The 70,653-nt window shown below is 37.0% G+C and overlaps 7 protein-coding genes and 1 pseudogene across 8 annotated transcripts in view; 3 read left to right on the forward strand and 5 right to left on the reverse strand.

Moving 5' to 3' along the window:
• LOC142611892 (ABC transporter E family member 2-like) overlaps positions 1-8,998 on the forward strand; it is a 9,062-nt pseudogene extending 64 nt beyond the window's left edge.
• Positions 8,999-11,922: 2,924 nt separating this feature from the next.
• LOC142613432 (ABC transporter E family member 2) lies at positions 11,923-20,493 on the forward strand. Of its 2 annotated transcripts, XM_075785799.1 has the most exons (13): positions 11,923-12,177; positions 13,835-13,975; positions 14,843-14,928; positions 15,026-15,123; positions 15,206-15,323; positions 15,406-15,495; positions 17,747-18,051; positions 18,161-18,356; positions 18,437-18,622; positions 18,739-19,008; positions 19,510-19,755; positions 19,842-19,974; positions 20,066-20,493. In XM_075785799.1, the coding sequence occupies exons 2-12, from the start codon at positions 13,873-13,875 to the stop codon at positions 19,959-19,961; spliced, it is 1,818 nt and encodes a 605-aa protein (XP_075641914.1). In that variant the 5' UTR covers positions 11,923-12,177; positions 13,835-13,872; the 3' UTR covers positions 19,962-19,974; positions 20,066-20,493. The 2 variants fall into 2 exon arrangements, with proteins under 2 accessions (XP_075641914.1, XP_075641913.1); XM_075785798.1 differs by lacking the exons at positions 11,923-12,177; positions 13,835-13,975 and having other exon boundaries at positions 14,656-14,928.
• A 1,844-nt stretch (positions 20,494-22,337) lies between these two features.
• Positions 22,338-27,989, reverse strand: LOC142612812 (lysine-specific demethylase JMJ32). Its single transcript, XM_075784973.1, has 3 exons — positions 27,033-27,989; positions 22,875-22,945; positions 22,338-22,793 (listed from the first exon to the last, which is right to left on the reverse strand). The coding sequence occupies exons 1-3, from the start codon at positions 27,899-27,901 to the stop codon at positions 22,579-22,581; spliced, it is 1,155 nt and encodes a 384-aa protein (XP_075641088.1). The 5' UTR covers positions 27,902-27,989; the 3' UTR covers positions 22,338-22,578.
• A 581-nt stretch (positions 27,990-28,570) lies between these two features.
• LOC142612829 (uncharacterized) lies at positions 28,571-32,259 on the reverse strand. The gene is made up of 5 exons (XM_075784993.1): positions 32,118-32,259; positions 31,208-31,325; positions 29,581-29,971; positions 29,310-29,458; positions 28,571-28,919 (listed from the first exon to the last, which is right to left on the reverse strand). Exons 2-5 carry the CDS (start codon positions 31,316-31,318, stop codon positions 28,626-28,628), a joined length of 945 nt encoding a protein of 314 aa, XP_075641108.1. The 5' UTR covers positions 31,319-31,325; positions 32,118-32,259; the 3' UTR covers positions 28,571-28,625.
• Positions 32,260-32,727: 468 nt separating this feature from the next.
• LOC142612873 (protein SAMBA) lies at positions 32,728-41,430 on the forward strand. Its single transcript, XM_075785048.1, has 4 exons — positions 32,728-32,985; positions 34,478-34,588; positions 40,913-41,007; positions 41,260-41,430. The coding sequence occupies exons 1-3, from the start codon at positions 32,787-32,789 to the stop codon at positions 40,972-40,974; spliced, it is 372 nt and encodes a 123-aa protein (XP_075641163.1). The 5' UTR covers positions 32,728-32,786; the 3' UTR covers positions 40,975-41,007; positions 41,260-41,430.
• A 1,572-nt stretch (positions 41,431-43,002) lies between these two features.
• On the reverse strand, positions 43,003-45,710 carry LOC142613563 (mitogen-activated protein kinase kinase 10). Its single transcript, XM_075785949.1, has one exon. The coding sequence runs from the start codon at positions 44,211-44,213 to the stop codon at positions 43,230-43,232; it is 984 nt and encodes a 327-aa protein (XP_075642064.1). The 5' UTR covers positions 44,214-45,710; the 3' UTR covers positions 43,003-43,229.
• Positions 45,711-45,847: 137 nt separating this feature from the next.
• On the reverse strand, positions 45,848-51,735 carry LOC142613562 (heat shock factor protein HSF8). Its single transcript, XM_075785948.1, has 2 exons — positions 51,268-51,735; positions 45,848-47,383 (listed from the first exon to the last, which is right to left on the reverse strand). Exons 1-2 carry the CDS (start codon positions 51,568-51,570, stop codon positions 46,097-46,099), a joined length of 1,590 nt encoding a protein of 529 aa, XP_075642063.1. The 5' UTR covers positions 51,571-51,735; the 3' UTR covers positions 45,848-46,096.
• A 13,059-nt stretch (positions 51,736-64,794) lies between these two features.
• The window catches only part of LOC142613707 (folate synthesis bifunctional protein, mitochondrial-like), a 6,393-nt gene continuing 534 nt past the window's right edge, over positions 64,795-70,653 (reverse strand). The window contains exons 2-3 of the mRNA XM_075786169.1: positions 66,621-66,698; positions 64,795-66,445 (exon numbers count right to left, since the gene is read on the reverse strand). Of these exons, the coding sequence (XP_075642284.1) occupies positions 64,971-66,445; positions 66,621-66,687 (1,542 nt within the window). The 5' untranslated portion in view covers positions 66,688-66,698 and the 3' untranslated portion in view covers positions 64,795-64,970. The remainder of the gene's footprint in view (positions 66,446-66,620; positions 66,699-70,653) is intronic.

Genomic DNA, 70,653 nt, shown 5'->3' on the forward strand with positions numbered 1-70,653 from the left:
AAAACTATGGAGCTATGGCAAGAGAAGAATCAGTTGGAAGTGTTAGAAATAATGGAGCTATTGCAAGAGAAGAGTCTAGAATAAGTGAAAGTGGTGGCTCACGAGTTGGTAACTAAAACACTACATTTTTTTACATGTCTATCAAATTACCATTCTAATATTTGCAATCATCTATAGTTGACATGTGTCTATCAATTTTTTTGACTACACAGGAAATAAGAAAGGGTAGGGGCTACACGGAATCTAAAACTTGCAAAACTTTTTACAAAGGAAATATTCCCAATCATATTGAAAAAGGGAAGACCAGTAGGGGAATATTCTAGAGTACACTTTTGTGTTCTTTGTCATGTTCAGCTGTTTAAGGTATTAGTTTTCTCTTTGTTTTTTCTTTTCTCTTTCTGTAATTTTTGATATGCCTTATACCGTTTTGCATGAGGTAGTTTTTCGAATATACATTTTTATTACTTATATAAAAATAAAAAAAGTTATTTTGGGATCTCCTGCTTTTTAAGAGGATGAGTTATCCTGTTGGCTAAATCTGCAGGCTGGTTTACTGAAACCTGATTCTGTAGAAGGTTCTGATGTGGAGATTCCTGAGTTTAATGTTTCTTACAAGCCCCAGAAGACCAGTCCAAAATTTCCATCCACTGTGCGGCACTTGCTACATTAAAAAATACGTGATTCGTACATGCATGCTCAGTTTGTGTTGGATGTTATGAAGGGTTCGTTTGGATAAAACTTATTGCTGAAAACTAAAAACACTGTAGCAAAATAATTTTTAAATGTGTGAATAGTATTGTGGGACCCATTTTTAATAAAAAACTTGGCTGCAAAGTAAAGTTGTGGGTCCCGTGAACAATACACAGGACCCACAGATGTGACAAAAAGGACGAAAAAGTCAATAAATCATGGTTACTATTCATGAACAGTACCATTGTCCCTCCTGACACGTGCAACAGCAGCAGAAGAAAAAAAAAAAGAAAGGAAACGTAAAAACGCAGCTTTGCAAAATGCAACATGCATCCAAACGGGCAAGAAGCCTCTTCTTATTGAACAATTAATGGATCAAGAAGTTGTGAATCTTTATGGTGGAGAGTTGCAAAGAGTTGCATTATGCCTATGCCTTGGGAAGGTAATAAGGTTTTTATTTTTTTAATTTTAATTTTTTAATTAAAAAAATGTGTACTTTCTATTAATTGTGCTAGAATGTAAAATAATTGAGTAGTTTTATGTTGTCGATTGGTTAATTTATCCCCACGGTGTATTAATCATGCATTGTTCATTTTTGAAGAATGAATGTAGATTTATCATTTGTTGGTATTACTTAATTATTATTATTATTGTTAATTATAATAATTGTTATTATTAGTAGCTCTTGAGACTTTTGTATTTTCTTCATGTCGAGAGTGTTCGTCATCATGAACGTGATGTTTGTTTTCAATAAAAATTTTATTACCTATAAAAAAATGTTATTATTAGTTAGAGCACTTGCATCAGTAAGTGAAAAATAGCGCAAAATAGAAAAAGTGTTGAGATATGCACATTTTGATATAAAAAACACGCATATCAATGGATGTAAAATTGTGCATAAATGCAAAAATCTTACAGTAACTGTGTATATATGCACGATTACTTTAGCTTGTGCATTTAATATTTCAGTATTTTTTTGGTAGTGTTAGGTATGTGAGAGAGAGGGGTAGTGAGTGAGGAAATAATAAAAAAATTGTAAAAGAATGAATGTTTTATTGAATAAATATGTAGAATAGATAAACTGATGTGTATGTTTTGTAAAAATGGGTGTGTAAAATTGAAAAAGTAGGTTTTTAGTATAAAATAGAAGGAACCTTTTACACTTACTGATACGGTTGCTCTTACATGAGCAACACAAGATTGAATTCCTTTTATGATCCCTTATGTTTGTCCAACATGCTAGAATTATGTTATATAGGAATACAACCCTTTGTACCACTTTATACTCTACCAATCAGAACCTACCATGTATTCTTTTTTACTTTCCTTATAAAATAATTGAAATTTTAAAATAGAAAAAAAAAAAAAAAAAACTAGACACATGGCATATCACAATTAGCGGAAGTGGAACACAAAAAGTGGCACAAAATATTTGTATTAGTTGTTTAGCTATTTATTTTAATCTATATCTGGTTAAATAGGCTGGATGTTGCAAATGACTGTGTGTTCATGAGTTTCCACAATTTGCTTGATTTTCGGTGTACATATGTGTATATATATGTGTGTGTAAATTGTAAAAGCAATTTCATTAGTGAAAAGAACGTGTAATACTCCACGGTACACCGGATGTGTATAAGAGAAAACCCAATAGTACAACAATTATATTAAGTACTAAATAAATTTAACATATCTAGGAAATCAGAAAATTCAGGGGCAAACAAGGATTCTCATGGCCTTGCTCCATTCGCGAAGAGACCAGAAGAATGCAGTCTTCAATCTCATTCCATTTATGGCTGTTTGTATCTTTTCCTGTTTGTTTGTTTTATTTTATTTTTATCTATATTAATTTGTTCTTCCTGGCCTTAAGTTTGCTAGTAGTAAATATCTTTGTATTTAGGGTAGTTTATAAAGCTCAGTGTGTAGTCCAGAGAGTGCAATTCTGGGTTGATTATTGTTGTGGTGATATTTTCCTTTCTTTTAAATAGTGAGCTCTAGGTCAAATGGCACCTCCTCCCTTATAGAAGCAATTGGTGGGTGATGTCATGGGTTCAAGACCCATTACATGTAACTAATAAAAAAGTGATTTATCCCATTGGTTTGATTTATTTATTTATAAGTAATAAAATTTATTGATATAAAAAAATGGACACCCTAGTACACAAGAAGTGTATAGGGGCCAATAAATCAAGTTCAAAAATTACATAAATCAAGTAAATCAAGAAAATAAGAAAATAATTGGTTTCTCAAAGCTAACAACCAATGCAATAAGGTTCTAAAGAAAAATAACTTGAGGTTTGGCATGGATCTCTCATTATCTTCAAAGAACCTACTATTTCTTTCCTTCCAAAAGCACCAAATTTAACAATGGGGAACAATTTGTCATATATGTCCATTTTGATGATGACCAAACCAACCTTGCTAGCAAGCTAGGAGTAACCTAACTCATTCCAAATAAACCCAAAACCATAGACCGCAGATCCATATCAACTGGACAATGAGGGAAAAGATGGTCGACCAATTCACCATTACACTTGAAAATGATTGGTTTGCTTTTCTTTTTTATTTTTATAAGATTTAATTTTATTTTTTTTTAAAAATTATTTAAATTTTAAGAATCACATGGGTATTACATTCTTTCACTGAAATGATGAATGGTTTGCTCTTTGCTTTTTAATCTGCCTTGAACATAATACTGAGGAAGTAATGTGGAAATCTTTTGGGACTATGAGTTAACTTCTATAAGCTTTAAGTAGCTGCTTTCCGTTGCTATAAAAAATGTAGGTGCTTTCTGAAGGTAAAAGGCTATGGAGTTAAGAGTATGTTGAGGCAATAAAACCTAAAACTTATGCCCAAAAGTCTTAATTGCTTTCATTCCTAAGGTTGAGATGATTGATTATTATGTTCTTAGACAATTACTTGAATGCAATAGATTTGTCCATCCCTTTGTTTGACTGGTCTTGGGTTTGGGGGTTTACGCATTGTACTTCTATATTTGATTTTCTACTCTCTGTTAGAATTTCTATTTGATTTGCCTGTAAGTGGGTGAAAATGGGCAATTAGCCATAATTACTCAACAATATAGTTAGTAGTTACTATTTCGAAAGTTTATATAATACTAACATCTCGACTCTTAGAGAGTCGATTTTGAACCTATAAATCGAGTCTTAGAGACTCGATTTCTATGGTTTGATTAGATCTGATGTGGCGCTTTTTCACGTGGGGGCCACCTGGAAATCGAGCCTTAGAGAGTCGATTTATATATCGACCTTTAAATAATCGATTTGTATGTGGCGTGTTCAACACATGGAAGCTAGTTGATCTGCAGAAGCCATCTAGAAACCGAGTCTTTTAGACTCGATTTCTTATAGGGTTTTTTCAAAAATAACGCCTCTCGCACAGACCTCTCTCTCCACTCTGTCACTCACCCTTTCACGCCTCTCTCCACTCTCTGTACCTCTTCCTCTCACGCCTCTCTCTACTCTCTATCACTCTCCCTCTCACGCCTCTCTCCACTCTCTATACCTCTTCCTCTCATGCCTCTCTCTACTCTCTGTCACTCTCCCTCTCACGCCTCTCTCGCACCCTCTCCACATTCTCACGCTCGCGCCTCTCCACCCTCACACACCCTCTCACGCTAGCGCCTCTCTCACTCCCACACCTCTCTCACTCGCCCTCTCCACTCTCACTCACTCAATCTCCACTCTCAAGCACCCTCACCACTCTCACTCAGTTCTCTCAGGTATGATTTTCTTATTGTGTGATTTTTTTATGTGGGTTTGTGGTTTTGTGTGGTACTCTGTTTGGTTCCCAAGAAAATGTGAGAAATTTTTTTTATTTGTTAACTTAACATGAGGAATTTTCTATTTGTTAATTTTTCATGGTATTCTAATTGATTTGATTGTGCTGAGATTGCCATGTTTGAGAAAATTTAACATGAGGAAACTAAGAGGCCATGAAACTTTGCCACTCATTGAATCCAAATCAATCTGAGGTATCCAAATCTGTAATAAGTTAATAACAGTAACAAATAGAAAGAGAAATAAATTTGCCTGTTGATTGGATTAGATCTTACTTTAAAACAGGTTTGAACATGCAAATTGTATCAGATATCAGTGTGAGATTTTAGCAGTCTCTACTCATATGGTTGGATTAGCAGTCTCTATTCATATGGTTGGATTAGCAGTCCCAAGTAGAAACAAATGGTATCTAAAGACGTGAAGGATCAACCATATTTTTCCAAGTATTTGCAGAGAATGACTCGACAGGAGGTGTGTAGGCAGTGGTCGTATTTGTAACATGCTGGACGCCAATATCATCATCCGCGTCACCTTCATCATGGCACTCCATATTTCCCTCTTCAAAATTAAGAGCAAGTTCATGGTCATCCACATCCTTCTCAAAGTCACCTTGCTCAATCCTCTCTTCGTACTCATCCATATCATTGAGATTTTCATCATTATTCGCAAAATGATCTTCGTCCTCCACCCCTAAATATGTCTCTTGAGGTTGGAGTGTTTCACCAGTATTGGCAGCATAATCTATTGATGGGAGTGTGTAACCTGCCATTGTAGTGCATCCATCATCTAAGGCTGTAAATTGCAAAAATGTAGTTGTTTGTTGCAACTCCTTGACATTAACTTCTGCGAGCGGCTCGGAACTTACGTATAACTTAGCAGCATTTACTTGGGGTATTTTATGGATCCTATTAAACATGACCTTTACATGTTTATTTTATTTGATCGCCATGTACTTGTAATTTATCCGTTCATGAAGAACCTCTTGTGAGTAACGATAAATAATATTTATGTCATAACAAGTAGGGCACAAACTCAGTTCTTTCATGATTTTCATCTTCAAATCATTCAATGTCTTCAACTTACGATGTATCATTATGTAATAGCATTCGATACTCGGCCCTTGAAATGGGAATCCATCAATCTATTCAAGATTGAAAAGGGGTCCACCGTAGTATACATTTATGTCAATATTCTTCAGAGATTGTGAACCTATTAGAGTCAAGGGTAATATGTTAGTGACATATTTTAACACAATTACAAAATATTTTTATGTACTCAAAGTACAAAAATTACAACTTCTTACATCAAACACACCCCACATTTGCATATACTCACTCCACATCACATACAAACACACTCAATCATTATCATTTCATACTCAAACAAATAAAAAAACTAAAGACAAAACTCACCCCCACTACAAAATTTCAAATCATTCTAACAAAAAAATAATGAAAAATATTAAACCAAACAACAACAAAAATAGTCATAATAAAAGCCTAACAATACAAATATATCTTAAATATTTTTTACTTTTTATAAATTAAAAAAAAAAAAAAAAGCCTAGCATATATACACTAACTTGTTACATCATATGCATATACAAACCCCACATTTGCATATATACTGAATCATTACCATTTGTTTTTAAACAAAAAAAATCATTAATCATACTCAAATAATAAAATAAAAAAACTAAACACACAAATCTTCAAATCATTCTATCAAAAATATAAAGAAAAATAACAAACCAAACAAAAAAACTCATGATACATACCCATAAAAAAAACCTAACATTACATATATGTAACTAACAATTACCCATAAAAAAATCCTAACATTACATATATATAACTAACAACTAGTCAGCAAAAAAAAAAAAAAAACTAACAACTAGAGAGAGTGTATGCTGTAAAAACCTTACCTGACATGAGGATGTGTAAATGGGGGGTGAGTTTTATTTGAAGCTTTATATGAGAGTGAGAGAGAGATAGAGTGAGAGTGGAAGAGAGAGAGCTGCTGGATTATTTGGTGTGGGAAACCGCAGACCCCAGAAAAATAGGTAATGTGGACAAAAAGCAGCTGCCCTAACCACGTGGATTAAACTGGACCAACCATTGCAAATCGAGTCTCCGAGACTCAATTTCACTTTTTAAACACCGAGTCTCTAAGACTCGATATCTAGCTATAGTCCACGTGGATGCAACTGACAACATAAATAGAGTATTTAATTATTCACATGTAAATCGACTCTTAGAAACTCAATTTCTAGGTGGCCGCCATGTGAAAAAGTGCCACATCAGATCTGTTCAGAACATGAAAATCGAGTCTCAAAGGCTCGATTTATAGGTTCAAAATCGACTCTTTAAGAGTCAAGATGTTAGTATTATATAATCTTTCGAAACAATATCTACTAACTATGTTCTTGAGGAATTATGGCCAATGGCCCATTTTCGCCCCTGTAAGTGCTTTTGAGCTCTACGTGTTCGCCATTGTGAACATATGGTACTTTTCTTTTTCAAAAATATTTTTGATTATTTGTCAAAAATTTAGATTTGTCCATCCTTAGCAGAGGTTTGTCTGAAAAATTAGTTTTGAAACTTGTTAATCACATACTAAACTAGATTTTGATTGGATCCCATCCATCTCCGGTGGATGCATTCTTTGATTCGATTTTGAAGTTGTTGATAGACTTAAGTAAACTGCCTTCTCTTGTTTTTTTTTCCCCTACCAGTTTTTTTAGAATTTCTTCTGGACCAAGCTTGATTCCTTCCTGCTGTGATGGATGCTAGGTGCCTGGCGCCCCCATGTGTAATTCCTTAATTGTGCCATTATTTGTTGTATTTTGGGGAATAAAGATACTTGGATAATACTTTTGTTGGGAAAAGCCAAAATGATGACTGGCCAATGGCACCTTCTCTGCTTGTACTAGCAAGGTGGAGGGAGATGTTGTAGGCTCTAGACCCAATAGTTGGGCAAAGCCAAAATGTGATGGTTATTGTGTTTGTATTGATTTCTTTTAGTGTATCTGTAACTAGTTTGAACTTAAAATTTTTATTTTGTGAGGTAGGTTTAAATTTTTCAGCCTACATCTTTTTTAATTCCCTAGTTGAAGTCCGTATTTGTTTGTACATTGCTCTGTTCCTCTTTTGTGGTCTAGTCTCACGCTAAAAGAAAGAATTATCAACTATTGTACAATAAATATGTATACAGTTGTGTGTTTTTCGGTTGTTGGTCTATTGTTGATTATACATTATTATTTTTTGTTTGATTTCTTTTGCTTGTATGGTAAAAGCATATATAGATTTTATAGCTTTCTGTGCACAGATAATTTTGGGTAAATTCTATTGCATATGTTCTGTTGTCAACATTATAAAGGTTTTTATTATCATTCATCAAATAATCATTTGTTGGGATTGTTACAGAAGTTTCTGTAAGTACTACTAGACAAAGTGATATTCTTGGACATGGAGAATTCCAATGCTGCTAAATCTTTTTTTTTTTTTTGGCTCTCTTCTGATTATTTGAAGGTGCTCTAATGTATGGCTTTACTTAATGTAGCCGGCAGACATTTATCTGATAGATGAACCAAGTGCATATCTTGATTCTGAGCAGCGTGTAGTTGCTTCAAAAGTCGTTAAGAGGTTTATCCTTCATGCAAAGAAAACTGCTTTCGTGGTTGAACATGATTTTATAATGGCAACTTATCTGGCATATAGATTTATCGTGTATGAGGGGAGGCCATCGCTTGATTGTATTGCGAATTCTCCAGAGTCATTGTTGACTGGGATGAATCTCTTCTTATCTGTGAATGTCACAACTGTTTTCCTTGTTTACCTCTCTCTCTCTCTCTCTCTTCCTTCCACTGATGCATTGTTTTGCATTGCTCGCAGCATTTGGATATCACATTTAGAAGGGACCCAACTAATTTCTGCCCTAGAATCAACAAACTGGAATCAACCAAGGACAGGGAGCAGAAATTTGCTGGGTCCTATTATTACCTGGATGACTAACAATTTTAAATATGTAGGTTCTTTCATATATCAAACTTATACAAGTTATTATGCACACTGTTGGCACCTAAACATTCATTGGGAATTTTGTTGGTTTGCAGTTGCTTCGATTTCAAAGTTTTAGTGCATTGGTCTGAGCAGTGGGTTCTCAATGAGCTATTTAGATATGTGGGAATCAGTTTGAGCAGTGGGATCTCAATATGTTGACAAATGACAAGATGTCCTACGCCCGTTGAAGGCAAAATGTTGTACTTGGGGCTTAAAATGAGTTTTCAGGCCATGTTTTTTATTGATGCCAGTTTACTATATTTTCTCCTATAGTGTGTTCACCAATTTTGGTATGACATTAGGTCAGTGAATTTGTATGCCTTCTTTTATCGCATCAACGGTTGTATTTAATTAGTTGAGGAACAGCAAAAATGATGTCAATTGATTTATTGCTTTACATGTTTTGACTTTTGTAATTTCTGGGGTAATATTTAAAACAATTCCACCATAGTTTTTCTCTTGGAAAAATTTACTGGAATTGCTGAATATGTACTTATATAATGTAATTAGAAAGATTTTTGGTTGCTAAAAATTGGTTGGGGTGAGTAGCTGGATGTAGAGGGCATGATCTCAGGTAAAAACGTGAGCCTAGAGCTGGTGGCTTTTCAACACTACCCTTCCTCATCTATGATCTCTTGATTTTGATTAGGAAAGAAGACTCAACTAGAAGTTATAGTTGAAGGTTAAATGGTCTATTTATTTAAGTGCAAAACAAAAGGTGTCATAGTTAATGCTAAAGGCCTTAGAGCACTAGCATCAACACTTTTAAAAATATTTAGCATATAGCACATCAAAAAGTCATTTTATCTACTTTAACAAATCATTTTACAATTTTCTCTATATCACATCTCTTATTTTTTTTAATAATTAATTTCAGTTTTTAACAAATCATTTTACAATTTTCTCTATATCACATCTCTTATTTTTTTTAATAATTAATTTCAGTATCACTCTCTCTCTTCATCACTGTGTCTTCATATTCCACACCATAAACCTACAACCCACCACTACCATAAAACCCAAAATTGCCACCTAGCACCACCGGAAATCCACCATTACCCCCAAAATCTCAACCCACCGTCACCCAACCAACACCACAAGCCTTCACAAAACCCAAATCAAATCAAAACCCATTGCAAAAAAAAAAAAAAAAAAAAAAAAAAAAACACCAATCTGAGAGCGGCAGAGCAAGGTGGTTATGGTCGTGGAGAAACCACAAATATGAAGAAAACTAACTGCAATCCACATCCAAAACCACCCAATCACTGCAACCCACAACCACCTTCAATGCACATCCAAAACCACCTTCAATGCAACTCACAACCACGCAATTACCACAACCACAGCTGCAGTTGATGACCCATGAAAGAACTAGAAAATGGACCACCGCCTAAAGAACTGAAGCCACAACTACAATTGATGTCGATGACCCACAGTACCAAACCACCACCAAAGAGGGACGAGAGGTTTGAGTGGGGTTGAGGTAAGAGAAAGACGAGAGGTAGAGGACAAATAGAAGAGAGAGAAAGAGTTAGTAAAGAAGAGAGATAGATAAAAAATTAGTAAAATTTTTACAACATTAGTCCATACTATCTCATATTTGGAACTGCATTGTAGCTGCGTGCTAAAGCTTTTGAGATTTGAGATATCTGATCTCAGCTCAACCTTTGGTGGGAAAATGTGAGTGATGTTTTTTTTTGCATATCTAATGTGAATTATATGCTAAATAAGCATTAAAATTCCATATTTATTCTTATAACGTGCTTCAAAAATCCTTGATCTATTGTGTTGCTTTTACGCTGTCTAATTTTGATAGACTTGATATGGAAGCACGTGCAAGCTGCTTTGTTAGCGCTCCAAACTGCTCTTCCATCCGTTGAAAGCATGCCTCTAGTTGCGTATTGCGTGCAATCTCATCGCGTTCATACTCACTATCTATAGCAACGTGCCTTCCCCTACAAGATCCTCGTGCCATGGTAGGAATCTAACCGTGCTTTGATACTAACTGATGCAGCCTAGACGTGTAGAAACAGAATTTATAACACACAATTACTACAACTTTTTCACGAAAATTACGTTCTACAAGAATACTAGACTAATAGGCAAAATAATAATAAACTTTATTAAAAAACATACAACATAAAATAACCTCTTTATAAAAGAGCATTTATAGAAATTGAACTCCTCCTAATCTTTTTAATTAAGAAAAGAAATAATAAACTTATTTCTAGTTGAGAAATGAGAAACAATTTATTTAGAAAAAGAAAAACAATTAAAGTCCCAATTCCACAGAGAAAAGGATTTTGCCCACTCAATCAATACCCAGCATAGGCAAAATTTTTTAAATAACTACAAAACTCAAACAATATCATTAGTAAGCAAAGGTTTGAAACAAATTTGGTTTCTAACAAATCGAGTCCTTTATACTCGATTTTACTGTAGCAAATCGAGTTCTAAAGACTCGATTTCCATGAGATGTGTTGCTGATGTGGAGAAAAAAATCCACGTGGAAATCGAGTCTCTAAGACTCGATTTCCCTCAAAACAAACCCAACGCAGAAAACTGATTCTCCCTATCTTTCATCCTCGTCAGTTCGCACTCCCTCTCTCACATCTCTCCCTCTCTCGTTCAAAGCATGCCACCGGAGTTGGGTTAGATTCGGCGTGGTCACGGACTCACGGCGTGGTCACGGACTCACGGCGTGGGTGCAGCGTTGGAGATCGGCGAGATCAGTCCCTCTTTCCCGGCGGTTATGGCGTTTTTCTGGGTATTTTTTGTGGCGAGATCGGCGAGTTGTGTGCTAATCGACGGCGTGGGTTGTCTAATCGGTGGCGTGGGTTTCTGATGGCGGCTTGGGGTTGCTGATCAGCGTGTGGAGATCGGCGAGTGGGCGTGTGGAGTCGGTGGCGTGGTGGGTTTGTAACCCAGTTTTGGTGTCTTTGTGGTTCCTCGTGGTGGGTTCTCACATCTCTCCCTCTCTCGTTCAAAGCATGCCACCGGAGTTGGGTTGGATTCGGCGTGGTCACGGACTCACGGCGTGGGTGCAGCGTTGGAGATCGGCGTGTGTTGTGATCGTGGTGGGTTCTTCGATTTTTTTTTTTTTTTTTCTCTTGGTGGTTTTTACGGTGGCCGTGTGTTGTGATTGTGGTGGTATTTTCTGAGGGAAATCGAGTCTTAGAGACTCGATTTCCACGTGGATTTTTTTCTCCACATCAGCAACGCATCTCATGGAAATCGAGTCTTTAAAACTCGATTTGCTACAGTAAAATCGAGTTCAAAGGACTCGATTTGTTAGAAACCAAATTTGTTTCAAACCTTTGCTTACTAATGATATTGTTTGAGTTTTGTAGTTATTTAAAAAATTTTGCCCCCAGCGTACCCACAAACCCTGTTTCTCCTTCCTCAGACCCTATTTCTCCTAGTCCCCTTCTTCTTTCCCGTTTCACCCACAACCACCACAACCCAGCAGGCAGCAGCGGCAGCACCACCCACAGCAACCGCAAACTCTCTAGATCGAAGAAGAGCGTTTCTCTTTCTCACAGTGTATCTGAGTTCCTTCCTTCCTCGCCTATCTGAGTTCCTTCCTTCCTGTCTTCCTCTCCTCACAGAACGTGGCTGTTTCGGTTGAGGTATCTCTCCATTCTTTTGCTTGATGATTTTTGTTTCCCTTATTACATTTTGTTATATGGATTGGTAGTAATGGTTTGCTGCTCGGTTTTGAACACACAACTCAGTTTCTGAGATTATAAGGAAGACAAACACACATTCAAAATTGAATCTTTATTATTGGTCTGAGAGTTTGGGTCTTTGACAGAGATATAATTGATTAATTGAGAGAGAGAGAGAGAGAGAGAGAGAGAGAGAGAGAAAAGCCCAGGAAAATTGATACGGATATGGACTCTTTAAGTCTCATCTATATCTCTGAGCTGTTCTTGTAATTCACGGGTTTAATGGAGTGTGCTTTGGCAAATCAGAGAATTGTGGGTCAATTGTCATCCAAAACATTGTATCTTGCCACAAGCTGTTCGGTTTTACTTCCAAAATATAATGTAAAAGTCAGTCTTTTACAAAGCCATAGTACTTTCCTTCCTACTGTTTTTCTTTTCTGTGTCTTATTTTTATGCTTAAGGGAGGTTTTAATTTATGAAATAAGCATTAGGTGGGATTAATAACCAATTAGTTGTGGTGAAATTGTCCTTCTGGCTTAGGCAACCATTCCCACTGACCGATTGGAAATAACTTGGAATGTAAATGTTCAAAGCCCTGTTGTTTTGCAACTTATCTTTTGGAATCCAGGTAGGACAGGCTTAGCAGAGGCGCAGACATTGTAATTGTTTGTTCAATTAGAAATAACAATGAATTGCTTTGTTGTGGCGTGGATGATTTTCTTTATTCCTGTGGTTTTTAATTGGAGCTCTGTCCTTTGGTTCAATTCTGACAGATGCTACAGAAATACCGCCAATACTGTCACATGCTGTATTTTAAAACTACAACCATAGTGTCATGTTTTTTCACCAGTTGTTTTTTTTTTAGCACATTCATTTCTTATTATGCTTTGTGTTTTTGTTTGTTCAATTAGAAATAAAGATGAATTGCTTTGCTGGGAAATTCCAGATAGTTGTTTGCAAACCATTTTTAAGGTTTCTTTGAATGTTGTGTAAAGAAGAAAATACAGATTGATCTTACTTTATTTACTTATTGTGTTTTTTGGTTCGTGAGAAATTAAAAGTTATGCATAAGTAAGCAGAAATAATGTGTGAACCAAATACTCTTTGTTCTTGGTCTGCAAAAGTTCGTGTCTTCCTCACTCATTTTAAAGGCTTTAATCATTTAATATAATGCTGTGAAACGAATGTCTTTGTTCTTTAAATTTAATGTAGTTGTGAATTTAATGTCTTTGATATCATTTTCATTGTCCTCACATATGTACGGTTCTGTTTTTTAGTTTTAATTTCAAAGAAAGTAAAAACTAATTGTATTTTTTACCAATTTTTTAGTTGAACCTTTATTTTGAACTAAATTATTTATTTTCCTTCATTTTTAACTCAATTTTATTTAACTATCCCGTGCATTGCACAAGTTAGCGATTAGTTCAAATAGGAAAAGGAAAACAAGAAAAACTCTTTGTTCTTCATAACGTAATTTGCATCATTCTCTCTCATAAACCCCAACAACAAGGTAAAGAACTTCACTTTGCAATTTCAAAACCCTATCTCTCTCTCTCTCTCTCTCTCTCTCTCTCTCTCTATTCATTGCCTTTTGTGAACTTTTTTGTGTGTAATTTAGAGAATAGAAGATAAGAGAAGAAGAAAAGAGAAGCAGAAATGTCGGAACGATTGACTCGTATAGCGATTGTGAGCTCTGATAGGTGCAAGCCCAAGAAGTGCCGCCAGGAATGCAAAAAAAGCTGCCCTGTTGTCAAAACCGGTACCTACTTTTTCATTCTTATTTGAATTGATGATGAATTGTTCTTGATCAGTATCTATTAATTGATTTTTTCTTTTTATCTAATAATTTTTTTAAATCATTATGAAATCAAGAAGAGCATGAATTTTTTGGTTAAGATTGCCATAAGATGGAAGGTATTATAGGAAAATAGGAGGGAAGGTATTATAGGAAAATCAAGAAGCTGAAAAAAACTATACAAAAAAGCCGATGGCATGCAATCTAGTAAATAGATGGTGATGAAAAGTAACCTTATTTAGGATAGAGTGGTAAAACTGATGCATGTTACTAGCTGAAATAGTTCACAGTGGTTCATTGAGTAACCTATCTAATCTTTTGAATAAAATGAATGAGTTCATTGAGTAACCTTAAGTAGTTGGGATTAAAGCTCAGCTGAGTTTAGTAGATAAGAGGGTCAAGAATTGTGAGTGCTTATAATAGTTAAGTACTTATAATAGTACTTATAATAGTTGAGTAACCTTACATTCGACGGGAATTTGATGTATGTTGTATGTGTTGTTGTGAGAATAGCTAGCAGGAGCATTATCTTTGGTGTGCTTGCATTTTGCTCGTTATACTGCGACTGAAGACTGCATTTGCTTCTTTACTTTCTAGCTAAGCTTCTTTATGGGTTGTTTTGCCTTCAACATGGAGTTTGGTTTATGATGATGAACTCTAATTCAAATGACACTTTCTCCTCCCTTAATAATGAGATGGAAGTTAAAAGTCTTGGGTTTAAGACCTACGTGGTTTGTGTAAATCACCAATACAAAAATGGAATTTGGATTATATATTCACGTCTTTTGGTGATAGATACAGTTTCTTACCATTTCTGCGCTATATATGCAGGAAAACTCTGTATTGAGGTTGCTCCTGCATCGAAGATTGCTTTCATCTCTGAGGAATTGTGTATTGGATGTGGTATCTGTGTCAAGGTTAGTAAATTACTGTTTTTTATAATTTTTCTTCTTTCTCTTGGTTGGTTGTATTCAATGGGATGTATTGATCTAACTAAGTATTCTACTGATGCAGAAATGCCCGTTTGAAGCTATTCAGATCATCAACTTGCCAAAAGATCTGGACAAAGATACAACCCATCGCTATGGCCCTAACACTTTTAAATTGCACAGGTTAGTTTTCTATTTCTTTTCCAGAAAAAAAAACGTGTATATCTTTTTCTTTAGTTTGACAGAGCAGGAAACTACTTAACAGGTTACCAGTCCCAAGACCTGGGCAAGTTCTTGGCCTGGTTGGAACTAATGGCATTGGGAAGTCCACTGCCCTTAAAGTTTTGGCTGGAAAACTGAAACCAAACCTCGGTCGCTTCAATGTAATATTCTCAGGCATCATTTCCTTAATGGCTTCTTGATGCATTTCCATTGCTTATCTTTTTGACTTTTATTATTTTTTAGAATCCTCCAGATTGGCAGGAAATCTTGACATACTTCCGAGGATCTGAGCTGCAGAATTATTTTACACGTATTCTTGAAGATAATTTGAAGGTGTGCCTTTTTGATTTAGAATGTTCTTTTACACATGTGACATACCTTGTTGAACTTGAAAAATAAATTGAATTTCTATCTACTTGTCTCACTATTTCATTATTGATGTTGATCTTCATGAGTAAATAACTAATGAAGCTTTGAAATATTTTAGTTGTTTACAAGGGTAAGGTTTATCTTTGCTACTCCCTTTTTTTCTTATTATCTTTGTTGTTTTAGTAGTCTACTTGGCTTGGTCCCTACTTATGTGCTTGGTACCATTCAATCTTTCATGGGCTCCAAAAAAATTGTGTATATTGTCAAGTCCTTATAAGGCAATTGTTTAACATATTCATTAGAAAGGCTAAACATTAAATGAGTACAAATTCGTAGGGTTTGATTAGTGTGGTCGCCTACCAAAAAAAGGAGTGGTAACTACTGTTAATTGAAATTATTCTCAAATCTTGACTTAGGCTTATAGATGATAGGTTTGATGGGTATCATGCAAAGTTTACACAAATTCAATTAACTTTTTTTTAATATCCATATAAAGTTTCTCTTATATAACAATGCATTAAACTTTGCACCATTGTTGGTAAAAGTGCGAAGCGCCAGAGGCCCTACATTTCTTTCCCCTAAAGTGAGGCGCATGTTAGGATTATGTTAGAAACTTGAACCAACTTGTCAATCAGATGCAAAATTGACTCATGTAAAGGAAGTGCCGATTGCCACTCAGAGGAGGCAAATCGGTACATCCATGCATTTTTAGAGTGCTGATTGGCACTCCTAGATCAACGTGGATCCGAATTTGCATGGGGTTCCCTCTCATTCTCATGCAGGTGATTCAACCTTGAGTTGGCAACCAAGAGCTCAGATTAGGGTTACTTCAAGTTTTGGATGTCAACTGTTAGAGTTAGTTAGAGTTAGCTAGCCTAGCAGATGCATGAATTGATTAAGCATGTGCATGTTTGTTAGGAGCCGCATTTAACAAGTTAAATGTGAAATTGCCCATCTTTAACATGTGCCGCAAAGGCTAACCTATAGGAGTGGGCTATGTGTGGCCAATACAATTGGAGCTTATGTGTACAAATATAGACATGTAATCCCTCATTTGATATCAATTAGGAGAATAAACTTGTTGCTTAGACTATTGTAGTCTTGCTTGGAGGTAGAGATCCTCTTGAAGTAATCTCATCTTGGAGAAGGTGATGCTCTCAAAGTCACAACCATTCCCATTCAACCTCTTATCACCTCTGAGTTCAAACCCTTATGAATTAATATCCACAACCCAAATCAAGTTCAAGCTAGACTAATCCAACTCACACAATGAGCTCTAGCTCAACTGGCACCTCCTCCCCTTACAAGTTCTAGGTGGAGGGTGGGGTCGTGGCCGTGGGTTCAAGGCTGATCAGGTGCACGTGTAGCTTACCAATCAAAAAGAAAATGCAACTCTTATCTGCAAACTGGAGACAAGGCATCCTGTATCAATCCATACCTGAAACACAAAATCCACAATCCCACACCCAGAACCCATCAAACAAACTCCAAGGCTGCTGATACCCAAATGATCCACACCCACTGTTGAAACCCAAAACAACGCCTGATGGCACCATTTGTTCTATATTTGTTCTTGTTTGAGATAGTTGATTTCATTCTTGAATTTGTTTGGGCTTTATAATGGTTGAGGATTTTATGGATTTAATTGTGGCTTGATTATATCTCTCTCCTTGTTGATGTAGTCCTGGAAGCCTATTAAAAGGAGGCTTTAGAAATAGTTTGAGGCAATGCATTTTGAATGAAAAATTTCTGATTAGATCTTGCTCTACAGCTTGATGGTGATTCCTAGCATCCCTAGATGTTGAAGCCCAGGGTTTGGCCTGTTTCCCTATTTGCGCCATTGATTTTTTTCCTACCCTCAGTTCTGCAGGAATGCAGTGTGGTTTGTCTAACTTAATGCTTGCATTAACTTGGTTAATTTGTATCTGACCACTTGGTGTACCAAGCCCATGGACTTCATGAAACTGCAAAAGACCTTTTTTATTTATTTATATATTTTTTTCGTGGATGGAGATATTAATTATAAGAACGTTTGATGGGTATGATTCACGAGCATCGGAAGTTGTCTTTATTAGTTTAATGCTGAATTTAATATGCTGTACGTACTTGGATCCCATGATTTTGATCATTTTGTGGGTTGTCTTTTGGTTGGATATTAGATACCTTTGTTTAACCTTTGTCTCTCTACTAAGAATGTATATATATTTTTTATTAGGCCATTATAAAGCCCCAGTATGTTGATCACATTCCAAAAGCTGTTCAAGGTAATGTAGGGCAGGTGCTGGACCAAAAGGATGAGAGAGACATGAAGTCAGAACTCTGCGCTGATCTTCAGCTGAACCAGGTTATAGACCGTAATGTAGGGGATTTGTCAGGAGGAGAGCTTCAGAGATTTGCTATTGCTGTTGTTGCTGTACAGAATGCAGAAATATATATGTTTGATGAACCTTCAAGTTACCTTGATGTAAAACAGAGGCTTAAAGCTGCTCAAGTTGTCCGTTCTTTGCTCAGGCCTAATAGGTTTTTGTTTCTCCAGCCATTTTCTTACTCTTAATCTTCAAATGATTTTATTGTTTGTATTAAGGACTTTTAAGAATGGTAATCACACTGTTTAAACTTCTTATTTCAGCTATGTAATTGTTGTGGAGCATGATCTTAGTGTCCTGGATTACTTGTCGGACTTCATTTGCTGTTTATATGGGAAACCGGGAGCATATGGAGTTGTAACCCTTCCCTTCTCAGTCAGAGAAGGAATCAATATCTTCTTGGCTGGATTTGTTCCAACAGAAAATTTACGTTTTCGGGATGAATCCCTTACCTTTAAGGTTATCTGTTAGCTTTGCTAATTTGTTGCCTTTTGACTTTGTTTAGCTGTACTCTTTTATTTACTTGTTGCCTTCTCTAGGTTGCTGAGACTCCACAAGAAAGTGCGGAGGAAATTGAGACATATGCACGTTACAAATACCCAACCATGACCAAAACTCAAGGAAATTTCAGGCTTCGTGTTGTTGAGGGTGAATTTACTGATTCTCAGATTATTGTGATGCTGGGTGAGAATGGGACTGGCAAAACAACATTTATCCGTATGCTGGTATTTTTTTTTCTTTACAACACTTTTGTGTTCTTTGTCATGTTTAGCTGTTTTAAGTTATTTTGGGATCTCCTGCTTTTTAAGAGGATGAATTATCCTGTTGGCTAAATCTGCAGGCAGGTTTACTGAAACCTGATTCTGTAGAAGGTTCTGATGTGGAGATTCCTGAGTTTAATGTTTCTTACAAGCCCCAGAAGATCAGTCCGAAATTTCCATCCACTGTGCGGCACTTGCTACATTCAAAAATACGTGATTCATACATGCATGCTCAGTTTGTGTCGGATGTTATGAAGCCTCTTCTTATTGAACAATTAATGGATCAAGAAGTTGTGAATCTTTCTGGTGGAGAGTTGCAAAGAGTTGCATTATGCCTATGCCTTGGGAAGGTAATAAGTTTTTTTTTTTTTTTAAATGAAAATGTATACTTTCTATTAATTGTGCTAAAGTGTAAATAACTAAGTAGTTTTTGTCAACTATTGTACAATAAATATGTATACAGTTGTGTGTTTTTCGGTTCTTGGCCTATTGTTGATTAGACATTATTATTTTTTGTTTGATTTCTATGCTTGTACGATAAAAGCATATATAGATTTTTTAGCTTGCTGTGCACAGATAATTCTGGGTAAATTCTATTGCATGTGTTCTGTTGTCAATATTATAAAGGCTTTTATTATCATTCATCAAATAATCATTGGTGTGGTATGAATTCCCTGTGGTAGTCATTTGTTGGGATTGTTACAGAAGTTTCTGTAAGTGCAACTAGACAAAGTGAAATATTTTTGGACATGGAGAATTCCAATGTTGCTTTATGCTGACTCGTCTTTTTTTTTTGTTGCTCTCTTCTGATTATTTGAAGGTGCTCTAATGTATGGCTTTACTTAATGCAGCCTGCAGACATTTATCTGATAGATGAACCAAGTGCATATCTTGATTCTGAGCAGCGTATAGTTGCTTCAAAAGTCATTAAGAGGTTTATCCTTCATGCAAAGAAAACTGCTTTCGTGGTTGAACATGATTTTATAATGGCAACTTATCTGGCAGATAGAGTTATTGTGTATGAGGGGAGGCCATCGCTTGATTGTATTGCAAATTCTCCACAGTCATTGTTGTCTGGGATGAATCTCTTCTTATCTGTGAGTGTCACAACTGTTTTCCTTGTTTACCTCTCTCTCTGTCTCTCTCTTCCTTCCATTGATGCATTGTTTTGCATTGCTTGCAGCATTTGGATATCACATTTAGAAGGGACCCAACTAATTTCCGCCCTAGAATCAACAAACTGGAATCAACCAAGGACAGGGAGCAGAAATCTGCTGGGTCCTATTATTACCTGGATGACTGACAATTTTAAATAGGTTGGTTCTTTCATATATCAAACTTATACAAGTTATATTTATGCACACTGTTGGCACCTAAACATTCACTGGGAATTTCGTTGGTTTGCAGTTGCTTCTATTTCAAAGTTTCAGTGCATTGGTCTGAGCAGTGGGTTCTCAATGAGCTATTTAGATACATGGGCATCGATTTGAGCAGTGGGATCTCAATATGTTGACATTCTCAATGAGCTATTTAGATACATGGGCATCGGTTTGAGCAGTGGGATCTCAATATGTTGACAAACGACAAGATGTCCTTTGCCTGTTGAAGGCAAAATGTTGTACTTCCGGCTTAAAATGAGTTTTCAGGCCATGTTACTTACTGATGCCAGTTTACTATATTTTCTCCTATAGTGTGTTCACCAATTTTGGTATGCCTATTTTTCTTTTACCGCATCAATGGTTGTCAATTGATTTATTGCTTTACATGTTTTGACTTTTGTAATTTCTGGGGTAATGTTTAAAACAAATTCCACCATAGTTTTTCTCTTGGAAAAATTTACTGGAATTGCTGAATATTTACTTTCATAATGTAATTAGGAAGATTTTTTGTTCCTAAAAATTGGTTGGGGTGAGTAGCTGGATGTAGAGGGCATGATCTCAAGTAAAAACGTGAGCATTGAGCTGGTGGCTTTTCAGCACTACTCTTCGTCATCTATGATCTCTTGATTTTGATTAGGAAAGAAGACTCAACTAGAAGTTATAGTTGAAGGTTAAACGGTATATTCATTTAAGTGCAAAACAAAAGGTGTCATGGTTCATGCTAAAGGCATTAAAGCACTAGCATCAACACTTCAAAAAAAAAAAAAATAATTAGCATTTGACACATCAAAAAGTCATATTATTCACTTTAACAAATCAATTTACAATTCATTCTACGTCATATCTCTTATTTTTTTTAATAATTAATTTCAGTATCACTCTCTCTCTTCATCACTGTGTCTTCATATTTCACACCATAAAACCCACTACCCACCAATACAGTAAAACCCAAAATTGCGGCCTAGCACCACCGGAAATCCACCATTACCAACAAAACCCCAACCCACCGTCACCCAACCAACACCATAAGCCTTCACAAAACCCAAATCAAATCAAAACCCATTGCAAAACATAAAAAATAAAAAGAACAAAAACTCAAATAACCCAAATAAAAAGAACTCCACCAATCTGAGAGCGGCAGAGCAAGGTGGTTATGGTTATGAAGAAACCACAAATCTGAAAAAAACTAACTACAATCCACATCCAAAACCACCCAATCATTGCAAATCCAAAACCACCTTTAACGCAACCCATAACCACAGCTGCCGTCGATGACCCATGAAAGAACCAAAAAATGGACCACCGCCTATACAACTGAAGCCACGACCACAACTGTCGTCGATGACCCACAAACCAACCACAATACCAGACCACCACTGAAGAGGGACAAGAAAGAGAGCGAGAGGTCTGAGCGGGGTTGAGAAAAGAGAAAGGCGACAGGTAGAGGACAGATAGAAGAGAGAAAGAGTCAGTAGAGAAGAGAGATAGATATAAAATTAGTAAAATTTTTACAACTTTTGGCCATACTATCTCATATTTAGAACTGCATTGTAGCTTCGTGGTAAAACTTCTGAAATTTGAGACATCTAATCTTAGCTCAACCTTTGGTGGGAGAATGTGAGTGATTTTTTTTTGCATATTTGATGTGAATTACATGCTAAATAAGCAATAAAATTCCATATTTATTCTTATAACGTGCTTCAAAAATCCTTGATCTACTGTGTTGCTCTTACACTGTCTAATTTTGATAGACTTGACATTGGAAGCACGTTAGCAGCTCAAGGTTGTCTTGTAGACTTTGATAGAAGAACTACCTTCTGACACATCCTTGATTCCACTTGCATTAAATTGAAATAATTTAATTCAGTAGCTCAAGCTTCTTTGACAAATAGAATGACCAAGCTTAAACATATAATCATAAGCTTTTAATACTCAACCTGACCAAACTCTTTTACAATCCTAACATTTATATATTAAATTTAGGGAAACATGAACTCATGCAAATAAATTAAATTTTGATAAAGCCTGTAAATCCAAACCTATACCTTTGGAAGGCAACATTTGAAAATAATTAGGGTAGCCACCTTCCATCATTTTAATAGTACATTGGTTTAGAAACATAAGAAAGATTAAATTGCATATATTTCATCATCGCTGTACTTTAAAATGTTTCACTTTAATCCATCTACTTTCAAAAATTTTCCTAAAAGGTTCATATGCTATTCAACAACACCCCTCACCCCCCACCCCCTCCCCAAAAGAAAAAAAAAAAGATAAAGAAAGAAAGAGAGCCACATCAATTTTGTGCTTCATTCTCCAAAATTTTTCTGTGATAGGAAATGCATCAGGATTGATATGGATAGGCCAAAATTATAGGAAAACATTAAGGTGCCCATCCACGTATCCAATATCTTCATTCTTCAAGCAACTTTCTTACCAGTTACAATCCCGATGTCCTCTTTCTGGGGGATCTCTGTTTCTTTCCAGCCCTAAAGAATCCTACACACGAATAATTGAGCACCCAGGCTATCAAATCAAAACTCATTCTTCTTTAGTACTGCCCCCAACTAAATTTTCTACAGATCCATTAGCACTAAATTCATCCTTAAAGCCATATGCAATTGAATCACAATCTGATTCCGTATCTGTCTCCTTAGATGCTGTTTCTGGCAATGTTGGATCATGAATTGATCGGTATTGAATTGATTTCAAGAAGTTGAAATAGGCATACTTGATATCAAATTGCATATCGTACCCTGCAAACATATTTTTATCTTAGTATCTACAAACATATTAAAGCTAAACTTGCAAGGGGGAGAAAACAGCTTGATCCTCACAATAATTTATTGCAATAGTCCGCCCTCCAGCATCTGGACTCTGCCTAACGTGATGAAACCACATACTTGGCCTGCATTAACCCCATCTCATCAGCCTTGAAATTACCACAAATCTATTAAATTAGGAGAAAGTGCCATATCAAAGAATAGGATTCCATGTTAAGAATTCAACTTACAACCACAAAAATCCAAAGGTCTTTCTTCTAATGACTAGTTACCACCCTCTTTTCTTTTGTGAAATTGGTTACGTTCAAATGCTCAAATAACTACAAAATTAATGTTTCTCCTTAGGATCCTAAGGAGATGGAGGCATCATTGAATTCAGGTATACTGTAGAGATTTCCATTGACACTAACTCATCTACTCTTAACATAGATATGCAATGATTGATATACAAGGGAAGGAAAAAATGATAAAAATAAAAAATTCTGGTAGAAGTTTTAGCATGCCACAACTTGCCCTAAACAAAAATTAACACTTCAATAAATTTGATGGAAGCATATTCCATCAAACTAGAATTGTTAGATTTTTTTTTTAATTTTTCATAGGACACGCTGCTTGTATAGCTGCAAGGCAGTAAGCCAGTCCACACATATCCTATACCAAGCACATCCATACTAAAGATCTGTCTAACAACATCCAATGCAGTATCAATGCTGAGTCATGTCCAACATGGGTACTTCACCCATACCTTGTGTGCATATGAGAAAATCATTGTGGAGCCTTTGTGATGCTGTCCACTTGGTCTGTTTCAACCAGCTTTTAATTCTGTTTGCTGCATTGTAAGGGTTAGAATGGGTCAACCAATTCATTTTAAGTTGATAGCTCAATCTAGCATTTGCTGAAAGCTAGTGATTTGGTCTGCTATTTATCACATAATCAACTATCCTAGTTCCTGCCTCTAAAACCACTCAAATCCCTATTAGAACATCCATGCTGCAGGCCTATCCAACAATACCTTACACCCACATTGAGGCTGTACTGGGTCCAACATAAAATTTCACCCATAATGAAATGTACATGTGACAGAACTGTTAACTATCATTGCTATTGTGATCTTTGCTGTATTGTTTGGTTCATATTGAATAAATCAATCCTTTTAAGTTTTCCCTGTGAGTCAAAACCTCAATGTGAACCTGCCAAAAAAGCTAGGGAATGATCTGCTATTCATCACCATTTAATTTATACTAATTTATACCCAGCACCATCCTCTGTTCATCCACATAAACCAACATGGCTTCTCTCTCACAATTACCATAACTCAGGTTTTGTCAAACTTAAATTAATGCACTCAATCTACGTATATACAGAGCAAGATAAAAAATAAAAAGCATGCAAAGATTGAACCCAAAAAAAAAAAAAAAACTTTGAATGTCAGGAATAGAGAGAACAATCCTAGTTTGTCATTATTTTCCAGTTACAAGAAATGTCTACTTGTGTTTTATCAAAAGTCTACCTGTGCGTTTTGGTTTTGCTATGTGATCTGAGTTGTTTTATACTGCAAAGACGTCTTATATAAATTGATCTAATTCATTTGTTCTGACTATCTACCATAATAGTTTTATGCTAATTGTGTTTAGTGGCTGACTAACCATTAGAGAGAAAGAGGGAGAAGCTCAAAAAGGAAGGAAAGCCAGTAAGTTTTCTTTTATAAAATAATTCTGAAGTATTACGTTATTTATAATAATTATAAAAAAAATCTCAAGTATTAAGCTCAGTTGATTGCAAGATTTTAAGAACTTTCCTGTTTTAACTCTTAATTGGACGCTGCTAATTATAGAAAATGATGGAAAATGATGTATAAATTTCTAATACACTCCACGACAAATAACATGAGATTTTTTATTTATTTATTGATAAGTAAGAAGAGTATTTATATTATAAAAAAATAAAAAATAAAAAAACTACTTCATGCAAAAAATTGCAAAGTAGTCAAATAGTAAAAGCAAGAGGAAGAAAGAAAGAAAGAAAACACAGAAAATTAAGTACAGGAGAGAAGAGAGCTTATAAGTAATGGAAGGGAATCACTAGATGTGAGTCCCCAAGCCCTTAGACCAGTCAAACATATAACCGCAAAATGAAGCAAGCAACTGGTCTCATAAACTGTCGACATCCCCAAACAGGTGTCTATTACCACATCCCCAAGCAGAGGGGGAAAAGGTTGTTTGGAGTTGACAAAATCAATCTAAATTTAGCCCCACCATCAGTAGTAATTATGATATCAGGTCCAACAAAGTCAACCAACATCAATTGAACATCTAGTGTCCACACCACCTAGTCTTTGAGGAAAAGGATCGGGAATGGCCTACATAAATAATTTTATATATTTTTCTAAGATAGAGAGATTGAGTTTGATAAATTCATCACCTTCTTTATAGCTAGAAGTTTGTGATTACCGAGGCTTTATTTGTTCCTTTTATTCTTCAATTCATCATTTTTCATACTAAAAACCTATAAAGTTCTCCAATTTTGTGAAACCAAGTATCTGTAAGTCCTTAAACATCAAACCCTGTAAAAGAAACCTTTGGAAAATTGTAGTACTCTTTCGGATCCCTACTCTCCTTAGGGGGAGTATTGAGGTCTAGATTATCAAGAAACCTAATCTAGGGTTGAATTTCTTAAACATCCTTGTCCTTTTAGACAGGAAAAAGGTATGGGGGGTTGGGGGGGGGGGGGGGTTTGGTGAGATTAGAAGCAATCTAGATGGTTGATATAAGGCAGGTAAATAGGGGGCGGGGGGCATAAAATGAAAAAAAAATAAAAATAAAAATGAGAAGATGTCATATGGGTGAGATATGAAGATCAAATATGCATCATGTATTACTAAACAAGTGAAAAATTGAAGGCTATTTGAAGAGAGGGAAAAAAATAGGCAGCACAAAACAAAATGAAATCAGTACTAACAGGAACTCTGGGGCAAAAAAAAAAAAAATATATATAACAAAATCTCGGCTATAGAGACATGACTATAAAAGGATAAAGAGAAAGGACAACCCCTTCCTTCTTTTAAGCCGTCTTATTCACAAATTGATGCCTGCACTTCACACTAACATATACACTTTTTTTTAAAGGGGGAAAGAGGGTGGTTTGCAGTTTGGAACAGCATATACACCTATAATTTATCTGATGATCTTTCAAAAATTCAACCATGCCACAACCAGAAATTGCCCACTGGAGGACACCTACTTATTTACTTACATAAACAGCTTCCAAATTTTCCAAGCATCCCAAGACAAAAAAGGAGATCTTGAAAGTTTCAGAAAAAGGTACAAAAACAGATTTAATGGGAGAGTCTAGCTAATAGCAGCCAGTTGTATAAAATTCAATAATTCTGAGAGGAGACAGCTTTTAGCTTAAGAAGCAAATTCACATTACTGAATCAGAAACTACAAACTTCACGTCCCATAAAAGAATTTAGCTTTGCAGGTTCAGGTAGCTTTGATGAATCTCTTTCATTGAAACATAATAAATGAAAATTGAATATTCAGAATAGTAGCACAACTTTCACTTTAAAGTCAATAGAGGAAGGCAAAGTGTTATGAATTATGCAAGACATCCTAGTTCATCCAAAATAAGTGATTATGCTGATTTTCTAATATAACTGTTGTAGATTTTATGGTTAAGTATAATGACCCATTTGCTTGTTAATTTTAAACAAGGTAGGTTAATAACAAGGTAGGTTATAGATATGTTCTTGGTCTCCTGGCTCTATTCAATGGGTCTGTGGATTATTATAGACAACTTCTTTTGCATTTTTTTTTTTATTACAAAAACCACAAATTGACTCTAATAAGCATCCCCTTTGTTTTGTTCTATTTTTTATTTCTTCAAATTGCACAGATAACTATTTTATCCTTGCTAGCATTTGTGTAATATTGCACCCTGCATTTGGAACAAAAGAAAATTTGTTCTACTTGTGTAAATTCAAGTGTATGGAACACTAAGATTCTCCACAAAAACGCGAACAAGAAGTTACTCGCGGCATCATCCCATGCAAATTCAAGTCTTCTGGTTAATTCTATCTTTAAATTCTGAGAGATGGGTGTTCTAGACTCTTAGTTCATATGCAAAAAATTTTATCAATCATGCAAGACATCATTAGTTCATCGAAAAACTAAAACCGGTGATCATGTTGAGAAAGAAAGTAGTAGAGCTTACAAGTAAAGAATCTGTCCAGGCTTGACCGTACACTGAAAGGGCTTTGGGCCATTGAAATACAAGGGGAATTTGGACATCTCAGCCTCCATATTCTCCGGTGATAGACAAGGATTTACACTGCACCAAGGCACGTACCTCGCAGGCTTTTCCAGCTCCAATGCAAACTCTCCAGACTCCTGGGAATAGGAATAACGAGCAGCAGGGTAGTTGCGGATGTACATACGGTGATAATCAGTGGGAGGAAGTAACAGAAAATGCTTCTCACCAGACACGACGGCGTATAGATTCTCGTAGTGATCCTTATGGAAAGAAGTGACAGAGCGATGGTTACCAATCCATAGATTAACAGCTTCAGGAAGGGACCCGAGTGCCTCAGTAGCCCACGGTATGTGATCATCGCAGTCCGAAGAAAGCGCCGAGTATTCGGAGCGGAAGCAATCGTTCTGTTGCTGCAAATAAGCAACAAATTTCTGGGTATTGGAATTAGAATCTGAATTCGTTGTTATGAGATGTAAAGCTTCGCGGAATGGGAGTTGTTGCACGTGTGGCGAAGCGAAGCAGAGGTTGTTGTTGTTGTTGTTGGTGTTGGGGAATGGGACGAGTGCGTCGGCGTTGCCGTGTGGGGTGAGGTGAACGGAGACGTTTGGAGAAGCGGAGAGTGATTGGGTGAGGTAGGTGTGTTGAGACCAAGAGGAGAGGGCGGGCCAGTGGAGAGTGGCGGAGGAGATTAGGCAGGGCTTGTTTTGAGAAACGTAGTCTCTTAGGAATTGGAGTGGGGTTGGAGGGGAGTTTAGGTGGTCTATTTCTGTGCTGTTTCCTAGACTCAGCTCCCTCACTTCCTCCCACAATGCCTCCAACTCTTTGTTCATTCTGTGATGTCTGCTTTCTGCCTTCTGCTGCCCCCTTTAAATTTTATTGTGATTTTGGGCCTGTTTTACGATCTGCTTTTTAAAAAGGGGAGTGCTACGATCCATGAGGAAATTTGGCATTTAACATGATTTTTGAAACACTTTGGATAGTAAGCACAATTTTTAAACGATTTATTTTACTGCATTTGGTATCATTTTTGTAACATTTTAATTAGTTGTCTAGTTTGCAAAACCATTCAGTAAATTAGCATCTCGAGTGTTTAAAACTCAAGTTGCAAGTGTTCACGTCTGACATGAAAAAAAATTTACAGGGAATTCAGAGTTTTTAAGCCTTGAGTTCTACCATTTTCTTTCCAGTTTAAAGAATGCAAGAGAGTTGTAAAAGGAAAACGGGTTTTCTTCTTGAGGATTTCTCCAAGTTGAATGACGTTAGTGGTTAACTTTAAAGTTTAGGACAGTCATAGATAGGAGTGGTTTTTGAGTTTTGAAAGACTAATTTAGGTTTGAATTAGTGGATTAATAAGGTGGTAACATTTTGCCACTAATTTTAAATGAAAGGTGAGGATTTACATTGTAAAGTATCTTAAGAACTCTAGAGGGTCTGAATCCTCACACCACCTCCATCATGGATTCTCATAATTAATAGCCAAAAAAAAAAAAAAAAACAAAGGCTAAAATCAGAACTAAGTCTGATACATGCTAAATTATCATGCCAGAAAATATATTAAGAATGCTTCAGATTTTTGCGAGGTTTGGCATCTGAATAAAATATACATGTCAAAACAATTAACAGAGTTGACAATAAGGCTGAAATAAAAGTGACAACGGATACAATTCTAGCATGAGTCTTTATCCCTGAAGGTATTCTCCACACAATCTCTTCACTTTCCAGTTCAGAACTAATACTGGTTGAAGTAAATAAACAGCTCTGATTATGCGACGTCCCCTCTATGCTATAGCACACAAACAAATCAGGTGGACCAAATTTGACTCTTGAATAACCACTTTTATCTAGAGGCTGCAAAAGAAAAAAGAAATTTCAAGATGTATTGCAAGCTTTCCCTTGTAGCCAGTCAGTTACTGAAAGAAGAGCAGAAAACAGACTATAATTCCAATTAATATTAGTCCAAATAAAAGAAATTTATGTAGTCTATGTTAAATTTTACCCCACGATTCTTCTGACAGCAAGTAAAAGTAACTACTTTGCATAATGATATATATATATATATATATATATATATATATATATATCAAAAGGAAAAATCATGTTATCCAACCATGTGTAGAAATTTTGGCCAGATGTTTAATACGAGAACTAAGAAACGCTTTCAGATACTAAATTATGAAAGAAGGGATAAGAAATAGTTCTGTTTCTTTAAACACAATTCTTAATATCCTTATCACTTACCGGATAACGTGCATGTAGAGGAAGTTCTATGTTGATGTCGAGTTCATTCTTGTGACCAACGTCCACGTGAATCTCAACAACAGATCGGTTCGAAAGAAATGAAGGAAATTCCAAATTTGTGTCTCCAAAAACAGATACATCACTAAACGCTGCAATAAATGGTTTAAACTAATTAGCTTGAGAAAGAACAGTGCAAAATGCTTGGATCTAAGAATTTTGATAACATTTATTTATTGATTTTCAGTAGAAAAAATTAATATAGTATTTTTACCACCATGCTGCAGAAGATGTTGTAGCTCAAATGGGTCAGCAAAAACACCTGAGGGCAGTCTTTCAATAATTATGACCTCACATGAGTGAGTTGATAGATCAGTTATGGATTCTAGATCCATGCTAAATCTGATGGATGAGGACAGATGACGATGAGAACCTTCACCAATCAGATTGTGCTGTAGAACTGATAATCTTGGCACAAGGTTCAAATTATCTGGCAGCTTCCCACACATGCCCAACGGAAGTACTTGTGCTATGAAATCTTGGAAATCTGAATCAAGCAAGCTCCCATACTTTTCATAATAAGATTCCATTATAAAGTTCTTGAAACTGCAAAAAGAGCTGATATTTGAGTTGTTGGGATCAAAATCTGGATTACCCCTTCGTGCCTGAAAAAAAGTATACGTGTGAGAAAAAGAAATACTAAAATCAGTTGTATCAGAAAGGAGGATGAAAATTGGCAAAGATTTTTCCCTGGAACATTGTGATACGGTGCTCGTTACAATATCATTAAATATTTTTTTTGATGGAACAGTATCTTTAATTGGGTACTAATGATAATTCATAAATTCTAGAAGTGCAGAATTGCATAAAAACTCTATTTTCTTTTCTTTATTTCTTTATTGCAGAACCTAGGAACTCGCCCTCCATCAGATTATTATGGGCAAAGAAAGTGCCATTTTAACTTGTTAGGCACAATTATGATTGATACTACTTTGGGATCTAAAGTAGTTTAGGTTTTAAGTGCATAATTGCATTCTTCTTTCCTTTTAATGCTTCAAAAATGGTCCACCTACACCAATGTGTTACTGTATTTTCAAATTCCGTAGTAGGTAATCTCTTCATGTTCATATCAGATTGGATTGCTTTACATTTCATCCTCAAGACAGTCATAATGAAGCAACTGGAAAGCTATAATGGCTTAAAGATGTTCCCAAGCATTACAGTTTAGATGCTTGGACTGCCAACATTGGTTTCTTTTAGTATTTTGAATGAATCAATACGCTCACACATTGATCACTCACTAATATCATTGAGCAAAGGAATTCACACAACTGGTGTGTTCATTGAAGACTATATGAGCCATCAACAGAACTGAAAATGAAAAAGAGACCTAAATTGCAAGGGGCTTGCTGTTGCAATTAAAACCCAATCTCTTTCAAAATGGATAAAGGTTTCTAAGCATGGATAGTGATTAAAGGCACAACAAGTGCTTCTTCAGATAAAAAAAACACAATATCCCAGGGAGAATATATTCTGTTTCCAAGGTGATGATGACAAACCAAACATAAAAATTATGCAAAGGGTAGGGAACTTGCCTAGGTAGATTTGAGAAGTGAAAGAAGCACTGTGAAAAGAATAGATTGGTATCCACAACGTAAATCCTTTTTACTTTCTACTGTAACTAAGGTCATATTTGTTGCAACAGTCATGTTCTTCCACAGAGTCTCTACCTATGCTGTTTTTATTCTCCACTTAGTGACTTGAATTAAATGACTCTTCACACCAGTGCATTTATAGTTCTTTGTCACACAACACACACCAAGGGAAAAAAAAGAAAAAAGCAATGGTTTTGAATTATAAACTCTTAAAAATTCAGCTAACAAAAAGTAAGGTCAACTCACCTCACTTGAGATTGAAGAACTATGCATGCAGGAGCCAGTGCCAAAAAAGAATAGCAACGAAATTCCAACTAACAGATAAATGCATAACTGAAAATGCCGCCAAGTTTCCATGGAGTAACTGCAACAGAATAAAAATTGGAACTATAAATACACATCAATAAAAAAATAAAAAGAAGAAGAAAAAAACTATAAGGGTTCGTTTGGATTGAGGGAGAGCAAGGAGAGTAGAGTAGAATTGGCTGAAAATAAGCTAATTTTAGGCCAAATCTACTCTATTTTACTCTACTCCCCCTCCCTCCCTCCCTCCCTCCCTCCCTCTCTCTCAAACCAAACGAACCATAAATTCACTCCTCCTCCTCTTCCTCCTCCATTGAGCCCATACACAATCAGCGTCAAGACTTTACTAAACTTAATACTACAAAGAAGCGAATCCCAAAATAACAAAAAGAAATCTCCTTGTCTGCATTAAGGATTTGTAAAATCCTATATCAGTGAAGGACTCCTAGTCCTAATCCTACAAACACAAATCCTCAGCCCCCACTTTTTTTTTTTTGTGTTTCATTTTACACTCACACAATCAAAACCCAGAGCAATTGGTGGAGTATAAAGTGGGCATATCAGAGGGTTTTTATTCCTACTACTAAATTCTCATCTGAATCTAATAATTAACAACCTCTCCTCTTAAGAGTCAGATTTCGAAAATACTGCAGCAGCCCTTAATAAAATTTCCACAAAGTAATCAATACCCTTTATTTTTATTTTTTTAATAAAATCATCCAATCCTTCAAGAACAACAACAACAAAAATTCTGTTTCTCACCTAGAAAAGATCAAATGTATGTAATTATATCTCTATTCTGCAGAGAGTAAAAAACCACAAACAGAGGCACAAGGCATAAGTAAAAACTCACCTAAATCAGCTTCTGATTCTTCTTCTTCTTCTTCAGCTAACCATGGACGAGGGACCTCTCTCTTCTGCACAGAGTGAGAGAGAGAGAGAGAGAGAGAGAGAGAGAGAGAGAGAAGGCATATTATGGGCCTGGAAGAAGCAAAGAGGCTCATTTAGTCAATACATTTGTTGGGCTTGTATGTCAGAACCAAGCCCACAATTTATAAACGAGCTCTCTCAGTAACACCCATTTGCTTGTATTTGCAAAATTGATATGGCCAAAATTGGCAATTAACTCCGATTGCAAAACTATATAGTAAGTTGGCAACATTTTGAAATTATATATCAAATTAACATCTCGTGTTTTAAAAACTTGATTTTTCCTTTCAAACTCGAGGCTTTAAGACTCGATTTATGTGATTTGTTTTGGCTTTTCGCCACGTGAAAAAACTCCAAAGCAGAACATGATCAAAATATGAAAACTGAGTCTTTAAAACTCGATTTACAAGTCTTAAATTGAGTCTTTTAGATTTAAAATGTTAGTTAAAAATATAATTTTGAAATATTACCAACTAACTATATGGTTTGGGAATTTGGGTTAATTGTCAATTTTGGCCAATCAATACAAAGCTTGAAACTTTTACCACTTTTAAGTTTCCAGCAACAGGGAAAAAAGACAAAAGAAAAAGAAATGAATAGTTCAACATCGTCATCATCTTCTTCACCAGCTCACTCATCAATATCAACTACTGCAATTGTGGGTGGATTAGGCTTAGGCCTAGGCTTAGGGAGTAGCAGCAATAATGCCTCTACTCTATCCACAGATGATTTACTACTCAACCCACCTGATTCAATTTCCTTTCAAGAGCGTAAAGACGAGGCTATGCTCGGTTTGTACCTCTCTCTTTTGTTCATTTCTTCACGAATCTGGGTCCTTCTATTTTTACATTGTCATTGTCCGAAAGTTCTTTTATTTGAGCCATCTGGGTCCTTGTTTTTTGGCCTTTTAGATTGGGTTAAGTGCTTAGGAGGTTCACATTAAATTTTTTAAAAAAGTGATTAGTGGGTTTTAATCTTTTTTTTAATGTTTATTAATTACAACCATCTGGGGTCATTATATAATCATTGTGAAATTCCTAAACTTTTAGCCCTTTGGGCTTTTCAGTTCAGTTCTACCACACATTTAAGCTATAATTGTATTTTTCCTTCTTGTGTTAGAGAGGGTGGAGGTAGGGCTAAAATTTTATTTCGAACACGAGCTGAGTTCGAGCTCGAGCTCATCACCAAAGAAGATTGAAAATGTTCAAGCTTGGTTAATTTGCTTGCTTAGCAAGCTTGGGTTTGTTCACAAGCTTTACTTGATTAACTTTTTTTTTTCTTATATGTAGTTAAATCATGACTAAAATGTTTTACTCCTTCACAAATTTATGAATTTTTACCATAAATGGGTTGTTTAGGTTATGAATATACAAATAATAATTTTTATATCATATGAACCAATTTACAAACTTATACAACCGAATTTCAAGTCTATATAAATATATTTTTAGACAAGTATACATATAAATTTATAGTATTATATATAATTAACTCATGCCCTTATATTCACAAGCTTGTTCGTGAACATATTATTATGTTTAAGCTTGGCTCATTTAATAATCGAGTTGAAAGTTGGGTTTGAGCTTAACTTATTTACTAAACAAACAAACATTACTGGCCGAGCTCTAACTGTTCATGAACAATTTGGTTCATCTACAGCCCTAGGTGGAGGTTAAGGATTAACTTCAGCAATCAGCTTTTTACTTCTACACAAACTTTCTAGATACTGACGATTTGTGTCTCAGGGTTTAAAGTACTTGCTTTGTGCTTTTCAGGGTTTGCAGTACTATTAATTGCCTTTTCTTTTTGTTGGGGGGGGAGGTCATGACTAATTCTGAGAAACTGTGTAAAGCATAATAGTACAAATTGGAACTATTTGTTTGTCCTAATTATCATAAAATGACCTCAAGCCTAGAGTATTTTCAGGTAAATCTCCACGTACGTGGCTTAAAGGGTCTTTCAGGTTGAAATTTCTATGTGTATTTTCTCTGTGTTTGTGTGTGTGTGTGTGTGTTTGGTTTTGAGAAATGATGTAAGCAATGTTAAATTTTTGGACCATATGTTTCTTTCTGTTTTGGTTTGGGAAAAATAGATAAGAATATGAAAGAGAAGACTCCACTGAACCAGATGCAGTATATTCAACTTACTCGGATTAAGATAGTTGTCTCATTGGATTCTAAATATGAAAAATCCGTACTTTTTTTATGCTTCTTCTTATGCTTCTTTAACACTAGACAGATCATTGCTCTCATAATAAGATACTGATTGCTTTCTGAATTGTAGTCCTAAAATCTGATCTGATGGCCGCACTTGATAAGGAGGTTAAATCCTTGGATGAAGATAACTGGAAGTTTGAAGGACCTCGCTCCCGTATCCACCTTATATCAAGGCGAGGTTAGTTCTTCAACCCAGCAATATCCTCTTGATTTTGTCTCATCTGATATGTGCTTGTTTTGTTACATAGACTACTAAAATATTTATGGATCTAAGGTCCACAATCTGCAACACTTTATAATGCCCAACACATATAGTCTAGTAAAGATTACATCTGCATTACATCCTTTAGCCAATTTGCTATCAATCTTTGTGGACACCCTCTGGTGGATTTGTTGCAACAACCTTTTGCTACTTTAGTTGAGGATTTTCAAAAGTATGATCCAAAGTAGTTGCAGATATCCATGTCACTGGGGTAGGGCTGGTAAGGTGTTGGGTTAGCTTTGTGTGGGTACCAAAGTTTCAACATTAACTTGTTGGTTGCTAGTTGCTTGAGTGTGATAAGCTTGAAGGAACAGCCTGAATGCTTTCAGAAACAACATGACCTGTCTACTTTTAGGGATTTAAGGGGAATTGAACTACATATGCGTGGCTCTTCTCTTTAGCAGACTTGTATAAGGTCATTTGTGGAGTGAAAGCAGAACGTTTGATCTTGTTATTTATTTATTTTAAATTTTAAACCAATCCTTGAGTACTAATTGGCTTAATAGACTTGTTAGGACCTTAAGTACCTCAACTTTCTGGGCTTGATTTGGTTATAGGTTGATGGCTTGGGTTAGCTCAAATATAATGCTACTCAACTTGATAGGCTTATTAGTATACTATTTATGCCTCATGTACAATGTTTGTTAAAAGTGCGCTTAAGCTCAAAGCCCCAAGCTCTCAACGCTTTGCTAGGCCCAAAAAAAAGCTCATTTAATGAAGTGCGTTTTAGGCACACTTTTTTATTTTTTATTTTTTATATAAGTAATAAAATTGTATAAATAATAAAAAACTAGTCACCCGAGTATACAGGAAATATACTAGGGTAAACAATCAGTTTCAAAAGTTACATAAATCTAGTAAATCAACAATAGAAAATAAAGAAAGGTTCCTCATGGCTTACAACTAGTCCAATAAGGTTCTAAAAAAGAATAACTTGAGATCAAGCATGGAATTCTTGGTGTCTTCAAAAATCCTTCTATTTCTTTCCCTCCAAATGCACCACATCAAGCAATGGGGGTTGATCATCCAAATATGACTATTTCGGTGACAACCAAACCGTCCTTGCCAACAAGCTAAAAGCTAAACAATGGATTTTTTTCATCACCCAATGAACTCCAAACAAACCCAATATCATGGATCATCAAAATTAATTGCTTGATATTGAAAGAAATGACATAGACCAATGATAACTGCACAACCACTATCCTTAGGGTGTTGTATTACACAAACAATTTTTTTTATTTACATGTCATAAGATGTGAACAATGTTTATTTACAATTCTTGTGCTTTTTGGTCTCTGACTTCTAGATGTATGTTGATTGAACCATATACATTTGATCTTAACTGTCATGGTTATTTACTTTTATAAAGCATAAAATAATTATATAAAATATAATGTTTAAACTTTCTATGACTAGATATAATGATATTGACCATTGATAACTATTTTCAATTTACTATATATAAAAAATTTAAGAATTGAAATAACTTTGGTTGTATTTGAACTCACAAACATTATATAATCGCACTTACCTAATAGGTAAAATATACAAATTTTAAGTTATTATTATTATTTTTTATTATATGTTACGAATAGTCCTATTAGAAGTTATGAGATATTATATTTGAAAATTGTGCGCTTTACTTCAATCAGACTTGCGCTTGCACTTTGCACCCAGGCTCCAAGAGGCCTGTGCCCTTAAGTGTGCTTGACACTTTTATCAACATTTCTCATGTATTTAGGCTTTGTTTGGCTAGAGGTTTACTCAAGAGATTTTTGGGATACATTACTAAAACAATCCTTTGTTGGAGCTTGCTAATTTTTCAAACCTAGCGTGAGCACCTAATGCTTTACTTTGCTTAGCTTCATCATAGACCTTTTCTTCTGGCTTCTTCAATGCCAAAAGGAAATAAAAAAGGGCTTAAAGAAGAGAAATATAAAAATTCAAATGATGTTTAGAACATGGTCACTGATAGACTTGTTATAAAGCCTTAATAGCAAGTGAACTACAATCTATTGCTATGCTATTCAAATTTTCTAAATGGCACCTGCTGAAAAGTTCTCAATATTACTAAAATGCAAAAATCAGGGCAGTAAGAAAGGCGTTTCTGTTACAGGTGCTTCCTGAAAAACTATTTTCAACTTCTCATTAATGGTGAAGATCAAGCCAGTTACAATGATAGTTCAACTGTGTACATCTCATTAAATCGTATAGCAATTGTAGTGATGATGATTTACAAATTAAAAGTTAAAGAAAAATATCAAAGGAAAAAGGTCCTCTCCATTTGCTTTGAAATGGAAAGGATCCATTTTAAGGTTAAGATTTAACGTATCACAAATCTAAAGGTGAATAATGTGTCACATCATTTAAACGGTTATAATTTCCTTAGTGAAATGGGATTTTAAATGATATGGTACCATGTACACTTTTAAATTCACTGGGAATTAAAATTTCACCATGAAATGGCCTGCCCATTGCAAAGCAAATGGACATGATCCTGACATACATTTTTATGTGGAAGAGGGGGAATTTGAACTGTGGATGTCTCCATTGGAAACATCAAGCTCTGACTTATGATTTTCTGCATGAGGTAGTATTTTTGAATATCTTCATTACTTATCAAAAAAAAAAAAAAAAGATTTTTGGCAAGATCCTAACACAATATCAAAAGACTGGTCACAGTATCATATAATTAAAATCCAATTAACCTTCTGAACTTACTGAGTGAGAAATAACAAAAGTAGGAGGGAAAAGAGCTTACAATTAGTTGTTATAGAAAAACGGTTGGGGGGAGGGGTTGTGCATAGCTGAAGAGCAAAAAATATTAGTTTTGCTCCCACTAGTTGGAGCATATAACTTTACTTATTCTGATAGACTGCACCCAGTGGAAAAAGGGAATGTTATATGACTCGTGTTCATTTTACTTTTTGCCTTCCCATACTTGGGAGCTGATTCTTAGAAAAAATGCAATTGCCTTCAATATCTCATTATTTCCCAATGCTTCTATCAAGTGAAAAGCCAACTTTAATTAGTTGAGACTAGTCTTAGTTGAAGAATATCTCCAAGTTATTGAATTTAAATGCGAAATTTTGTAGTCTTTTTGTTAGAATTATTGTTAAGTATTTTCTAATAGTTTAAGGTTTTGGGACAAATGGTAATTTAATATGGTATCATAGTAGGAGGTCTCAAGAGAGTCCTAAGTTCAATCCCTGTCTCCACTCTACCTCCCATTTAAATTGTTAAAAATCCTACATGTTAGGCTCTACTTATTAAGGGGGAGTAGTGTTAGAAATATTGTTAAGTGTTAAATTTACCATTTCTTAATAGTTTAAGCTTTTGAGATAGTTGGTAATTTAACAAATGGAGATGGTTCTTGTCATTGGAATGAGTTTTTATTTTTTATTTTTTTAATTGACTCTTGGCATTGATAGAGCATCTTTTTGTTGCATGTTTGGGATGATTCCAGACATTCTGACTTGATTCTGTTAGTTATTACTCTTATAAGTTATAACTCTCTCTCTCTCTCTTGTTAGGTGGGTGGGACAGGGAAGGGGTTCTTGATATTCCATTTTTAGAGTTGGATTATGTTTCATGTGCCTTATTAAATTAATAAGATAATTATGGTTTTTCTAGTTGTGGCGCTTTATCTTATGTTGGACCACTAGCCTTATAGCCCACACTGTGCACAAGCACCTTTTTTTTTCATTTTATTTTATTCACGAGAGTTTGATTAAATTGAAGTGACTTTCATTTTAATTAATACTTATGGACTACTTAAATGGAAAAATGTGGTTATATATGTTAAGAAAGTATAACTAAAAGCATAATTAATTCCAATGATAAAGTTTGCAAATATTTTCATTGAATTGTAAATTTCATAATATTTTGTTACAATATAAATTTTATCTATAGAAGAAAAAAGTATAAATTGCAGGTAACTATTGAGTTTTTAGAGTGAACCATAAACCTAAAACTTCTTTTTAATTAATGGGAGAAGAGAAACTATACTAGGGCGATGCCCCCTCAAAGTTGACAGGACCACTCCTTTTTTGGTATATAATTATTATTATTTTTGATAAGTTTGTATATAATTGTGTGTGTGTTTTTTTTTGTTTAATTTAGAACATCCAATAGGCTAAGCATCTATCATATGTTAGATAACTAAGTGATTTATTTTTTTTAAAATTCAGCACTTATTTTTAGTTTTTTTTTTTTTTGGCTCATATATGCGACTTATTAATTGTTCAAATATAAGTAAAGACACAGCCACACAGGACACTTTACTTGATTGATTCAAACAAAATATGAAAATCGTCTACCCTCATCCTTTATAGATTTGTTTGAATCATTTTGATTTATAATTAATATGATTGTTATGCATAGAAATGTGAGTATCCCCATCATCCAAAAAAAAAAAAACTTCACCCTATCATAGTTTCTCCTTAATCAATTTATGCACTTGCAATTAGATAGAAAATGTCTGCATGATATTTTCTTTTATTAGTAGGGTTTGAATTGTAGTGTTGTTGAATTCTAATAGTGACGGTCAGTTTTTTCTATGCATATTTTAAATCAGTATAATGAATTCTTAAAGTAGTTATTATCTAATGAAAGTTTCTTTCTATTGTTGCATTCGTTGATGAGCCTTATTCATAACACAAGATGCTAACTCTACGTGATGTATGCAATAGGTTTTCCATTATCATTGCAGAATATAATTTGTTTTTATTTTTTTAATAGGTATCCTTGCAGGATAGAATTTCATTCAGAACATAGTTTAATTTATCCTTTGTTCATTTTTTCTCCAATTAGAATTTTCTCGTTTCTTTGTGAATTTATAATAGAAGTTAAACATGATGGAGCCAATGAGCTCTAACTTAAATGACACTTCCTCCTTCCACAATAATGGAATGGAGGGTGAGGTTGTTTGTTCAATACTCACTAAGTGAAAGTTTAACTTATCCTATAAAATAAATGTTTCTAATGGACTTGATGATATTGGTGCATCCTACTATAAGAATTTCATGGTGATATTTTTCTTCAAAACATTGTTGGAATAGAAGTTCTCCTTTCTATGTCAATTAGTCTTCAAAACTTTGATTATGAAAAGGGGACTGAAGACAAGTACCTTGCATATTTTTCTATTGTTTCTGAGGGAGTAAAATTATCTAGAAGTAGTTTTAAAAGTAAGATACTTCAAACTTTGTAAGTATACAAATATTGTAGCTAGAAGTCAAGTACCTTGTATGTTTTTCTATTGTTGCTAAGGGAGTAAAATTATCTCGACATAGTTTTAAAAGTAAGATACTTCAAACTTGTTAAGTATACAAATATTGCCACCTAGCTATGTGTCTCCAATTTGGGTAGTCTTTGATGTAGTTTGAAGCGATTTCTCATGTTTGGTGTCTTTTGAATTTGAATTATTGCTCATGTTTCTCTTTTGTTTATATTAGAAGTAGGGGTTGTTAGGATCAAGCTACACTTTTTTTTTCCTACAATGGATTAAGTTACACTTGGTATGTAACTCTTTGTTAGTTATACGACAATGACTTTTTATTTGATTAGTATTTGGAAAATCATTTCATGTTCTTTTGTTCTTAATATGCATGCCCAAATTTGTATGAATTAGATGTTATTTACTATATGGATCAATAAACTCATATTTGTAATTTTAGAATATCAAAAACTTGATATCATATAATTATTGATCGCCAACCATCTTGATATTTTGCAAGCCTAGAAGGTATAAGATAAATGTAATCCAACAGCGGATTTGTCAAAAACAAATCCAATAGAAAGTTATTATATGGTTTAACATTTGATTTGTCAATCAATCAGATTTTACACCGCATTTAGTTTCTACGTTTTGCATGAATTAGTATCAAGAGAGGAATTACATATGCTGGACACACAGGGATGTAACCCATTATTTTATGAAACATGTCTAGAAGATCAATTTAGGCAAAAGGACATGCTTGTTGGTATATCCTCTATTGTCTTGCTCATTGGCGGGGCCTCAATAGCATCTTTCACATTTTTTTTCTACTTTTTTAGAACATATATTAGAATCTTAAATTGCTTGCTTAGCCTTTTTGTGGTTTTGAGAGCCTGGTTTTGTTTTATGTTTCTTCAGCTCATATATTTCTTATATCACCTTATATTAGTGCTACTACCTATATTTTCTGTTCATTGCAACATTAACATTGGTAATTAAGTTTCATTGTAAACTCACTTCAGGTGGTTTTCTTCACAAGCCAACGGAAATATCAAAGAGTTGGAATTTGGCTCCACCAAAATGATTCTGAATTCTTAGAACAGAAGCATATTATACGGTATACTGTGAATGATTAAGATGTGCTTCTTTAACCTTCTTCAAATTAATTATAATTAAAGCTGTTCAAGTGCTGAAATTCATCTCAAATAGAATACATACATTGAAGGGCTTAGAGTCTGTATCCCCTCTGTTTCTTTTTATACAGATATTCTGAACGGTTTTGCTTTTTCAATTTTCATTGAATTTGACATATGAGCAAATGTATATGAAGTGATCAGGACTGTTCCATTTGGTAATCTGTTCATTTCAGGGGTCCCTGAAGCCAAACTGAAAATTTAACCACTCCTGAATGTCAGTGGCATGCCTTGAAACTCCTACTTATAATTACTAAACATGCAATGTAATGTAAAGTAGGCCTGCCTTAGAGGATTTATAATTGCTGGCTATATGTGTATGTTCAAGTAAATTGTAATGATTTAGTTGACCCTCTCTCTCTCTCTCTCTCTCTCTCTCACACACACACACACACACCAAGAGGCAAGAGCTATGAGCTACAAGGTTCTTAGCAAGGCATTAGTCTCTTGTCAGTCTCTTTTTGGTGTGTTAAGCATGGGGAGATTGGACCTACCTTCATAAATTTCTGTTTGATTAGGTTATTCTATTGATTGAATTTACAGCCTCTTCCGCCTATAGGCTGGAACCTTATGCTTTCCAATGGTAGAAAGCATAGAACAGACAACCATTATCTTGATTTCTTCATGCTACTTGGTGATGATTTTTGGCTTCCAATAGAAGAGATTGTGAATGAAAATCAAGAAAAGGGGATGGTGCTATAGACCCTTAGTGGTGTAGGCTCTTTGTTCTAAGTTCTAACCCTCATTATTTGGTCATGTAAAAGAGGGTGAGGTCTTCTTGCTTGAGACTTGAGAACTATGCTCGTCTTCCAGATTAGCACGAACAACTATGATCTTTGTTGTTTACCCTGTCTAAATATTTGTCTACGCAAACTACCTCTGGTGAAAGATAAAACAAGGGGAAAACTTTAATTTACATGCTTATGGGAAAGCAGAGTAAATAATAACAAAAATAAAAATAAAAACTCCCCCTTACATTGCCTTTTTTCCCTTCTGGAATGTAATTAGAAGAAAAAAGGGTTAATGGAATATAAGCTTCCAAGCACTTTTCAAAAGTAGTTTAAGGAAGCAGACAAAATAAATGAACAACATTACTATTTTCTTTCCTTTTTTATTTTTTTTGAGATATTATACTATTTTAACATATGATATATGCTTCAGGATAATAACTATTATTATATCTAGACACCAAATTATTTTGGTATAAGTGGAATTCAAACTCATTCCTTTTTGCCATGACAACTTTGTCTTTAATTATTGGGGAATTGAGTGAGTTTTCTTTTGTTAGGTAATAATCAGGTGAGTTTTCTCTTACAACTACGTATATAAGAAAGAAGAATTAATAATGCTCATTAGCTAAGCTGTATAATTTGAGGAGTTTTGTTATTTCACATTAACTGCAAAACCACCACCGACTTATCCTAACTTTCTTATCGTTTGGATTGGGGGAGTAGAGTAGAGTGGAATTAACTCAAAATTAGCTTATTTTCAACTAACTTTACTTTACTTTCATCTACTCCCTCTCCCATTCTCCTCAATCCAAACGGACCCTAAATATATTATGTTATGTAAAGTCTTTGACTAAAATATATCTTTTCGTTCATAGAATATCTTAATATGATTTTTCATCTTTCTAATTTAAAAAAATAAAATAAAATTTTCATCTCCAAATTTACTATTAAAGATATTGTATAATAAATGGAGTGTTAATGTGACAAAAGTATAAAATTATTGTGGTCTGGAAAATATACAAAAGCAAATCGATGGGAGGACAATTGATAAAAATTTGGTATGTTGAGAGGAATTATTTAAAATAAAATAAAATATATAACAAAGAAATAAGGGACCTTAGCAACTTGTTTTTGAAGATCAGATAAAATTTCTTCAAAAACACATTGTCATTTGTCATCACCACCTACACACATACACTACACTGCAAATGGCCACCACTCTTGCAATGGACTCTAGCCACTTCCAACTTGCAACCAAAAATTCTGTGGCATGACTGATCCCCCAAGACCAAAAGGAAGTGAGATCAAAGAGTTATTGTGAACTCAAAACAAAAAGAATTATTTTAGTGTGAGGTGAAAAAAGAAAGAGAAGCAAGCGCAATTGAACTAATCAACCGCTCCTTCACAACATAATTCTAACATTTTCTACTAACAAAAGCATGGCCAAGAAGCTCACCCACTGTCCCCCTCTTCCTCCAATCCTTCTCTAAACACCACCTTATAAAGCTCCGAAACTCCGGTGAGGCTGTTTCCGGTATCTCCGGCATCTCCCCAAAGCAAATTGCACACATTAATGTTGCCCAGTCTGGTTTTTGCGCAGGACCAATCAATGGAAAATGACCCACATAACATTCCAACACCACCACCCCAAGTGACCACACATCACCAGCAAACCCATTTGCATTATCACCACCCCATCTCTCTGGATCAAATCTTTCTGGGCTCATGTATGCACATGTGCCCATGTTGGAGTCATGACATGCCTCACGTGTCCCAGCCACAACATGGCTAACCCCAAAGTCTGCAATCTTCACCTCTCCCTTATCATTTACAAGTAAGTTTGATGGTTTTATGTCCCTATGCACTATCTGCATGGAGTGCAGATAGTGCAGTCCTTCTAGGACACGACTAGCCACACCAGAGATTACATGCTCAGGTAGTCTCTGGCGTGCTCGCAACACATCATGTAGTGAGCCTCCTTCCATGTACTCCATAACAAAGCAAAGATCACCACCCCCATTGTCTGTCTCAATGAAACCATTATCAAAAACTGCATGACACCTTATAATATATTGTGAATCAACTCTTTTGAGGATCTCAGCCTCGCGTGCAGCCTGGCGGCAAATGCTGACTGTATTTTGATTGAACCGGAGCACTTTTAATGCATAAATTGATGAGGTTTTCTTGTGAAGGACTTTATAGACAGTGCCACCAGTGCCATGGCCAAGAACAGCCATTTTCTCTAGGTCAGAGAGGTTGTCAATGCCTGGAGAGTCAGGACCAGAGGCTGGCAACAATGCAGTCAAGTGGATCTGGTGCTGGAACTCAGCTACTGGAACTGGTGGTGGCAAGGATAGCTTTAGTGCTTGTTGGTGTCTTCTCTCTCTCACCAATGTCATTTACACTCTTACAGCCTCTCTTCTTCTCTCTCCCTATGTCTGCTTATAAGTACTTCTTTCACTTCGTGTGTGTAGCGAAGAAATCAAACTGACGAGCATTAATACATGGGATTGGTTAGTGCATGCAACCCACAAGCACATCACAAGGCTAACAACTGAATGTGACTATCCCATAATTCAAGGGCAGGTGAGTTTTTTGTGGTTATGTCAATGCCTATCTTTGGCTCTAAAGGTAATTAGTTTTTACAGTAATGCTAGAGATACAATAATTTTCACAATCATTTAGATAACAGTTGACCTCATGAATTGTAATTAGAGTAATATCACTTTCACGTGGACCCATCATCAATATCACTTTTATTAGCATCAATCTCAACATGCTTACACATATTTTTAAATCTAATTTGTCAATTGTAGTAACTAGAAACCTTTTTTTTATGAATAAATATATCTTGATGGCTAACACATGGGTTAGTGTTCCAAAAAAAAAAAAAAAATCATGGGTTACAATTGAAAGATAAGGGGAGTCTCATCCGCTTGATTATGACAACCTCATTCGTGATCAAGGGTGTGATAACAAGTGTGCATTTAGGATTTGGAACAATAACAGATAGTGAGTGATAAAGGGATTGTGCCGGCAAAATCATATAATTAGGATCAGAAGCCGAAATGGAAGGCAAAGCCATGTAACAGCCGCTTTTCCCTTAACTAACAGAGGTAAGTGTTATAGGGGTATGGAATGGAATTATGGATAGCTATGCTTACATGGGGGTTGAGAGCAATTGCTCCTTTTCATGCACCAAAACAGAAACTCTAAAACGTGTAGCTATTTCTCTGGAAGCTGTTAGAACTTAGAACTTAGAAGAGTGAGGGAAACTTTTTCTTGGTTGAACTGGGAAACATTTGGCACTCATAAGTCTGCAATGCACAGAAAACGGACCAACACTAGAATGACTAGCATCATTAGCTTATGGCTATCCTTGCGTGGGATTCACCAAGTGGGAGGATCTTTGTTTATCAATAAGCTAAAGAGCATTACTTTTAGAGAACTCAAATTAGTAAAATTAAAGCTCCACAATCTGTCACCCGTTCCAAGATTCTAGCACAAACCATATCAGATAGATACTAGTTAACTTCTCTTTCCCCTAAAAAATATACTGCCAATCTACAGATATAGCTGTCTTTTTTATGCATGTGAATACCTATTTTTTGTCCTTTCAACTTTCAATAGTGGGCCCACCTTCCACCCATAGATCATCACTGGAGAAAATATTATTTCTACTCGAATCACTTTAAGATGTAAACCCCATGGCTAACACAAAACCTGACAATGCATCTTGCTCAGGCTAAACGTGACTGTCAACATTTAGGTCCTATTATCTCAATGATACTACGCCCGTGTGATGTCCCGTTGACCGTTCAGAAGAATTTATAAAAAATAAGATGGACCCATGTTCATTGGATATCCATGTGCAATCTGAATGAATTTGTCTATGAGCATTGCATCCAGCCTAAAGCAGCCTAAAACCTACATTTACTATGTCAAATACCAAAAGCATCAGATATTTACTAAGAACGTTTCAGATAACTATGAACAAAAGTGTATTCAGAGAAGGGTAATGTAACTAGTGAAATATTTGCAATGGGACAACAAGACTAAATTTTAGAAAAAGGCATCCACTACAAGTTGTTCCTTCGAACAAAGGCTGTCTACAGTCATTCCATAGAGCAGGGCATCAAACTGTACAAAGGAACATATAGCCACTAACACCACTTTGCTCGTTCATTTAACTCAGCACCAACATGAGGCAAAGGAAAATCCAATTTCAAAAAATAAAGTGAACTAAATCTAGGGTCCCCATATGTGCAATTAGTAACCACTATTAAACCCTTTTGGTATCTGATGTAAGAAGGCCCATTTGTTCTGTTAGCTTGTCCACATGCTGAGATTTTTCCCATCCATTCTCATCTGGCTGTGCTTCATTCTCCTTGGACAAACCATCTGCAGAGTTTAATTCAATGTCCTCAGGCACTGGACTTTGCACAAGGAAGTTATCCCAAAAGTCAGAATTGTCTAGCAAGGCATCAATATCAGGATCTGGGGACATATTATCAATGTCTATGGGAATTGGCCCATTCACTTCCAAAGAAGTGGGATCTAGAAATCCACTCTTGCCTGTCTCAAGTCCAATGTAAGTTTGTTCAGGAATATCAACAATACTTCCAGGCATCATTTCAGGTATTTGAGAGAGCTCAGGCATGATTACATCTGCCTCAGGAATTGAAATGGAAGGTGCATCTTGTGCTCCAACCAGCACACTCATATCTGGGAATGGTGTTGTAACTTTATCAGAAGTTACAGCATGAGGTGAAGATTGAATTTCAGAAGTTGCAGCTGAGGGTCCATTCCCTGATACCCTTGGAGCTACCCTTGAAGATGATGGCATATAAGATGACTGCCGTGTTGCTGGTGCTACCTCTTGTAGTCTCACTCCAGATATACGGCTTGGAGAGCTACCAGTGTCCGTTGCATCAGATGAAGACGAACCATCAGCAATCAGAAAACTATCATTGTTTTTAAAAGGTTCAAGCCTGGAATTAGGATCTATTTTCATGATCTGCCTAAGCATTGTAGTCGCCTCATTCATTGGAGGCTGATACTTAACAATCTGTCCATCAGAAGAAGTAGTAGAATGTTCGCTCTCAGAAATACCTTCTCGCTTGAGCCTTCGTTTTTTGTTGGCTTCAGTAATGCGCCTGTTGCTCTCATTTTGCTGCTGCACAAATTGAGCCAAGAAGCTAGGGCTCTGCACAGCCTTAGCTAGGAATGACATCATTTGTTGTTGCCGCTGCTCCATGCCCTGAAGACGCTGCACCATGGTTTGCAGCTGATTGTCAGTAGTTTGTTGCTGCTGCCTCAGCCGGACAAGTTCCTGCATAAGCACATTCTTGTCCCTTTTAAGCCTCTCTACCTCTTCCTCCAGGCCAAACTTCCCGACCTCTACACAAGCCCCCACTGATGAATTCTGTCCATGTGATTGCTGTGGCTGTTGCTGACTGTGTCCGTGTGTAGGTTTTCGCCGACTAATACTCTTAAGCAGTTGTTTTTGACCCCTCAAAAAACCCTCATTTGCAAATTCCCAGCGGTCTGGATCAACCTTCCTAAAACCCTGTTCAGCAAATTGTGACAAGAAAAGGAAAATCAGAAAGGGGGTGGGGCAAAGCACAATTTCAATGAGCAGAATACACAGAGTATAAAGTTGAGTGATCCCAACCTAGCAAAACAATAAATACTAAACAGGAAAAAGAAAATTATGAATAGAATTCATGGAGACATACACATCTATGAACAAAGAAACTGGAATAATTATGTCTACCTCTAAATTTAGATAACAATGTAAATGAAAATAAAAAAGCAAAATATTTACACAACAACAGTAAGGCTGAAAAAGTATGCTATCTTTTACCACATATAAGGATGATTTTAATTGTAGGGACAACTGGAACTCATTGAATAAACTCTGTAGTAAAACCAACACCCTAGCTCATCCAAGAATTAGAGAAGCGGCATTTCAAAATTTAGTCCTGACAATTGGGCATTTGTTTTGCACCAACCTTCATCGAAAATCAAGTTTCCAAGGGGTGGAAGAGGAGGTTTGGTAAACACAAAGGAACCAACATTTAAAAGGCCATTCCCTTATTTATGATATGGTGTATTTGGAGAGAGGAATGAGATAATGTTTGAAGGAAAGGAGACTCCGGTAGATAGATTGAAGAATGATTTATCAAGGACTCCTCAAAAATGGACTAAGGCCATGATTCCAGCTTCCCCCTCAAGCTTTCTAGTTTTCAAGATATTTTGAATTTTAATACTTACTTTTCGCACCCTTTTTTTGTTCTCTCTTGTATACACCCCGTTTTTACGTTAATGAAATTGTTGATCGCTTACACGAAGGAGACTCCGGTAGATACATTGAAGAATGATTTATTAAAGATTCCTCAAAAATGGACTAAAGCCATGATTCCAGCTTTCCCCTCAAGCTTTCTAGTTTTCAAGAAATTTTTTAATTTTAATACTTACTTTTTGCACCCTTTATTTGTTCTCTCTCTCTCTTGTATACATCCCGTTTTACATTAATGAAATTGTTGATCACTTGCACGCGTGCGCACACACCCAAAAAAAAAGAGTATAAAAGAGAGTCGTTTTACATTAATGAAATTGTTGATCACTTGCACACGTGCGCACACACCCAAAAAAAAGAGTATAAAAGAGAGTCAACAAAATTAAGAAACTCAAATTTGAGATGGTGCTGGAGTATTCCTCAACCATGAGAAGGTGCCCAAACTTTGGCTTTATGGAGCATTCCTTATCCATGAGAAGGAGAGCAAAAAGAGGCTGGCCTAATGTCTAAAAAAAAAAACGTTCAACCCCTCAATCCAATTTAAGAAGGAGAAGGCATTCTGATAAATTGGAGTTGAAATTGTTTTGTTCTTTTTTGTAAGTAATAATTTTATTGAGAAAGAGGGGAAACCTCACGTACATATGGTATTTACATGAGATAGTGCAAGTATTTAATAGAATAAAAATACAATAAAATGAAAGGGAAACTATAAAGTTTACAATAGACTGCATATCACTATTGCCAAGACCCAAGAATTAAGATCACTCAAAAAATGATGTCAAGAACAATGATCAAACGAGGTCTCCACTCCATTAAATATCCTGTTTTTCATCTCCCTCCATACTTATGGGAAAAAACCCTTCACTCCTAAAATCAAATAAAACTGAACCTGTTTTTTGTTTCCGTCTGCATCAAGGGATGATTCATATAGTCAACTATTAAAGCATGTTTAGTAGGACACTCCTAGACAAGATTTGGTGTATCAAATACTCAAGGACACGGTCACTTATGTCCATCAATGCTCAAAACTCATTTGAATACTTATCTAAAACTTCACTTACATCTAACATTAAAAAGAAGTGCAGAATTTCAGTGCCTGCATTTTCCTCTTTTTTTTTCTTTTTTTTTTTCTTTTTTGTTTAAGAAAATAAGAATGAAAACAAAACTTATATGTAGCTAGTACTTTTGTTTTACAAAATAGAGTTCTTATATCCTTTTTTGATATAGGTAAAATAACTAAATAATAAAACTCAAAAAGGGCACAACCCAAGTAAACAGGACTTATATAAAAGAGAACTCCATTAAATAAGAAGAGAAAATTATCAAAATTAACATCTAGATCTCATATTATCAAGAGTATCTAAAGAAGTAGACGGGCTGGCAGCCTACTACCATGTGTGTAAAGAAGTGGGTTGCATGTATATTCAAAAATAGTCAAGTCCCAATATCTAGAGTTCTAGGAATTGTGCCCGACACCTTGTGTCCATGTGTCTATCCTGAAAATACAATAGATGTCCATATCCAGAAATCATGGACAACTACATATGTTATCCAAAATATGTAGCTCAACTAAAAGAATGGGTTTCAAGTTTCAACAACTTAACATTAACCACATTCACAAAAAGTAAAACCTCCAAACAAATTATCCTCAACATAGGGTGTTTGCTGCAAATAAAAAAAAAAAGGTTTCAACACGAAAACACCAACCAATGTTAGTCAACCTACATGTCATATTAATCTTCATTTGATTCACACGCAACAAGCTTAATCGAAATCTCAGTTCACTTCTAAACACAAACCAATTTGATCTTCTCTTACAACTAGAGAGTAAACTCCATCTGAACTGGATGCAATCATATGCTGGGCCACAAATGATGGCAGCCAATTTGGACAAGAGTCACCAAATTCCTTTGCATTATTGATGTAAACCAAAAATTAGAATATCCACCCTTACACTTTAGAAATAAGATTTGAGGAAGAGACATACACTCATTTCAGAACATCACCTTAATGCTTTGTGAAATAATTAAAAAATGTAACTTCATTCACCATTTTTATGGTTTGGGTGTGACCATAGATAACCTATTTATAGACTTCAACAAGACTAAAGAGCGCATTTATCATCAAAAGAAAACCACCAGAATTTCTATAACCTATCCAGTAGGTCACAGAACTGGATCTCTCTGAAGCTCTTTCAAATGCTGCAAGAGGTGAATCCATACCCTCTAATTAGTTCATATGTTTGACCTTGCGTTCAGCTAGTTCTGGACTACAAATCTTTTTTTTTTCTTTTCTTTTTTTTCTATTTTACTAAGTAGGTTTGGACTACAAATGCAACAACAAGATCGTACATAGAATGAAATCATTATTAACCTTGTAATCAAGTCATGATCAAACTGAGACTGGCTTTCTTTTCGTTTTCTCCCCCCTTTCTGCTCCATTTGGTTGCTGATAAAAATAGGGAGACGAGATATCAAAATCTTACAAAGTTTTCATTGCTTTGGACATAGAAATAACAGCATCATATCCCTGACAGGACTAACCTACTTAGTTATTATTTTCTCTCTTTTTCTCTTCTTTTTTTAATAGTAGTTTCCACATCAACTTGATAGATATTGAAACTAAGACCTAACTCCCCACCCTTTTTTAATTGGAGGAGGTGCCATATGAGATAAAGCTCATTGGCAAGACCATCCCACTTAGTTGAAATGAGTTCCTAAAATTTCCAAACAAAGAAAGCAACAAAAAAGAAAAAAGAAAAAACATAATCCATCAATTCCCAATTTTACCAAATGGGTTCTCAGCAACCAAATGAGGGGTGACAGCGTGCATTGCGACGCAACCTATCCCGTAAATCATAACAGACAAATTTGCTTAAATGGTTTAACAATTTCCAAAAGTTTTCACCAAAACTTAAATAACAAAACCTCCTTCTTCTTATTCTAAGTCACAACCACAACATACGAGCTGTTTTAAACACATACATAGTTTTGTTTTGATTTCAATCAATGTCTACATATCCAACTCCACATCACAACTATAGCAAGTTCTCAATTCCTAATTACTCATTCACTCAACAAGAAAAACAAGAACAAGAAGCACAGAGAGAGCGAAAAAACATAGAAAGGAAAGAAAGAGAAAAGTGGAATTACATAGGTGTTGAGTTGTCTGACGAAGCTAGAGAAGTTATTGTGCTTGAAGTACTTGGGAAGCAAATCCCTAGCGAACTCCGGCGGGTTCCAAACCACGAAGCTGTTGTTGGTGGGGCTCCACGACAGAATCGGGTCGGTCGCCGGGTCGTCCACCATGTCGTACGTCTTGCTCAGAAACGGCGGCGGCCCATTTCCACTCTGCATCGGCGACGGACCTTGCTGCTGTTGCTGCGCCCCTCCGCCTCCGCCGCAGCTGCCGCTGGAGACCGCAGAATCGCTTTCAGTAGTGACTACGGATTCCATAATTGAAAATGGAAAATGAAAGAAGATTTTGGATTTGGGGTTTTAGGGTTTTGGAAGGGTTGCGAAGTAGTAGGAGAGGGAGACCATGGATTGGGAAATTTGGGAGGGAGATTGTACGGACACGATAGATAAAAAGGGAATGGAGTTGTCAAATCAATGTGTTGTGAATTTGTAATTGGCGTAGGAAAAAGGAAACACGGGTTATACACTCCAAACATAATATTATTTATTTCTCCAAAAAATATTATTATTATTTTCAAAAAAAAATATTATTATTTTTCTCTATGACATTATTTGTTGTGAATTACCCCCCATTCCAAAATGTTCCTATATATGTATCTTTTTTCTTCTTCTTCTTCTTCTTCTTTTATTTTTTTTTTAATTTTTTTACTATAGGCCTAAATATAAAGGAAAAGATTTATATGCAATCTAGGTTAGATATAAAACTTTGTCCAACATAAAAACACACCCATTTGAAGTAGTTGTAAAAATGATTAGGAATGTGATCTAATTACTTGATTAGTTTTCTTAATGTAATCACGTGATTTTTCCATTCATAATTACTAATAAAAATTAATCACTATGGTCAATTTGATGAATATAAAAATTGCAAAAGGTTATAAATAATAATTGAAATTGCAATAGAGTGTTTTGCACACATATCTAAGATCAATTAGAGGGATTCATGAGAACGGAAGATTCTACTTTCCCTTTGAAAAAAATGTAGACATCAAAAATTTATGATGTATTCACAACCGCCTGATTGTTCATAATAAGATATTTGTGATCAAGTTAATCTTCAATTGATGATGTGGACGATCATCGAATGAAATCAAGCCACGTGGCAACACCAAATGAAGACAGCCATGTGGCAGCGTCAGAAGAAAAGACCTATATGGAAGATTCTTATTAAATAAAATACCAAATTAAATTCATAATTCAACTCTCAATAAATGCTAAGAAGAGATTCCAAATTAAATACTATTGAGTTGCCTATAAATAGGAGCTTCTCATATGAAAAAAGAAAAAAGGACTTAGAGAGAAAACCCTACTGATACTATGTCAAAATATAGAGTCATCTCTAAGTCTACAAGCATTCCATCTTTTCATCAAGGTTTATTCCTACTTCTTCAAATCAAAGTAGGGATTCTCCTTCAATCCAGTTCAAGATTAAGCCAACGGCCCTTGCATCAAATCAAGCACATTCAAATATTCATTCAACTTGGAGACACCAAAGCACGATTCAAGATCAAGCCTCATAGCCCCATTGGATCGTAAAGTTTCTTGGAGATTGAATCAGAGGAGTTTATTGTACTCTCTCATTGTAAAGATTCATACAAAGGATTATACTCACATATATACAAATCAAATACAAGTTGATTATTTGTTACACTATTTCGTGATCGTGTGATTCATCTTTTACGAAAATTGTGTGTACAAATTTCTGGCACACCCGGTGGGACGTTCTCTGCCTTTCATCTCTTTCTCCATCCTAGAAATCTTCAAGTCTCCCATTCACCAAGTTCAATGGCCTCGAAGAAGTCTCAGATTCCCAAGAATGCTACCAAAAGCGTCGGGGGCTCAACAAGCAGCAGTACTTCCACAGGTCTCATGACTTAAAACAAAGCTAAGGTAATAAGGCTCCTTACATCACAAGAAGTTGAGGGAAAGGCTCCTGTGACCAAACTCATAAGTGCTCCAGCCCAGCCAAAGACTGTCATCTCCTTGGACACTTTGAGGACAAGCAAGCACATTTCCTTTAAGAGGGGAGATTCAACATTCACTCCAGAGGACTCAACGATAGGGAGCGAATATCACTATTCTGCATCAGATGCTAGGTCGAGTACCGCTTCATAATCAGGTTCTTCCTAAGGATCCCTCCGAGAAGTCACTTCGTCTATCTTCTCAGAGAATTCTTCTAGTACAATAGCTATGGCAGCCATGATGACAGAGACTACTACCATTGACAAAAAGATTGCTGAAATGGGACGTGCTATAGCTAAGCTTACCAAGACCGTGGAGAAGAAAGACCTTCATATCGCCACGCTTATGAACAAGCTTAAGGTTCAGAATCGAGGGGAGTCTAGCAAAGACCATTCTCACACACATCAGCATGCATCCCAAGATGCTCACACATCTTCTCCAAAGAAGGCTGGTGGTCCACAAGGGAGCTCTACCTCAATTTCATCACTATTGGTCCAGCAGTTATAGGACATGATAACGAACACTATTCGAGCTCAATATGGTGGAGCACCACAAAGTTCTCTGATGTATTCAAAACCATACACTAAGAGGATTGACATTTTACAGATGCCTGCGGGTTACCAACCTCCTAAGTTTCAACAGTTCGATGGGAAAGGGAACCCAAAGCAACATATCGCTCATTTCATTGAGACTTGCAATAATGCCGGTACGGATGGGGACTTGCTTGAGAAGCAATTCGTGCGTACTCTTCAAGGAAATGCCTTTGATTGGTACACGGATCTCGAGCCTGAGTCCATTGATAGTTGGGAGCAAATGGAAAGGGAATTCTTGAACCGTTTTTATAGTACCTGACGTACTGTAAGCATGCTGGAATTGACCAACACGAAGCAATGGAATGATGAACCAGTGGTAGACTACATCAATCGTTGGCGCTCATTGAGCCTTGACTGCAAAGATCGCCTTTCCGAGTCTTCAGGATTGGCGATGTGCATCCAAGGTATGCACTGGGGGTTGCTTTACATCCTTCAAGGAATCAAACCCCACACCTTTGAAGAACTTGCTACCCGAGCCCATGACATGGAGCTTAGCTTGTCTAGCCACAAAGAAAAAGGCTTACTTGTCGACTAGCAGCGTAAAGAGAAGAAAGATACGAGGAGGGGGGATAAGTCTTCCAGATCCATGGTTAAGGAATCTATGGCCGTTGCTATGGAGCCTGTGAAGATCTCCAGTAAAGAAAATAAGAGAATCGAGAAAAGGGCTGGTCCAATGCAAGACTGTGAGAAGCGTCGATTGACTTTGAAGGAGATGGAAGAAAAGGCGTATCCATTTCCAGATGCTGACATTCGAGGCATTCTTGAGGACTTATTAGAGAAGAATGTGATCAAGCTTCCAGAATGCAAGCGTCCAGAGGAAATGGGGCATACCAACGACCCAAAATACTGCGTATACCATCGAGTTGTAAGTCACCCTATGGAAAAATGTTTTGTTCTGAAGGACCTTATCCTAAGGCTTGCAAAGGAGGGTAAAATTCTTTTAGACTTAGATGAGACTGCTGAGGCAAATCATGCTAGCTTCGTTGCTAGATCCCCAGTTTCTGTGAAGTCACCAACTCCAACGGAAGTGCGATCCATCTTGCCATCAACATCAAAGGCCTATTACAAGCACATCCGATTTGGAACGCTTGAGCCCATGTGTGTGCCATGCTTTAGCCCTCAAGATGACGATAGAGCTGACGACGAACTGGTGGGCGACGAAGAGGGTTGGACTTTTGTGACCTATAAGAGACTTCGAAAACAGCGTAACCCAAAACCCCATGTTCCTTACAAGAAAAGGGAACTTCAAGCTGGCGATTCAAAAGTTGCTCCCAAGGGGAAGGAAATAAATGGTCTGAAGAAACAAAGGAAGGGAGCTCGTTCGAATGAGTTATTACAAAAGGAAGGCCCCCTATTGGTTACACTGGGCGAGTTTTTCCCTAAAGGCATTCTTACAGAAGGTCTAATGGCAACCACTTACATGGTCTCTTGCCATGATGCTGATGATCAAGGAGATCTTATCGAAAAGGAGGAAAAAGTGAGCCTTGAAGAAACCAAAGGAACCAAGGAAGAGGGAAGTGAAACCCATGCCTCGGAAGAAGCAGTTGCTTTATGTGCTCACTGTCACGACAAGATGACGTTCCCTGATGAGGATCTCCTATTGGGCTCTAAACCACACAATTAACCACTTTTGTCTCAAGTTACACACGGGGGGAAAAAGTAGGCCGCATCCTCATAGATGATGGGTCTGCCGCCAATATAATGCCCAAAGGAACAATGAGACGCCTAGGCATATCCATGGAAGAGTTATTTAAAAGTCAACTCGTCAACCAAGAAGGACAAAGGGCCATCGGTATGATTCGGTTAGATATGACTATTGATGAGTTGAAAGCAAGACCTCTCTTCCATGTGATCGATTCAAAGACTTCTTATAACTTGTTGTTAGGACGAACATGGATTCATGGGAATGGTGTTGTACCTTCCACATTACACCAATGCTTCAAGTATTGCGATGGAAAGCAAATAAAGGTGGTGACAGCAAATTTGCAACCATTTACACGGCAGAATCTCATTTTGCAGATGCCAAGTTTTACTTAGATTGCGACACAACTTACAATGTACCACAAGAAGAGTCTACCGAACAGAAGAAGGCAAAATGTAAGGAAGGAGGCGAGCCTCTCACAGGAGGTCCCCAACCCAACTCTGAAGTGAGACAAAAGTTTTGTGAAGAGGAGAAAGAGGCACTAATGGTCTTACGATATGTGCCTATGTCTAAACGAAAGGAAGGGCAATCTCCATTCGGGTTGACGATGGAGACTAAGGATAAGTGCAAGAAGTCTACCCAAGAGGAAGATATCGCTATCCTTGAAAATGATTTCACCTTGCCATTACCGAAGTTAGACCAAGTGGCATCCACAAAACCCCCACTCAAAGGTTTCACTAAAGCCACGCAGAACCTTGTTGAAGAAGATTCATTGCCAGTCAAAAAGAACAGAAGAGGGTTTCGACCCTAAGGAGTATAAACTTTTGGCAAAATCAGGCTATGATTTCAAAAATCCTCCACAATTGGGGCAACTTTATTCAAATTACGTGGAAGAGAAGTCACATGGGCTTAACTCGACCCAAAGTAAACTGAAGCAACAGGGCTATACGATCGAGATTCCTAGAACTGGGCTGAGGTATTCATCACAAGAGCCAATTCGAATCTCGGCCAAAGGGAAAGGAAAAAATGCGACATCACAACACGTCACCTTTGAAGTTGAGGAGGAGGGGAAGCTGAATCCTGTGTCAAGATCTTCTGTATTTGACCGTCTGGGAACATCTACTCCTTGAGAGTCAGTATTCAATAGATTAAGCATTTCTCTCCCTACAAAGGAAGGAACCTCACGTACACGTAGGTCGGCATTTGATAGGCTTGGGTCCATGGGTAGCTCAACTGACACCCCACGACCCAAGGAGGGGAAAAGTTGCCTACAAAAGAGAAATGGCGCCGAAGCTTACAGCATTATCCCTTCGCGCATGAAACGTGAATTGATTGTAGAAGTTAGTATAGGAAACTCCCTTAAAGTAAAGCGACAGACTATTGTGCACACACGAGAGCTCGAGAAGCAAGTTGACGATGGGGAGGAGGATCACGAGACACTAGTCCTTCCTTCTTGTCACGTGACAGCAGAAACTGATTCTGAATCAGACGCATTAGACGATGAACCAAATGAAGCCCCTCAGGCAATAGAAGACGGGGGGCAAGCAACTGTAGATGAGCTCAAAGAATTAAACTTAGGGACTAACGACGAACCTCACCCAATCTACGTGAGTTCACTTTTGACATCGGAAGAAAAAGGCAAATACTTTAAGCTTTTAATGGAGTACAAAGATGTGTTTGCCTAGACATACAAGGAGATGCCAGGTTTAGACACGAAAATTGCAGTTCACAGATTAGCAATAAAGCAAGGAGTGCGCCCAATCAAGTAGGCCCAACGCCGCTTTCGACCCGAACTCCTCCCACAAATTGAGGCAGAAGTTAACAAACTCGAGCAGGCAGGTTTCATCCGGGAGGTACAATTCCCAAAGTGGATTGTGAACATTGTCCCTGTCAAAAAGAAAAATGGACAAATTTGAGTTTGTGTTGATTTTCGAGACTTGAATAGAGCATGCCCAAAGGATGACTTCCCACTTCCAAATACAGAGCTCATGGTTGACGCGACTATTGGTCATGAAGCATTATCATTCATGGATGGCTCATCAGGATATAACCAAATTCGAATGGCACCCAAGGATGAAGAGCTCACCGCTTTTCGAACTCCAAAGGAGATCTACTGTTACAAGATAATGCCTTTTGGGCTTAAGAATGTCGGTGCAACATATCAACGAGCATCGCAACGAATTTTCGATGACATACTCCACAAAATTGTTCAATGTTATGTCGACGATCTAGTTGTTAAGACAAAGAAAAGAGGGGATCATTTACGAGACTTGCGCATTGTATTTAACCGACTAAGGAAATACCAACTCAAAATGAATCCTCTCAAATGCGCATTTGGCGTCACGTCTGGGAAGTTTCTAGGCTTTATTGTTCGACATCGAGGTATTGAAGTGGATCAATCTAAAATAGATGCTATCCAAGGATGCCCGAACCAAAAAACTTACAAGAGCTCCGAAGATTACAAGGCCATCTTGCATACATTTGATGTTTCATATCGAATCTAGCAAGACAGTGTCAACCATTCAGTCAATTGATGAGGAAAAATGCCACCTTTGAATGGGATGAGGCTTGCCAGAATGCGTTTGAGAGCATTAAAAGGAATCTGCTTAACCCGCTTGTCTTAGGAGTACCTATGCCAGGAAAACCTCTGGTGCTTTACATTGCTGCACAAGAACAATCACTTGGGGCCCTCTTAGCTTAGAAAAATGAAGAAGAGAAAGAAAAAGCATTGTATTACCTTAGTCGAAAGCTAACTGGGGTAGAATTGAGGTATTCTCCAATAGAGAAGATGTGTCTTGCGCTTTTCTTCTCTATTCAGAAATTAAGGCATTACATGCAAGCGCACGTAATACACTTGGTTGCAAAGATAGATCCAGTAAAATATGTCTTGTCTAGGTCAATCATGTCTGGACGGTTGGCGAAATGGGCTGTGGCCTTTCAAGAGTTTGAAATCGTGTATGTGCCCCAAAAGGCCATTAAGGGGCAAGCACTAGCAAATTTCCTTGCCGATCATCCTATTCCTGCCGATTAGGAGCTCTCAGATGATTTTCCAGATGAAGATGTATTGTACACTAAAGTCCTCCCACCTTGGATGATGTTCTTCGATGGGGCTGCGCGGCAAGAAGAATCAGGTGCTGGGGTTGTTTTTGTGTCGCCACAAAAACAAGTGTTACCATTCGCCTTTGTGCTTAGTGAATCATGCTCAAACAACGTTGCTGAGTATCAAGCCCTTATTGCTAGCCTCCAAATGGCCCTTGATATGAAGATCTCATACTTAAAAGTCTATGGCAATTCCAAGTTGGCAATCAAGCAACTTTTGACACACTATGAAGTTAAACATGAGGGTTTGGTTCCTTACTTTCAAATGGCTAGGCGAATAATTGAGTAGTTTGATGGGGTTTCCTTGGAGCATATCCCCAGAAACGAGAATAGGATGGCAGATGCTCTAGCCAACCTAGCCACCATATTGGCTTTGTCAGAGGGTGAAAAGGCAAATGTCCCCGTCTGCAGCCGTTGGGTGCTCTCTTACACGGAAGAATATGCGAGTGAGACAAATGCCATATCAATATCTATAGTAGAGGATGAGGATTGGTGGCAACCCCTGATTGATTACTTGGAACATGGTAAGCTACCCGAGGATCCCCGCTATAGGACTGAGGTACGGCGAAGGGCGCCTCGCTTTATACACTACAAGGGCACATTATACAGGAGGTCTTTTGACGGTCTATTCTTACGATGTCTTGGCAAGGAAAAGGGTGATCAAGACATGGAAGAAGCTCATTCGGGAGTGTGTGACGCCCATTAGTCTGGCCCCAAATTGTATCATCGGATAAAACGAATGGGTTATTACTGGCCCACCATGGTCAAGGATTGTATGGACTATGCAAAGACATGTGAAGCATGCCAATTTCATGCGAACTACATCCACCAGCCATCGAAGCCACTGCACCTATAGCCGCGTCCTAGCCTTTTGATGCATGGGGGCTTGATGTTGTAAGACCATTGCCTAAGTCGTCGGGGGGTCATCTGTACATATTAGTTGCGACTGACTATTTTTCTAAGTGGGCGGAAGCCATACCTCTCTAGGAGGTAAAAAAGGAAAATGTGGTGAACTTCATCTGGACTCACTTAATCTATCGGTATGGTGTCCCTTGCTATATCATCACAGATAACGGTAAGCCATTCTACAATAGTTTGGTGACCCAACTGTGCAAGAAGTTCGAGTTCAAGCAATACAAGTCATCCATGTATAATGCACCAGCCAACGGTCTTGTTGAGGCTTTCAACAAGACGCTTTGCAATTTGTTGAAAAAGGTAGTAGAGTGCTTGAAAAGGGATTGGCACGAAAAGATTGGAGAAGCTTTATGGGCATGTCAAACAACATACAAGACACCCACGCAAGCCACTCCGTATTCATTGGTATATGGTGTTGAAGCAGTCCTGCCTTTAGAGCGACAAATCCCATCACTTCGAATTGCTATCCAAGAAGGGCTCACAAATGAAGAAAATGCGCGCTTAAGACTTGAAGAGTTGGAAGCACTTGATGAAAAGAGATTAGAAGCTCAACAACGTCTTGAATGCTACCAAGCGCGGCTTTCGCGAGCTTTCAACAAGAGAGTCCAACCTCGATCTTTCCAAGTAGGGGACCTAGTACTTGCAATGCGAAGACCCATCAACATCTCTCACAAGACTGGGAACAAGTTCACATCAAAATGGGATGGCCCCTATGTCGTGCAAGAGGTTTACACTAATGGCGCTTATAAGATAGTCGACAGAGATGGCCTGAGGGTAGGCCCCATAAATGCAAAGTTCCTGAAGCGATACTATGCATGAAGCACTGGAGTTGCTCCTCGGTAAGAGCTTAAACTGCCCACTAAAAAAAAAAATCCCGCTAGGTTGAAAACCTTGAAAGAGGCAACCTGGGCAAAAGTTAGGGACTAAAGAAAAAAAAAATACTCTCTTGAACTACGTTATGACTTGATCCCTTTTGGGTACGTAGGCAGCTTGACATTCGTTACAAAGTTCAGTCGCATATGTGCTTAAAAAAAAATTTAATAATAATAAGTCTTTTAAACTACGTTATGACTTGATCCCTTTTGGGTACGTAGGCAACCTAGCATCCTTTGCTAAGCACAGTCGCAGGAAAAAAAATGGATGTTCTCAAAGATTGATCATATTAGCTCATGCCAAAAAAAAAAAAAAAAAAAAAGAAGAAGAAGAAAGAAGCAGTAAGCATTAAACTGGAAATAAATGAATTTCTTTATTAATAATGAGATAGTTGTCGTTACATTGTAATGACTACATCAATATAAAAAAAAAAATTAAAAAAGAAAAGAGATCAACCTATCCAATCTCAATGCCTCAACTCCTCTTTGCTAGTTTCTAGTAATCCTTGTAGCTCTCTAAGTTTTGCACCATCAGAGGCTTCTAAAGTTGGAGTAGCCTCAATCTCAGAAACCTCCCCCTTGATTTAAGAAATGATCACTTGCTGTTGGGCTAGCTCTGCATCACAGAGGGTGCTCGACTCTGTAAACTCTGCCTTTTGCATTGAAAGCAACTCAAGTTCCTTCTTCAATTCAATCTTTCTAGCTAGGGCCTTGTCTAAGTTTGCCTTGATTGCAACTTTTTGATTGATCTTAATGGCTTCCGAGTCAAGGGCAAGAGTGAGACGATGCTGAGCGTCGGTAAGCTTCCGTTCCTTGACTTCAGACACGATGCCTTGTGAAAAAGCATGATGGAGAGAAGAATATCGGTCTGCATCATCCATATATTTCGAAATACGCTCTCTTAAAGGCGTTGCATCCACAACTTTTATTTGTGCAATAACTTGGAGGATCTTCTCAACTCCATCCCTAAGTGAAGTCACAAGAGTAAAAGGGGTTTTGACGACCTTCTCAATTAGGTCCCCTCCTAATGTTTTTGCACGTTGTCGATCGGCCTTCAAAATCAAATCATCAGGTTCAAACTTGGTGACAGTTGAAGTGGCCGGGATGCTCGAACTACACATAATGGATTTATTTCAAGTCACGTCCCCTGAAGGCTTGTGAATAGGATCGGAAGAAAGAGTGGCGTTAGTCTTCCCCGAACGTGATGGTCAATTTCCTTAGTAGCCAAATCAAAGGCCGTCGGACCTTGAATGGAAAACTCGCTCGAAGAAGGGCTAGTGGCAACTAGTGTACACTTCTCTCCTGCTCTTTTTGAAGGATAATCGTCATCCTGCATTGGAAGAATACCAAGATTGTCATTCTCAAAAAGTTCTTGGATGCCAAAAATAGCTTCAAGGTCGTCGTGAAGGTGACAAAGGTCCTTAATGGATTCAAGATCAAACTCATCAAAAAGAGAATTAAGACTCACTCGTGCACTGCCACCAGAAGAGTCGGGAAGTGGATCCATATCGACACCACGGTCAGTCGCCTGGGTGACCCCCTCATGATCCAGATTCTTGCTAGGATTGTCCCTTTGCCTTTTGCGTCTCCAGTGAGAATCTGAGTTGCCACTCTTCCTTTCAGAAACTGACACATCCTTACCCTTGGTCGCTTCCATGTCTTGAGGCGTTGAGACTATGCAAGAGGGTCCACGTTTAGGAGAATGTGCCTTGTCCACGCATGCTCTTCCTAAAGACTCGTCGGTAGCCTCCGAAATCCCCAAAGGTGGCTTCCCATCGCTTCAGCGCTTCACGGGTTCAACTACTTCATTAGGCTTTCTTATTTTGAGTTTTATCTTGCTCGGGTTAACATTCCCAATCGGCTGCTCAGTCCCACTTGAAAAGAAACCATCAGAACTTCTAGCCCACCAATTCATATAGTCCTTCGTACACAGAGCCCCGTGCTTAAATGGGCAAGCAGGGATCAAGAATTCTGAACCGGTAACAAGATGAAGACATCGGCGCCAGAAGCATACTACTTGCTCTAAGGTGACGGCGCGAAAGTCCTCATTAAGCTCCCCAGGGATGTGTTGATTGAAACCGAACTGTCGACCCAAGCGGTGAGGGCTATATGGTTCAACTATACATATACTTCCGCGACGAGAGGCCAAGTAGCTGGAGCGTTGGCTGATGAAGTAATCTGCATAAGAGCTAGGTAGCTTGTCATCATCCACCAGAATCTCTCGATGGCCTTTAAAAAGGCCCAAGCAATGAAACTTGAAGCTACTAACGACGCGAAATAGCTTACGGGCTGTAACCTCATCATAATACTTGGCTGCACCCTCTCCAGAGTATCTAAACATGCGCGGAACAGCCTTGGAGCGAGACCCTTCAAGTTCCAAGTGAGTGTCAAAGTATTCGGCCAACCAAGCATTCAAGTAGTGTGCAGGAAAAGTGGCATCACATTTACTAGGAGTCTTAGAAGACAATTTCATTCAAGCCCCTATAAATGTTGGCTAGGACTGGGACTGCAAGGCAATATCTCTTACCACAAGCCGTCGCACTTGCGCTCTTGAAAACACCAGGCCTAATTAAGTTTGGTCCCCCATCGGGAAGAGCGAACTCACACGTACAGCCAACACAAGATCAAAGCAGCTAACCAAGTCTCTTCTATGAGCCTTCTCTCCATTTTGAGCACATCGAATGGAGTCTCGTCTTCTTTAGTCAGAATTCTTGGGTCATCGATTTTACCAAAGGGGTTATGAGATTGCTTGGCTCTTACATTCCTCTTCATTGACCTTCTGGATGGCGGTTTCTGATATTTAGACTCACTGCGGAACCAAAACTTCGCCTATGCGGCTGTAGTGACCAAGTGCGAACCACCAAGCTCAAGACTCAGGTGATGGAAGGCGGCAAATAGATGACGGCAGCATGAGGGGAGAGATGATATGTCTTTTGTGTTTGGAACGACCTCTTCGTAAAGTGGGCCGTACACGGGAAGCCTGCCGATCGAATGTAAGTCCCATAAGCTAATGGAGACCTCTCCTACAGACGTGTGCAATGTGTTTGTAGCCGCACACCAATACTCTAGGAAGGCTTGCAAGACGTGGGTGTTCCGATCATATGTGAATAGCGATGCAAGTAGCGGCTTGTAAAGATTGGCATCACTTAAAGATTTAGTATTGCGGCTCAATATGTCTTCTAGCCACTCCCAATATTTAGGGAGGTAGAAAAACTCACCCTTATATTGGAGTGGAGGCGTCTTGGAAGAAGGAAGAGCCCATTGCACTTCTCCTGCACTTATCCGACGACCAAGGAGAGGAAATGGATTGATGCAATCCGCGGTTGAGTGAAGGTTGGAGGCCAGAGTAAACGTCCTCAAAACGACATGCGAATCCTTTCTAGTCGAGTCGTATAGTTCGTGGGATGATTCGACCCACCATTGAGATAGACTTGGAGGACGAGGAATGGCAGTAGACGAAGATGAAGGGACACTGCTACCAGGCGAATGGACTTTCAAGACAACGCCTTTCTCCAGTGATTCGTTCGTAGAGCGCAAGAGAGTGATGGATTGATCATTGAGAGTCCTCGATGAGTCGTAAAAGATGACCATGATGGAGTGCACTTGATTACAGCCACTTGGAGAAGACGAAGCTCGTAGAGGTCACGACTTGAGCAAATGTAGAAGAGTCACAAGTCGAGCAAAGGGTTGGCAAACCTGAATCACCTAGCACACCTGACAGCAAACCAAAGAAAAGGATGAATAACTTATTCGTTCAAATGCTCGATATAAAAAATAAATAAATAAAGGGAGGCACATGACATTCAGATTCAAAACCACAGGCAAACCATTCATTCAATATTAACATGCAAACATCATGTGTAGGTGTTGAAATAACCATAGGTGCATGTGAAGAGAAGGACACGTAGAGACTTGCATGTACACTATCCAAACTTGAAAAACCATGTTCATAGCTTATTGGTTATTAGGCGTGGCGTTGAAATTCAAGGCTGCAAGGAAGCCGTGTGTCCGCATGGGGGCATCGAAGCTTTAGGCGTGTATTTAGTGTGCACCTTGGTTGTCACGTGAAGAGGAAGGCAGCAGCCCAAGGTACACCTTGCTGACTTAGCCTGCCTAATAAGCTTCGATGTATTTATTAGATTCTTATCTATGGTCTAATAATCTTCCGAGATGTTCATACACATCAATGGAGTATCAAGTTCTATTTCCCATGCTTGAAGAGCTAGCTAGGCAAACTTCTTTCTTCATTCAATTCTATTGATGCTCATCTCTCATCTCATGCCCTAATTTATGTTCTTCCTCTTTCTGGCTTTAAATAGAAAGCAAAACAACCATATACCATGACCCTTTGTACATTCATAGTGCCTTCAAGTTGGAGTTGATTGACAAACCAATGAGATTATTGCTAACTCCAATAGGTTATTCAAGAAAAAATATTAAGACAACAAAATTTCTGAGTACATGGTGATTTTTTTTTTTTTAAAAACAGCAACAAAGAATCTGGTTTATGCCATGCACTTTTGTAAGCTGACAACACTGCATTAACTAAATAGACGTCATGTTACAAAGAAAACATCAAGAGAGATTTTTTGTGCTCCTCTGTTTCAGCATTGCATCACAGACCTTTACAGAGTCTGCGTTGTCTCTTACATTATGTACTCGTACAATATTTGCTCCACCCAAAACACCGGCAGTGACACAAGCAATCGTGGCAGGATCTCTCTCATCTGCAGCAATTCGAGAGCAAATGTGACCTAAAAATTTCTTTCTAGAGGGTCCAATCAGCATGGGAGCATGAGAGACACCAAAACTTTTCCTTGCAATCTCGGCACGAATGTTTGGTAATCCCACTAGGATGTCCAAATCATGTTCAGTTTTCTTTGAGAATCCAATTCCAGGGTCAATAATTACCCTCCAAGCTGGGATACCTGATAATTCTACATCCTTAACCCTCGAGTATATTTCAGATGCTACCTGCTTACAAACATCATCATACTGCACGTTTTCACTATTTTGCATTGTATGCGGTTCCCCTCTCATGTGCATTGCAATATATGGAACCCTAAGGCCAGCAACCACCCTAAGCATGTTAGAATCTAATTGCCCAGCAGATACATCATTTACAAGATGAGCCCCTTTGCTAACTGCTTCAGAAGCAACTTTTGAATAGAAAGAATCAACTGATATGAGCTTTCCCTCTGCCTCCGGCATCCCTGCAACAGCTTCTAAAACAGGCATTAGTCTATCTAATTCTTCTTCAGCGGATATCCTAGAGGCCATTGGCCGTGTAGATTGAGCACCAATATCGATCATATCAGCCCCTTCAGAAATCATCAAGCGAGCCTGAGTAACTGCAGCCTCCACAGAGACAAACTTTCCTCCATCACTAAAACTATCTGGGGTCACATTAAGGATACCCATGACAGAGGTTCTCTGTGACCAGTCCCATAAACCACTTTTAATGGGTAAAACCCTTTTCATGCCTTCCTTTCCAATAAGGGATTCACCACCCATTTTCTCCCAAACCTCTAAAAGTCCACCCGATAGCAGTGAAAAGGAATGCCAACAAGTAGCTGTATCACAATCAGCAGATGATCCCAATAAATCCATTAGAGGGGCCATTACAAATGGTCTCTCCCAAATTCTTTCATGGGGTATGGTAAGAATATCAGAGTGGACCTTGAACTTTCCATAGAACAATATATCCAAGTCAATTGGCCTTGGACCATACCTTATACCACCGAAACGACCCATGTCCTTTTCAATTTGCTTGAGCACTCCCAGTAATTCATGTGGGCCGAGTTTAGTAACGGCTCTGACCGCAGAATTGAGAAAGTTAGGCTGATCAGTCACATATGCCGGAGCTGTTTCATACAAACAAGCATGTCTTGTAATATTTATGCCTGATTTGTTCATCAACTCCAAGGCATTATTAAAATTATCTAGTCTATCTCCCACATTGCTCCCCAAAGCAATCACTACCTCCTGCTCTGGAGAATGAACTTCAATTGAGGCATCTGTGGATGAATGGAGGTAGGAAGAACGCAGTGCTGAAGAGAAGATGAAAACAAGTACATAGAAAATGGCTTTAAATAACTTTACCCGAAAAAAAAGGAGGCAAAAACCATTACTTATGTCATTTAGATGCCATTTTTATTTTATTTTTATTTTTAGAATCAATGAATTTAATAGGGTATCTGAACTCACAAATTGGATTTTCATTACCTCTACAATGCCTGGTTAAACCACTGAAGCGATGTTTGGTGAGCACAAGCTGCTTCAAAATATTCATATCAGGAGTGGCTGCTCAACAAAGTTTAAATTGAAGTAAATATTATAGTAATTCTTTTCAGTCTGCAAAGTTTCATAATAAATGAAAACACAAGTCATTTCTTGTAAAATTAAAGTCAAAAAGAGTTCCCTTTTCTCAACACCGTTGACGAAGTACATTGAAAAACCTAGCAGGCAAAAAACCAAGCATGCAAATCCATGGACAGAACTAAGCTAAGAAAGAAGACTACAAAAGCAAATATCAGAATTAACCATTTCCAATTAAGAACTGAGCATTGTCTCAGGTTTGCTATAATCTAAAGTCTAAACAGCTGATTATCAGGGGAAAAAAAGTTTAAACAGTTATATATTCTTCCCAGCATTCAATTTCCTATGAATTAGAAGAAGAAAAAAATGCTTAACTAAACGAGCAATGCTAAAAACAACTATTTTCACAACATTATTTACGACTTGCTACTTATCGAATATATATATATATATATATATATATATATATATTATTTATAACTTGCTAAGGTGACAGGTTGTGATTGGAGCAAAGAGTCTTCTTCTAGAATAATGTCGCGTAGCCCAATCTCATGGGCAAATTTTATTGCTTGCACTGCTGTTGTAGAAGGAGACTCTTTGAGTGTGATTAAAAAGCTTCTGGCTCATGAGGAAGACAGTTCATGGTGGGAAAATTTAGTACAAGAGGCGAAGATAGGGCTAATGCAGTTCCGAACCTGGGAGGTAAGCCACACCAGAAATGAGGCTAACAATGCAGCTCATATCCTTGCTAGACATGCACAGGGAATCGATGATTGTGAAGCTTGGTTAGAGGATGTACCTTATTTCCTTTCTAAACAACTGCAATATGGTGTAATGCAGATGAATATTTAATTTGATAATGAATAGCCCAATCTCATGGGCAAATTTTATTGCCTGCACAGCTGCTGTAATTGCTGGACCCTTATGGCTTAAAGCAGCTATGAGCATCCCTTTTGCATCCCGCACCAGTACACCAACTCCAGATACTCTTGCTCTCTAAAAACTGCACCATCAAAGTTAACTTTATACAATGGTGTTCTTGGCGGCTTCCAACTCTAATCAATTGTGTTCCATTGCGAAGGTTCATGTCTCACACCTCTTAAACACACTCTCTTTATATTCTTGCAGGTGTGCATAATTGCTTCTCAGGTTATAGAACTTGGAGGCTTACTTATTTGTTTAAACATCCAACTCTTCCTTGACTTCCATATCATCCAGGGCACATAATGAACTGTTCAATTGTATCTTTACCCATCTCTAAAATTCTCCTAAACAAACTCATAAAATCTAGGTAACTAGGGGTGGTCCAGCCGAGTGAGACATCGCTGCATGACCATATGTTTTGCACCTCTTCACATCCCCATAATGCATGATAGTGTCTTCGTCACTCAATTTGCAACTTGGACTTCATGGTTGATAAAGCACTCTCTTTTTGCACAGGTTTGCACACATTGGAAGGATCTCATTACAGGCTCTCCACACAAAAAACTTCACTTTATTCTATATCTTCATCTTCCAAATTATACTCCAAATCTTATCCCTAGAATTACCATTTGAGCTTTGGCCTCCGTCAAATTATACTCCTCTCGCTAAATTTCCCACTGCTAATTGCCCAAATTGAAATTCTTCTATCCCTTGTGAGTTTGAACTAAAAGGAATTTTAAGAATGACCTCTATATCCCTCTTCCCCAGCAAGTTATCCAATCTATCATGATCTATTATCACTGTTTTATAAAAATAGCTTACTCGTAAATCTTCCATCCCCAAAGGCATTCATCTCAATACTTTTAAAGTACTAGGTATGGGAAGCCATCTACCACTCCAAACCTTAACATTTGCCCCACAACCTATACACCATCTACTTCCTTTCTCTATCACACTCTGCGCCTCTAATATACTCTTCCATGTGAATGATAAATTGGACTTCCATAAAGGAGCAATGTGGACAGTATTTTGCTTTGAGAAGAACAAAAGCCAAGGAATCTTATCCCGAGCTCCTTACAAAGTGTTGTTGGAAGTTTAACCACACTAATTGCTTATGTGGGAAATGCTTGGGCAACAACTTTTATCAATACCCTTTCCTGCCTTAGACAACAATTTCCCCTTCCACCCTTGAATCTTCCTCCACACTCTCTCCTTTATACCTTCAAAAGTTTGAAGTTTAGCCCTCCCAATGAGTGAGGGGAGATCCAAGTACTTCTCGTTTCCTAATAGTTTGTACCCCAACAATGTTTTGTATTTGGCCTTGGATCTCACAATTAGTATTTTTGCTAAAAATAGCTTTGTTTTTCTTACATTAATCTGCGCGGGCATCGATGAGGAATGCACTGCAACTCAAGATATTATTCTTAATATTAACAGCCTTGTAAAAAGGAACTTGGCTTTGGTTAATTGGTGTTGCTTATGCTGTTGCAATGGAGAAACAGTGGATCATCTTTTATTTCATTGCAAGTTCACACACGCCTTATGGAGTGAAGTGCTTTTGATGTTTGGTTTGCAGTGGGTGATACCAAGGACAGAGAATTATTTGGGGTTACACTCTTCTTCGGTTTGGAATATGGTTCCAGCCTGTTTGATGTGACTAATTTGGAGGGAACGGAATACCCGCACTTTTGAGGACATTGAGAAATTTGCGAAATTTTCGAAGTCTTTACTACTACTAGTTGGGACATTGTGTGGGTGGTCTCATACTTGGGGTTTTACACAATGTATTTCCATTTTTGATTTCGTGCATTCTATCTCTGTTTGATTTGTTTCTAATACATTTTGTTCATCATTGTGAACATGACGTACTTTTTTTAATGAAGATATCTATTATCTATCAAAAAAAAATTGTTGACCCAAGGCCCTATCATAAGAAGAGATGAGTTCCAATGCTACTTTTATCAAGCACCAAACACAACAATCCACATTGACAATTGTGACAAAAATTGCCAAAAAAAAATTGTGTCCCTATACTTTTTAAAGAAAAATATAAGTGAGTTTTTTCAATTTAACACGCAATCAATAATATAAAAAGAATAATTATGTTCTTAAGTCAGCGAAGTAACTAAATATTTGCCAATTTACGCAAAAAATATTTAAAAAGGTTCATATTATAAATTATATTAATCTTAAAATTTTATATATTCCCTTTTACTAACAATACATAAATAATTAAAGTAGGCTTCTTCACAACTAACAATGGATGAGAATTCTGGGATCAAGATCATATCATGTTCTGGAACAATAAACCAACCATTTAAGGAGCTATCAACATGGTAAGGTAAACATCTTGTTAATCTCACTCCCCTAAGGAACTCACTTCAAATACAGATATAATCATATAATTAATAATTAGCCTAAGAAAATGGTCCTCGCCCAAATTATACCACAAGAAATGTAAATGACCTCTACGATTATCATGAAAGACCATATTAAAGTTACCCGGAGAAGAGACCATATAGAACTCCCTAGGCTTCAACCATCAAACATATATACTAACACATCATCCAGTGTATATTTGTGCACATCTATAGTAGAATCAAATAAAAATCTGCAGAAACTTATTCAAAATGCACCCTATAGCTCGAAAAAATCAACATAGGCTAATCTGACATCTTGAATAACAATTACTTTAGTCACAAAAAACATGTTAGTTACATTCATGTTTCATTTCGGAATTAAAATTTTCACATTCCAACAATTATTTGATTGAAAAAGTCATGAATGGTTGTCATTGCCTTAAGAATATAATGGATAATGATCATGATACCATAGCATTGCTTTAAACAGATGAATTTAGACATTGAAGGCTACACAACTTATAGCCCCCCAAAAGATACATTTTTTTCTAAGTAGAAAGTTCACTTTTTTTTTGCTCTTATTTAATGCTAACAAAGAAACAAAAGTTGGGTCTTTTATGAAGGAAGATTACAAACCCAGAATTAAAATTCATAAA

The sequence above is a fragment of the Castanea sativa genome, chromosome 10 (genome assembly GCF_040712315.1).
Source record: "Castanea sativa cultivar Marrone di Chiusa Pesio chromosome 10, ASM4071231v1".
NCBI classification, from domain to species: domain Eukaryota; kingdom Viridiplantae; phylum Streptophyta; class Magnoliopsida; order Fagales; family Fagaceae; genus Castanea; species Castanea sativa.

Excerpts from the sequence above, each read along its gene's own strand:
- LOC142613432 (XM_075785798.1), top strand. The coding sequence starts at position 14,656 with ATGATGATGAACTCTAATTCAAATGACACTTTCTCCTCCCTTAATAAT. Across the intron at positions 15,324-15,405 it reads CAAACCTCGGTCGCTTCAAT|AATCCTCCAGATTGGCAGGA; the intron begins GTAATATTCTCA and ends ATTATTTTTTAG. Across the intron at positions 15,496-17,746 it reads TTCTTGAAGATAATTTGAAG|GCCATTATAAAGCCCCAGTA; the intron begins GTGTGCCTTTTT and ends ATTTTTTATTAG.
- LOC142612812 (XM_075784973.1), bottom strand. The coding sequence starts at position 27,901 with ATGAACAAAGAGTTGGAGGCATTGTGGGAGGAAGTGAGGGAGCTGAGT. Across the intron at positions 22,946-27,032 it reads CCTGGACAGATTCTTTACTT|GCCAAGTATGTGGTTTCATC; the intron begins GTAAGCTCTACT and ends GGGTTAATGCAG. Across the intron at positions 22,794-22,874 it reads GACTATTGCAATAAATTATT|GGTACGATATGCAATTTGAT; the intron begins GTGAGGATCAAG and ends ATATGTTTGCAG.
- LOC142612829 (XM_075784993.1), bottom strand. The coding sequence starts at position 31,318 with ATGGAAACTTGGCGGCATTTTCAGTTATGCATTTATCTGTTAGTTGGA. Across the intron at positions 29,972-31,207 it reads GTTCTTCAATCTCAAGTGAG|GCACGAAGGGGTAATCCAGA; the intron begins GTGAGTTGACCT and ends ACTTTTTTTCAG. Across the intron at positions 29,459-29,580 it reads ACATCTTCTGCAGCATGGTG|CGTTTAGTGATGTATCTGTT; the intron begins GTAAAAATACTA and ends CATTTATTGCAG.
- LOC142612873 (XM_075785048.1), top strand. The coding sequence starts at position 32,787 with ATGAATAGTTCAACATCGTCATCATCTTCTTCACCAGCTCACTCATCA. Across the intron at positions 32,986-34,477 it reads TAAAGACGAGGCTATGCTCG|TCCTAAAATCTGATCTGATG; the intron begins GTTTGTACCTCT and ends TCTGAATTGTAG. Across the intron at positions 34,589-40,912 it reads CCACCTTATATCAAGGCGAG|GTGGTTTTCTTCACAAGCCA; the intron begins GTTAGTTCTTCA and ends AACTCACTTCAG.
- LOC142613563 (XM_075785949.1), bottom strand. The coding sequence starts at position 44,213 with ATGACATTGGTGAGAGAGAGAAGACACCAACAAGCACTAAAGCTATCC.
- LOC142613562 (XM_075785948.1), bottom strand. The coding sequence starts at position 51,570 with ATGGAATCCGTAGTCACTACTGAAAGCGATTCTGCGGTCTCCAGCGGC. Across the intron at positions 47,384-51,267 it reads TCAGACAACTCAACACCTAT|GGTTTTAGGAAGGTTGATCC; the intron begins GTAATTCCACTT and ends TTTGCTGAACAG.